The sequence below is a fragment of the Camellia sinensis genome, chromosome 12 (assembly GCF_055761805.1).
Source record: "Camellia sinensis isolate YWXY chromosome 12, ASM5576180v1, whole genome shotgun sequence".
Taxonomy (NCBI): domain Eukaryota; kingdom Viridiplantae; phylum Streptophyta; class Magnoliopsida; order Ericales; family Theaceae; genus Camellia; species Camellia sinensis.
In genome coordinates, this window is record NC_138972.1 from 78,960,321 (window position 1) to 79,032,409 (window position 72,089).

Genomic DNA, 72,089 nt, shown 5'->3' on the forward strand with positions numbered 1-72,089 from the left:
AGCTCCAACGATCAAGCTTAGAATTTCACTCTCTTACTCAAAGGCTTCACCTTCTTCTTCCTAGGGCCTCTCTCTCTAAAAGACAAGATTTGATACAAAATGATATGTTTTTCTCAACAGCCACTGACTTAACCCTCTGCTAGGACACGTGGCATCGGCTGATTGGCTCTACTAAAAAAGGTGACTGACTGATAAGACAAGACCAAGACAAAGTGTGTTCAACACGACAGACGGCAAGAGCACTCCGGCAAGTGATGATCTCGGCTAAGGGCAAAGCTTCGGCAAGTAGGGTGACAACGACATCGGCTTGGAAGGACAACACTTGACTAAGTTGTGCCACACCTTGGCCTACATGTGCCACACCTCGGTCTAGGTCATACCACTCCAGGACAAGATCACTAAGTGCAAGGGTCAAGGATCCAGAACGCCTAGATAATAACATCTCGGCCTAGATGATGCACATCTCGGCCTAGGTGACGCGCACCTCGGCCTAGATGGTGACATCTCGACCAATATGCCAGGGTGAAGATGGAGGTCAACCGAAGTGGTTCCAAGATACTTCTAGGTGTGGAAAGGTTCCAAGGTGTCTAGGCTTAAGATGATCTCGGCAACACACCAAGCAAGAACAAGCATGCAAGCAACACTTAATCAAAACAAGACAGGATTTGCAAATGCACACAACAAAACAAGATCATACATAAATGTATGCAAGTGTGACTAATGTTGAAGTGAGGGTTGTTACATCCTACCCCCCTTAAAAAAGTTTGGTCCCCAAACTTGAGTTACCTTGATCCAAAAACAATTCTGGATGTCGGACTTTCATTTCCTCTTCCATTTCCCATGTAGCATCCTCATCGTAATGCTCCTTTCATTCAACTTTCACCATTGGTATCGACTTACTTCTTAACTGTTTCACCTGCCTATCGACAATCCGTATCGGCTTCTCTTCGTAGCCTAAATCTTCATTAATTACAATTCCGAAATAGTCGATCACATGTAGTGGATCTAGAATATACTTCCTCAACATCGAAATATGAAACACATTATGGACTTGGCTCAATCCTGGCGGCAAAGCAAGTCTGTAGGCAGTGAGGTTAACCTTCTTAAGAATTTCAAAAGGCCCAATGTAACGGGGTGCTAACTTACCCTTCTTCCCAAATCTTGTAACTCCTTTCATCGGCGAAATCTTTAAGAGCACATGGTCCCCGACTTCAAATTCCAACTCTCTTCTTCTCTAGTCGGCATAACTCTTCTATCGACTCTGTGTGGTTTTGATTCTTTGCTGAACGAGCTTAATCTTCTCGGTTGTTACTTGAATTAACTCGGGACCAAGCAGAGCTTTGTCTCCTACCTCGGTCCAACATATTGGCGACCTGCACTTCCTTCCATACAACGCTTCATACGGCGCCATGCCAATGCTAGCTTGATAACTGTTGTTGTAGGTAAATTCCACCAATGGCAAATGTACTCCCCAACTTCCTTGGAGGTCCAATACACATAGTCTAAGCATATCTTCAAGTGTCTGAATCGTCCTTTCTGTTTGCCCATCAGTCTGGGGATGAAAAGCTGTACTAAATCTCAACTCGGCCCCGAAAGCTCTTTGTAGGCTCTGCCAAAATCTGGAAACCAACTTCGGATCTCGGTCCGACACAATTGACATCGGCACTCCATGAAGTCTAACAATCTCATTCACATACAACAAAGCAAGTTTATCGGCGTTGAAGGTGGTCTTAACAGGTAAGAAATGTGCTGACTTAGTTAGTCTATCCACGATAACCCAAATCGAATCCATACCCTTTTGTGTCTTCAGCAACCTAACCACAAAGTCCATGGAGATGTGCTCCCATTTCCACTCAGGAATCGGTAAAGGTTGAAGAAGTCCTGCTGGCCTTTGATGTTCTGCTTTCACTTGTTGACAATACAGACACTGGGACACGAACTCAGCTATTTCTCCTTTCATATTTGGCCACCAAAACGTCTGCTTCACATCCTGATACATCTTGGTGTTCCCTGGGTGGATAGCAAACTTGGAACCTTGAGCTTCCTGCAAAATTTTTCTTTTCAACTCTGGGATGTCGGCCACACACAATCTTCCTTCAAACTTGAGCACTTGATTTTCTATGGTGTACCCTGATCTCGGCTTTGTGATAATCTCATCGGCTACCTTCTTGAAGAATTCATCCTCCATCTGCCTTGTCTTTACTTCCTCAACAATAGTCGGCTCCACTAAGATCGTGGTCAGACATGCCAAATTTCCAACCATCTTCCTGCTCAAAGCGTCGGCTACGGTGTTAGCTTTACCTGGATGATATTGAATTTGCATGTCGTAGTCTTTCAACAACTCGAGCCATCTTCTCTGCCTCATATTCAATTCTTTCTGAGTGAACAAGTACTTTAAACTCTTATGATCTGTAAAAACCTAACAAGAAGCTACATACAAGCAGTGGCACCAAATCTTCAAAGCAAATACCACGGCTGCTAATTCTAAATCATGGGTGGGATAGTTCTTTTCATGTAGCTTCAATTGACGGGAGGCATATGCTATGACCTTACTCCCTTGCATTAATACACAACCCAAACCCTTATACGAAGCATCACTATAAACATGAAACTCCTCATTACCTAATGGTAGTACAAGAACTGGTGCTGCGACTAACCTCGTCTTCAACTCCTGGAAGGCTGCTTCTCTATCCTTAGTCCATTCGTAAGCCGCTCCCTTCTTAGTCAGTTATGTCAACAGAATTGCAATCCTTGAGAAATCCTTCACGAACTTTCTGTAATAACCTGCCAATCTCAAAAAACTACGAACCTCGGACACATTGGTCGGCCTCGGCCAATTCACAACGGCTTCAATTTTACTAGGATCGACCGAAATACCATCTTCATCAATTACATGACCCAAGAATGAAATAGTGGAAAGCCAAAACTCACACTTGTTAAATTTAGCATACAATTTCCGATCCCTCAAAGCCTGTAAGGTAAGTCTCAAATGATCCTCGTGTTCAGCTTTACTCTTAGAGTAGATCAATATATCATCGATGAAGACAACCACAAACTCATCTAGATATGGCTTAAAGACTCTGTTCATCAAATCCATAAATGCCGCAGGGGCATTGGTCACTCCAAAAGGCATTACTAAAAACTCGTAGTGGCCATACCTCGTTCGAAAAGCGGTCTTCTCAACATCCTCGGCTTTAACCTTAAGCTGATGATAACCCGACCTAAGGTCAATTTTGGAAAAGACTCATGCTCCTTGTAACTGATCAAACAAATCGTCTATCCTTGGTAACGGGTACTTATTCTTGACGGTTACTTTATTCAGTTCCCGGTAATCAATACAAAGTCGAAGTGTACCATCATTCTTCTTAACAAACAAGACTGGTGCTCCTCAAGGTGAAGTGCTCGGCCTAACAAAACCCTTGTCTAGCAACTCTTGTAGTTGGAGTTTCAATTCCTTAAGCTCGGCGGGGGCCATCCTATAGGGTGCTTTAGAGATAGGCTGGGTTCCCGACATGACGTCAACAATAAACTCTATCTCTCTATCAACTAAGTGACCCGGCAAATCATTTGGAAAGACGTCGGGGAATTCATTAACAACGGGGACGTCGGCTAACTCAACACTTTCATTCAGATTACTTAGTACACTACACAAATAACCCTGACACCCTTTTTGGATCAACCTGTAGGCTTTCATGGATGAGATTAAGTAAGGTGGAGATACTACTCCTTTACCTTGAAACGTGACCTCGGCTAGGTTTGAGGGTTTTAACGTAACACTTTATAAACACAATTTATGGATGCATGATTTGCCACTAACCAATCCATCCCCAATATAGCATCAAAATGAGTTATGTCCAATGGCATTAAATCAGCTAACAATTCAACATTCTCAATCACAACAACACATGCTCGATAAATGGATGCAACATTCATAGATCTCCCAGATGGAGTAGATACAGATAACACATAATCAAGGGGTTCTAGTTTTCTATTAATCTTCTTAGCAAACTTAGCAGAAATGAATGAATGCGTAGAACCCGAATCAATCAATACATATGCATTTTGAGAGCAAATTGGGAGTATACCTGACACCACTGTCTCCGCATTCTGAGTGTCTCCTGGTACCAATGCAAAAACTCTGTCTTGCCTCATCTGTCCTTTTCCAACGTTACCTTTCTATACGGAACCCGAGGTATTCTCATCTTTCTTACCATCATCAACCCTTGTTTTTGGACAGTCCCTCACAAAATGACCTATTTCACCGCATTCGTAACAAGCTCCAAACGCCTGACGACAGACCCCGAGATGTGGCTTCCCACAACTTGAACATGTCGGCTTTGTTCCACTTTCCTGCCTTGGGTTGCTTGAACTGCCAACATTCGCTTTCTTCTTGGTACCAAATTGTGCTCGGCGATTGTCATAATTCTGCCTCTTCCTCTGGCTCTCTCCCGAACTCTGGTATCTGTTCAAGTTAGCTTCGGCCAGAATGGCTTTGTCCAATATTCCCGCGTAAGTCGGCATGTTGAGCATGTTAACTCGGTCTTGTATCGGTCCACGCAGCCCACTTTCAAACTTTCTAGCCTTCATATATTCATCATTGACCATGTGGGGTGCATACCTCACGAACTCGGTAAAGGCACGGTCATATTTAGCTACTGTTCTATTGCCTTGCGTCAAAGTCTGAAATTCGGTAGCCTTGCGATCTCGAACACGTAAGGGAAAATGCTTGGTGTAAAACAACTCCAAAAATCGGGTCCAGGTCAAGTCTGGATTGCTTTCTCAAACCATCATCCATCATCTGCGAGCGTCATCATCTAGTGTAAAGGCTGTTAATGTCACCTTCTGGGTGTCAGTGCTGGGAAAGATCTCAAACAGCTTCTCCATTTCCAAAACCCACGCTTCGGCTTTCATCGGCTCTATACCCCCTTGGAATCTCGGTGGCTTCATTTTCTTGAACTCTCTGATCAAAGCTATCGTGTCGTCCCCATATAAAGCTGGCTGTGGGGGCACTTGTGGTATTGGAGGAGGTGGAGGTGGAACTGCATTTTGGCCGTTTGTCTGCTCGGCCTGAGTCGATGTAGCACTACTGTACTGCTGTCTGGTCTGCCTTAACTCGCGGGCCAAACCTTCAACTAACCTTTCCAGTCTGTCTAATCTGTCCTCGGACTGATCTCGGCCAATTGGAGGTCTACCTCTCCTCATGATGCTATGAGTATGCAAAATGTGACTTTAAAACAAAATGAACAAATAAATACGTAGGCAAGTAACAATTAAGCATGCCGAGACAATGCACACCTTGTTCACATAGCAAGCAATATGATGCAATCGTAACATCCTTCTAAGGGGAAATCCAATGCTCCTTACGACTCAAAGTGTGTGAATAACGTATACTAAGGAACTTGTGCTCTGATACCATTCTGTCACGACCCCAAACCGCCCCTAGTAGGATGGTGCCGTGATGGCCAGTAATTCGAGATTTCCAAAGGCCAATTTCCCAAATCCACACACAACAGAGTATAAATATATGGGGCTCACAAGTACGGAAGCAATACATACAAATCAGATTAGTCCATAAGAGCTGTGCGTAAGTCAAATAAAATAGCAAACATCTACACATGGGTTACAACTTAGTTACAAATGAAGCAAAGTACAAATTACATCTTGATCAAAAGGCTTCTCAAGCCGACGTGTGCAAAATACAAGTATTACAAATCGAGAAGCATAATTTTCAAGACTGCCGACGTGAATACAAGTCAAGCCGACATAACAAAAATCCAAAACAAGCTCGCGAATCACATCTAGGCGTCACCGCCATCTTGCTCATCACCTACATATATATAGAGAGAGTGAGCTTGTATATTCAGTGAATGATATAAATAATAAAGGGTTTGCATGAACAATAGCCGAAGTCTTTTCAAAACAATACATGTCAAAACTTTATATAACAAGGGATGGACCTCGTCCATCTAACAAATCTTCAAAGCTTCAAGAGATGCTTACTAGCATCAACATATTACAAATGATGACATCCCGGACAAACAAACCCATGCGGTAACACCGTCGGTGGCAAAACAAGACAAAGCAAGGGAGATATCTCAAACAAGGGTGCTACAAAAGTTTAGAGTCCTCTAGCACAAAGGACCTATGTTACAAAGGCCCGTAGAATTTTAACACGAGAGTACTGCGAAAGTTTAGAGTCCTCCAGCACAAGGGACTTTCAAAACAAGATGTGCAGTTGCATTATAGTCCCCTGGCACTAAGGACTTTCTGAAAAGGTCATCAAAACAAGATAATGCTTGATATACAAAATAGGGACAATCATTCATGCTTAATAAATACTTTTCAAAACAAAGTAAAGCAAAGCTCATCAAAAACATTGATAACATAGCTTTATTAGAAATACCACTCACATAGTTCTTCAAATGTCGGGGTCATGGCAAGTCCCAGTCCTACAAACACATGGCAAAGTCTATTGAATGCACTTCTCAAAACAAGTCTTGCATGCCTGCAAATGACCTCAGCATTCTTCAAAAACTAAGTCAAATCAAATCAAAACACAGTTTCTTATCTCTGGAAAACATGCTGGGCAACTACCAGGTCTAGGCCAAGGTCCCACACCTCCTTGCCGAGGTGTGGCCTCGATGGCCACATTCAAGGAAATGAAGTCGGGAAAATCTGGGTTTCCCTCTCTTGAAGAACATGACGAACATAAACAACATGAACATGAGGAAGATGAATGCAAAGATTAAAACTTGCTATTACAAAATCTGAGATTTCATGCTAAGAACCCGAAATCAACGACCTGGGCACCCATATTCAAAGATCTTGAGAGAACAAACACAAAAACATGGTTCTAGACGCAAACTTTCAGATCAAAACAAGACTTTTCTTCAAGAACACATGAAAACCATTTTCTCTTTCTAAAACCAACTTTAAATCAATGCATGACGTGCAGAACAAGTTTGATCGTGCAATGCAGCTAGATGATCAATAAGAACAACAAGAGTAGGTTAAGATTCTAACCTCAAAACTCGAATCTAACGGTTCAAGCTCCAACGATCAAGCTTGGAAGTTCACTCTCTTACTCAAAGGCTTCACCTTCTTCTTCCTAGGGCCTCTCTCTCTAAAAGACAAGATTTGATACAAAATGATATGTTTTTCTCAACAGCCACTGACTTAACCCTCTGCTGGGACACGTGGCATCGGCTGATTGGCTCTACTAAAAAAGGTGACTGACTGATAAGACAAGACCAAGACAAAGTGTGTTCAACAAGCTAGACGGCAAGAGCACTCCGACAAATGATGATCTCGGCTAAGGGCAAAGCTTCGGCAAGTAGGGTGACAACGACATCGGCTTGGAAGGACAACACTTGACTAAGCTGTGCCACACCTTGGCCTAGATGTGCCACACCTCGGTCTAGGTCATACCACTCCAGGACAAGATCACTAAGTGCAAGGATCAAGGATCCAGAACGCCTAGATAATAACATCTCGGCCTAGATGATGCACATCTCGGCCTAGGTGACGCGCACCTCGGCCTAGATGGTGACATCTCGGCTAATATGCCATGGTGAAGATGGAGGTCAACCGAAGTGGTTCCAAGATACTTCTAAGTGTGGAAAGGTTCCAAGGTGTCTAGGCTTAAGATGACCTCGGCAACACACCAGGCAAGAACAAGCATGCAAGCAACACTTAATCAAAACAAGACAGGATTTGCAAATGCACACAACAAAACAAGATCATATATAAATGTATGCAAGTATGACTAATGTTGAAGTGAGGGTTGTTACATTAGCAATCCTACGTTGATAATCCTGAACATGGTACAATGCTTTCAGCCTTCTCTCATCAAAGCCTTCTCTCATCAAACAACATTAGTTCTTTGAACCTGCTATGTTGCCAGTCCACCTCTGCTACTTGACACTCAGCCATAACCCGTAGTGACAAGACTTCTATTTCGATTGGTAGAACAGCTTTCATCCCATAGGCAAGAGAATAAGGAGTTGTCCCTGTAGACGTCCGGATTGAAGTTCTATAACCCCAAAGTGCAAATGGCAATTTATCTGGCCAGTCCTTGTAGGTCTCAACCATCTTCTGCAAAATATGCTTGATGTTCTTGTTGGCAGCCTCAATAGTTTCGTTGTATTTCTCCAACCAGTCTATCACTTCTTTCTTAAAATAGGAGCCATTATCTGAAATGATCTCGTTTGGGACTCCATATTCGCAAATGATGTTGTTTCAAATGAACTTAGCCACATGCGCTGCTTTCAACACTGCGTAGGACTGAACTTCCACCCACTTTGTGCAGTAATCAATTGCCACCAGAATGTATTCATGCCCATTTGACCCCTTCGGTGTGACTGCACCGATGACGTCGATTCCCCAGACTGAGAAAGGCCATGGTGAAGTCATGTTGTACAGTTTCGACGGCGGGATGTTCATGCGGTTTGCATGAATTTGGCATTTGTGGCATCGCCAGACAAAACTAATACAATCCTTCTTCATAGTAGACCGGAAGTAACCTTGCTTGAGAATCTTTTGAGCTAACATTACTCCGTTCATGTGTGCTCCGCACTCTCCACCATGGATGGCCTCTGTAGACCACCCCGAGGACTCCCCGGCTCCGCGCGCAACGGCGCGAAATCGTTTTGTTCTAAGCTACTATAGTTCGAACTCGTGTCACGGTTCTGAATCTAATCTCACAAAGTGCAATGTGAGACCGATAAATCCAAAGAGTCGAAATCCAGCAAATCGTTTTGAAAAACTAATTTTTATAAAGAAGTGCCAAACATGGACTGCTTTGCCAGATACAGAGTCGCCACCTAAATGTTTTGTTTTGGGGAAATTTAGGAAACCCCAACTCGTGCCTAAGGCCACGTGTCCGTCATCACCAAAGTTGCCTCGGCTCGGGAACTTGGGTACGAGAAGGAAAGGCCATGCAATGAGCACCCCCGCTCACCCGATAAAAAGATCGGCCTTTACTAAGCATGATATGTTGTTTTTGAAAACACATGTGTTCTTATTCCGGTTATTAACCTAGAATTACTATGTGATGCGCACAGCATACAAGTATAGACTAGACCACCTAAGTTGGAACAAAACATTTCACGTTCGTTTGTTTGAAAACGGTTTAGAGGTGCTACTCACAAATAGGCTAAGTCGAGAATTTTGCCACCCTCAAGTGGGCTTAAAACTCACAGTTCGATGAATTGTTCCAATTCAAGCAATCCAACCTTCATCCACAGGCATTCAGGTAATTAATCACTTAAGCAGTTAGCCTCATGGCAAGCATGCTAACATGGCAACATACACATCTTATGCAGTATGCTAAAACGTAAACACTCACAGCGTACTCCGAGCCAAAACAGAGAACTAGTTAGAAATCATGCGTGATCCTTGTTCATGTTAAGATGGCTAATGCAACACATACAAGAATGCAATTAAAATCGGCTATTCTAATCATGTCATATGAAATGCAACTTGGTACATGTATTCAAATTAGAATTGAAATACAATGCAGTTTGTATGATACGCCGAGCCTGGTGCATGCAAAACAGATGAATGAATGCACGCATGCGAAGCATAAGTATGCTAATTGAAATATGTCATACACCTAACCATCGTAAGCGGTAAGTAAAAAGGAGAAAGAAATGGGGGTTGGAAGACATGCATTACACACACACACACTTATTACAAAGTTCGCCCTCTCGACGGAGGGTCCGAATAAGAAGTTAACTAGCTAATCTAAGCTAATTAAACTAATTATTACATCACAAAACTAATTAACTCACAAGCTAACTAATTAAGTTATTACAACACAAATAAGCAGCTAAACGCATTAACTACTTAAGTACAGAACCAAAGCATAAACTAGCTAAGCAAATTAGCTAAGTAAAGCAGTAAAGAAATGTCCTCAGAGCGAGAAGCACATGCATGCTCGATCGCCTCGCTCGGAAATCCAAAGCGATGCCCCGATTTGCCTCTGTTTGCAACTGTTCTCAGAACCTTGCACAAAGCTCCAGAAAGCTTCTAACTCACCTTGGGGACCTGTAGAAACATGGCTGACCACCTAGGGGTGTTGCCAGCCACTGGCCGACCACTTTCCATTGCTGCAGACCAGAAAAAGTGGTCAGCCAGCTAGTTTTTCTGGTTGGCCAACCAGTTGTTGCTGCACTTCTCCAGTTTACTGCAACAGAGAGCAAGAAAGGGCATGGCAATATATTTGCAAGGTATGTGTGCACAACCACCCTCCCCATCATTTCATAAGCTCAAGGAAGTGTGGTTCTCGACCCTCGGGCCACCAATCACGCATTTCAATGCATGATGGCCGAGAAGCCAAATTACACAATTCAATATAAAATGAATGCACAAATAAACACATAAAGCCTTGACCTCTATCATGTTTGATCAAGAGAGTCGGCGATCGAGAATTGAGGTACATTTCATCACTTCAAGTATAAAATGTCTCTCGTTCCTCGTGTTTGGACTAACACCTAATCCAAACAAATGCAATGCAACTCAAGCATGTAAACATGCAATGCAACTTAAGCATGCAACAACATGCAATGCAACATGATCAAACTACCAATGCTAATGGCATACATACACAATGCAAAGCAACAAAATGGCATACACAATGCACAGAACAACATGGCACACACAATGCAAACAACAACATGGCATACTCAATGCAATGTAACATGATCAACTTAACAAAGCTAATGACATGCAAATAATGCTAATGCATGCATAAACAACACAAGGCAACATAAGCATGCAACAACATGATGCAATGTAACAACATTCACATAACATGCTCGATGGACTTAAACTAAAATGGACAGACCTCAGTCATGCTCAAATCAGTGGCCATAATGATGAAACTAAGGCATGAAGATCAAGACAAACATGCTCAATGCAATTGCCCATCAACTAGACATAAGAGCACAACTCTCAAGGGTGCTCAAAGAGTGACAAATGTGGAAATGTAACAACACTATAAGCTCTGAAATAAAGTATGAAATGATGCCAAATCATTCAAACAACACAAGCAAAGCATGCTATGGTCCTTAAAGCATAAAGCCAGTAAAGTGGACTACAAAGGGGGCATGCAATACATGGCACAAATGCATAAACCAGCCACAAACAGAGCTCAAGTAGGTCAAAACAAAGACCAAAACATGCTAAGTTGGGAGCTCAAGGACTTAGGCAAGATGGCATGCATGCTAGGCCACAAACTAGTCAACAATGTACAATTCTTTAACCACAATTAAAGAGTGATACGCATGAGAATATGACAATGTTACATGCTCTGAAATCAAGTATTAAATGATGCCAAATCACCCAAATAGCTCAAAGATAGCATGTATAAGACATCAAAACACAAGGCTAGCAAGGTCAATTGCACTATAGCGATGCAATACATGAAGTATATGGTCGAGCCAACCCAAAAAAGTCCTAGAATATATCAAAATGATACTAAAACATGTATGGAAAGAAGCCAAAACAAGCTAGCATGAAGGGCATAAAACATGGAATATGCAAGGCCAAAAGGAAGAGTTACACTACACCTACCAAGACCAAGCATGGGATGGATTAACCAACAAAATCAAAGTTATATCATGATAAAATAACTCCAAAAACACATTGAAATGATAGCTCGCAAGCTTAGGCATGAAGGCATACACAATGGCTCATGTTTAAGGCATAAAGGACCAACCCTTCAAAGCATGGAATAAGTGAAAGATGAGAGTGTATGACCATGAAACATGCACTAAAATCTCATAACAAATGATGCCAAATCATTCAAATAGGCCAAGCAATGCATGCTAGTGGACTTAATACACAAAGCAAACAAGCAAAAATGAACTATAGCTATACGAAGCATGGCATGCATGACCAAGACAACACAAATCCGAGCTAGAGCACGGTAAAACATGGACAAAAGCTTCTTAGAGTTAAGCCAAAATCATGCTAGAATGATGGTCTAAAGCATGGCACACATTAGGCTAGTTCATGGAAATGCACTACAAGTGCATGGAGAATGCATGGGGCTATCAAACCAAACCTTAACAGAGGTATATCATGGCAAAATAACACCAAGAACATGCTGAAATGGACTCAAAACAAGCTAGAAAGACATGCTACTTCATGAAGCACACAAAACTAGTTTATGAGGATTACACTACAAGTGTATTATGCATGCAAGGGATGACAAAACCAAGTCAAAATAGTGGTATGCCATGCTGAAATAAGGCCTAAAATAGGCTAAGATGTGGCCAACACAAGCTTAACAAACATGCTTAAGCGTGAGGCAAATGAAGCAAGCATTCAAGAACACAAGGAGAGGGGATGACCCTCTCCTATTTGGGACCTCAAAACACCATTTCCACCACTGAAATTCCTCTGAGTTTCAGTGGTGAGAAGGCCAAAACAAGGTGGTCCCAATAGCTTAAAAGGAAGGTTCAAAACAAGGCCTAACAAGGCACAGGAGGGGGTAGACTACCCCCAACACAAAAGAGACCTTAAACAAACATGTTAAGCATGCAAAATCAGAACTTTTTGTAGTTTAAAGTCAAGCCAAAATAAGCATGCAAATAGGTCCAAAAGCTTAAACCAAAACAAGGTTTAAAGGGCTAGTTGACTCACCCTTGAAGAACCACTTTGAGCCTACAACTCCAGCAACTTTTTCTGACCAAAACCAGTCCAAAAACTTCAAAAACAACTTCAAGAAGCCTCAACAACAAGAGTAAGGTGTTTGAGTGTGTGTTTGTATGAAAAAGTGTGATGAAAATGCACTTTTGAACACAAATATGAAGAGAATGTGCAAGATAGATAGAAAGGTGTACGTATAACTCTCAAGCACAAAAAACTGAACCTGGAGGAGGATGGGGGAGGTTCTCTTATATAGAGAACCAAGCCTCAAGCTTGTTGAGGAAGCTAAGGGCTCAAAGCCATGGAGGATGGTTTTTGTGCCCTCCAGCTATGACAACTGGAGAGAAAATATCTCCAGGAAGTTGGTGAAAAGTTACTTGTAGTGGTCGGCCAACCACCACAAGTGGTCTCCCAAAAAGAAAACTGGTCGGCCAGGGGGAGGAGAGGTCTGCACACTGAAAGCAAGTCAATGGTGTGGTGGCCAACTAGAAAAGGTGGTCCAAAGACCAAGAAAACCAATTGGCCGACCAGAAAAATGGCTGGCAGGAAAGAAAGTGGTCTCCAAGGGGAAGAACTGGTCTCCCATCCTTGTACCACCTTCAAAACAAGGAAAACAAGGTTTATACCAAAAACAAACTAAAAAAGATGCAAGATGAGAGTCCGAGAGGTAAGGCGCGCAGTCAGAAGCCTCGAAAACTAGTCTACGGGCACCAAAAGTGGTTTACGATCACAAAAGTGGTCTCCCAGACCACAGTGGCCCTCTAAGCCAAGGCAACAAGGCATGGTTCGAAAACCAAGCCAAACGGAGAACGTTAAGCGGTCCCTAGACAAGGCGCGCGGGCGAAGGCTCTGAAAATCGGAAACTAGTCTCCAAGCAGGAAAAGTGGTCTACGACCAAAGGATGGTCTACAAGACCTCTCCCTCCCTCCAGGGAAGGGAAACAAGGCTTGGTCCACAAACTGAGCCAAAGCACAAAGAGTTCAAAGGCTCGGAGGTAAGGCTCTCAGCCAAAACTTCGAAAACTCGAAATGAGCACAACATGCACTATCACCAAGCGCTCAATCGATGACGTCTGAGTCTTAAGGTCGGTCAAAAATGGGGTGACTACAGCCTCCATCAGGCGCTTTGATTCCTCTACTTCGACATACAACTTGTGCATTCCCAGATGACCCCTCTTGTACAATTTACCTCCGCAAATGATAAATTGAACAGCCATCCGCCGTATTGCCCTCTTATCTTTGGCATTTACCCCTGGTGGATAAATTTCTTTTTCCAAGAAGTTCCAGATATCATAGAAGCAAGGGTTTTGATCTTGCACTTTATCTATTGCGGCGATAGTCTCGTAGGCCGACGTATACCTCTGCTCAATGATGATCGGACGCATCTGGACTCCAAGCGGGATGTCTATTATAGATGATAGAGTTGATAAGCCGTAAGTGAACCTGTTGTTCTCTCTCAGTAGATACGTGAAAGTCAGGCTTTCAAACCTAGGAATCAGAACATCTAAGGTCTGGTGATAGATCTTCATCTTTTCTTCTTTAACCTTCCAGTCTCCTTTTGCTTGAGACACAACCAGGTTCGAGTCCCTGATAACGTCCAACCTTTTTCCCCCTAGTTCCAAGGCGGCTTCCAAACCAGCGATACACGCCTCATATTCTACTTCATTGTTGGATACCTTGAACCAGAGTTTGAAGGCTAAGGGTATATGGAAATTGTCGGGTGCTATCAGCAACACCCCTATCTCATAGCCGTATTGATTAGACGCTCCATCAAAGTACATTGTCCAAATCTCTTCCTCGACTTGTAGAATGGCTTCATTTGGGAATAGGTATTCTGCCGTTTCATCCCCTTCTATTGGGTGATATGCCAGGAACTTCGCCACAGCTCTCCCCTTGATAGACTTGCGAGTAACATACTTCAGATCAAATTTGGAGAGGAGAAGCAACCAACGGGCTAGCCTACCCATAAGTGCTGGTTTCTCAAAGAGATATTTGATGTGATCTAATCTCGAAACCAGAATTACGGAGTGAGCTAACAGTAGTGCCTCGACTTCGTGGTAGCCCTTACCAAGGCTAAGCAAGCATTTTCCAACGAAGTGTAGCAAGTTTCGTAATCTAGCATTTTCTTGCTCAAATAGTAGATGGCTTTTCCCACCCTATCCTCAGATTCCTGAGCAAGCATGCATCCCATTGTTGTGTCCATTACTGACAAATACAGAGTCAAGGGCTTCCCCAGTTCTTGCGGCGACAACACAGGCAGATTCTGAACGTACTGCTTAACCTGCTCAAAAGCAAATTGATATCGATCATCCCATTATAACTTATTTCCTTTGTTCAGGAGACCAAACAGTGGTTCACAAGTCAAGGTTAATTTAGAAATAAACCGTCTTATGAATTGCACTTTACCTAGAAAGCCTCACACATCCTTTTCAGTCCTTGGTGGTGGCATTTCTAGGATGGCCTTGATTTTGGAAGGATCTACATCGATGCCCCTCTGTGTGATCAAGAAACCCAACATTTTCCCTACTGTTATGCCAAAAGTACACTTCTGTGGATTCAACCTCAGTCTGTATTCTCTAATCCTTAGGAAGAATTTCTTCAAGGCGGTGTAGTGGCCCTCTCTTTCTTTGAAATTGACAATCATGTCTTCCACATACACCTCGACCTCTTCATGAATCACATCATGCAGAATTGTGGCTGCAGCCCTTTGATAGGTAGCTTTGACATTCCTCAACCCAAATGGCATCACCCTGTAGTAGTAGATTCCCCGCGGCACAGTGAAGACAATTTTCTCTCTGTCCTCAGGTAACATCAGAATCTGGTTATACCCGAAAAATTCGTCCATGAATGAGAGCAATGCATGACCCGCGGTGAAGTCCACTAATTCATCTATATGCGGCAAAGGAAAGTCGTCCTTCGGACTGGCTATGTTCAGATCCCTGAAGTCTACACACACCCGAATTATACCGTCTTTCCCCAGCAGAGTCGCCAGAAATTGTAGCTCGCCTTTTCCGTGCCCCTTTCGGAGGTTTGAAAAGAAGCCCTACAGTTCAGACTCCCGCGGTTCTGAATCTAATCTCACAAGTGCAATGTGAAATTGATAAATACCAATGAGTCCAAATCCAACAAATCTTTTGGCAAATCGATTTTTGAATCAAAAATGCCAAAATTAGAATACTTTGCCAGATACAGAATCGCCACCTAAAAATTTTATTATGGAAAAATTTAGGAAACCCATGACTCGTGCCAAACGCCACGTGTCTGTTATCACCAAAGTTGCCTTAGCTCGGGAACTTAGGTACGAGAGGGGGAGGTCATGAATTAAGCACCCCTGCTCGCTTGATCAAAGATCAACCTCTACTAATCATGATATGATGTTTATCAACACTATGTGCTCTTGTTTCGGTTATTAGGCTAGCATTACTACATGATGCACACAAACAAGTATAGACTAGTTTGCCCGAATTGTAACAACTTAATTTCATGTTTGTTTTGCGAAAAGGGTTTGATTTTGCCATCTCAAATGGGTTTAAAGTTTGCGAATTTGCCACTCAACAAAGTGGGCTTAAACGTACATTTATTGAATCATTCCAATTCAAATAACAAGCCTTCATCCACAGGTATTCAAACAGTTCAACAAGTAAGAATTAGCCTCATGGAAAGCATGCTAGACATGGTAATCACTCACACTCATGCAAGTATGCTAAAGCGTTAGAAACTCACCTAGTACTCCAAGCTAAGAAAAACAAAAGAGTTAGAAAAATATGCATGATTCCTAACTATACAAAATGTCTAATGCAACACATGGGATATGGAATTTAATAGGCTCAGCTACTAATACGGCATATGAATCAATTTAAGACATGCGATCTAAGCACGTATTCATTGAAGTATTGAAATGACAATGCAGTTTGAATGATGCGTCGAGCCTCAGTGTATGCAAGATGAAATAAATGTATGCAAGCATAAGATATGCTAATTGAAACATGTCCCTAATCTAACCATCAAAAGCAGATAAATAAAAGGGAGAAAGACATGGGGTTGGAAGACATGCACATTATTACAACGTTTTGCTCTCACGTAGGAGAGTTTGAATAAATTACTAAGCTAAGCTAATTATTACAAACCAAATGAATAACTAGAATGAACAACTAATTAAACTAATTAACTAATTATTACAACACTTGAACTAATCAACTAACTAACTAATTAAATAATTACAAAACAATTGCAACTAATAATTAAAATAAGTAACTAAACTAAGCCGATTAGCTACTCTGCCTCAGGAAACGAAGGATGTGCATGCGCATGCTCGGTTTCCACTCGAAAAAACCTCTATTTTGCTCTCGAAAGCCTCTGTTTGCACCAATGAACACTTCCAAAACAAACTTGCTCCACCTTGGCCACTGGTGAATATTGCCAGCCACCTACCGGGCATGGATGATGGTCTGTCGACCACTGATGCACTGGTTCATCTTGCAGCAACAGAGGACAAATTGAGCATATATAGGGTATTTTCAAGGATTGTTTGCACAACTCACGCCTCATTTTCATGAACAAATCCAAGGAGTGATGAACTTAAGCCACAAACCACCAACTTAAGCAATTTCATTGCATGATGGCTTGTGACTGAAGAGGTACAAGTTCAATAAATTCAAGATGAGACACAAACCTCCTCCCTTTCATGAAAGATCAAAGGAAGAAGTTGACCTTGGAGACTTGGATTATTTCATTACTAGCATGTATGAAACGGTCCAAGTTCCATCTGTTCAATTAACATCTAATTGAACACACCAAGTTATTATCTTGCTCATCTTTTAGTCCCAAGTTTTAATTACTCATTTTACTTTACCAACCATTCTTTAATCAAATTAAGTCCAATAGGTGAATTAAAGTCCTCTAATGGAAAGAGGGTTCAAAACACAAGTTGTTTTAGGTATGAAAGAAGTATCATACTATTAGTAATGAACCCCCTAAGGGATTAAACCATTAAGTATGAAATCTCAATTTCACACTTAGGCAAGCAAGTGACTTGAAACTACTTTCAAAGCGAAATTAAAAGCCAAGAAATAAGAGAGGTTAAAAAGATGATTAGTGCTGAAAGTGTGAAAAACACCAAAAACATGCCATCAACTCAAACAAATAGTGCCTAAAGGCCTAAAATACCAAGCTTGTGAGGACTATTACACTATAACTATGCAAAACAAAGTTCAAATGCAATAACCAACCCAAATCAGAGTTAAAACAATCCAAAATAGAGGCTAAAACATGTTGGAATAATAAAAGGCTAGAAAAATAAGCAAAAGCATGGCACTAACTAGACTAACAAAAAAGACACAAGGAGAGGAGGCTAACTCCTCCAAATTTGGACTTCAAAACCTAATTTTTACCACTGAAAATACTCTGAAAATCAATGTTTAAAGGCCCAAAAAAAGATGGATTGAAAATGAAAAACAAAAGTGAAATGGCCTTAGAATGAAGATGGGTGAACCACCCCCTAACCTTTAATGGCCAAAAACACCAATTTCAGCCCACAAAAATAGAGTTTTTTACAGATCAAAAATAGCCCAAAACAGTGGAAAAAAGATAGGAAAACAAGTATGTAAAGCAAGCTAATAAAGCAAGTATTATACCTCTTGAAGAGAAGAGTGCCTCTAGGCCACAATTCAAGCCAAAACTAGCTTCAGGAGATCCGAGAAGGCCTCAAGGAACCTCAACTCAAAGATGAGAGAATTTGGTTAAAGAAGTATAGGCAAAAGTGTAGTGTAAGTAGGCAAAAGTGTAGAGAATTTGTAGAGAGAGGAAAAATTTTTACTCTAAAATTTTCTAACCTCAAAACATGAGAGAGGGGCATCCTATATATAGAAAACATGAAATTTCTACGAGGAGATTCAACCCTCCGCGTGTGGATAGATGCAAGCATCTGTGAAGACAACTAGCACAGCTGGCATTAAATATCTGCAGAAAACACTAGTGGTCGGCCGGCCATCACTGGTGGCCGGCAAGCCACATTAGTGGCTGGCATACCAAAAGTGATAGCTGGCAGGCGACCAGAGGTTGCAGACTGAAAGACTAAGGCATGGTTCAAAAATGGGACAAAAAGAATGTAGGGTTTGAAAGGCTCAAAGTTGTGACATTCTGCTGAAAACTTCAAGCACTTGGTGAGCAAACAAACTCATCATCGGGTGTACCTGCAAGGACGTCCAAGTCGTAAGGGCCGTCAAAAATGGAATATCTATACTTGCAAAAGTATTGAAAGTTCATAAAGACCACCCGAGCGCAAGAAGTGTTGCTCGAGCGAAGAAGCAAAATTCTAGACAACAATTTGAAAAACAAGCTACCAACTTATTCCAAACGCAACCAACACATCCCAATAGCAAACTCAAGGAGAAATAAGGGAAACAAGACATAAAAAACTATGTAAGACAATGAAATCCAGATCCAAAACATCAAATGGTTTGGGTTTAAATCAGAATCGCTATAAGTTAGATATAATAAAATAATTTTATGCCAGGTTGCTATCAATATATCATTATTTATCTAATTTTAAAAAAATCTTGAAATATGAAGGGCTAAAATATGAAGGGAAAAAAATTGTGAAAAAAAACACTTTAAAGACATAAGTTAAAAAAGACCAAACATAAAGGGGCGAAGCGTAATTTACCCATAAATAAAAAGATTACTCATATTAATACACACTCAACATTAATCCATTGTCACACTTTATCTTTCTATTTTTAAATTAAAAATAAAATGTAAACATCATTTACTAATCAATGTGAATATGATATATCTATCAATCTCTGTGACATATTAGAGATGCATGGTACGTAAATACATATATTTGAAAGTTATTATAGATGCATGGTACGTAAATATATATATTTGAAAGTTAATTGATTTGAAATTAATTAGAGAGATGCATTGAATGGTTCAACTTATTGTAAACTGTAAAAAAAATGAAAGAATTTTAACATGGTACAGACATTACCGACATTAACCAAAATATTGTATAAAATACTTCTTACTCGTAAAGATTGTGAATCCCACACCGGCACACAAGTATGGGTTAAAAAAATAAATACGCTCGAAATCTTAATTCAACTTGGCCTTATGGGTCATGTCAAAAGTTTTATCTCAATCCTTAAGTTCATGTTCGATACACAAACTAATTTTTTTGGTATTGGGACTATTTTAAAATTAAGATTAGGATTAGTAACACCTACGATGAAGGATGAGATTATATCAAAAAAAAAAAAAAAAAAAAAAAAATCAACAAATTCATCAATTTATTATATATATATATATATATATATATATATTAATAAAATTTGAAATTCAAATCAAACTATAAATTATATAATAATAATAATACTAATTGAGAGCCAACAAATTGTAGTAAATAATTTTTGGTATATAAATGTGATTATCATATTATTATTGTTTCTTCTTTAATAATGCTAAATAACCATTTTTTCTTACAAGATATGTCACTATTGCATTAGCAATAGTAATGAATTAATGAAAACAAGTTCTTCCACATGTGTTATTAGCATACAATAAGTTTAAACTGAATTAAACCCCAACACTAATCATATTAAATAATTCTAACGACATAATTCAAACCAAATAGTTGTAACATCTTATCATTGCCTCCCTACCCAAATTAACTAGGTTATTATTGTACCGACCATCCAAAACTAGGTCATTGTGCTATCCATTTTGACCTAGGACATAGTACCAACAGCCTCTAACCAAGCTAGTGAGCACAGACAGTTGCAGACATATTATTTTATTTATATTTTATATGATTGATATTGTAATAGATTTTGAGTAAAAATTATTCCATGCCCCTCTTTCTAAATTGCAAACATTGATTTGTGTGGGTACATATCAATGACTTGGATGGGTTTGCAACACACAACCACTAACGATTGTGAATCACACGACTGTCTGATTATTGTATTACAAAACAAAATGAGCACGGTTTCCAAATATCAATTGAGTTCAAAATGGTGTCCACTCTACATGTACGATTATGATTGTCTAAAATTGGGTTGGTTGATTCACCAAAATTCACACAAAGACCACCTACCTAAATCTAAGGGTTTAGGTAGTTCAAGCCATCACCCACTTGGATGATTAAAATATTATATTTTTATTAACTTATTTTGGGTTAAGAGGATTCAGTGTCATCCCTCGATTATTTGTATAGTAAGAATACGTATACTATGTTTGATTAGGGTTAGAGGAGGATTATTTTGATTATAAGATGGAACGATGGAATAATATGATTAATTTTATAATCATGGGATTAGCACTATTATAAAGTGATATTACTAGTCTCACACGATTAGCAATACGATGGTTACTAGTACAGTTACATCATTTGTTAATTTTTTTGTTAAGTGATATTTTGTTAACGTATTCAATTTTTATAATCAAAATAAATTTTCTCTCCATTGCATAGCTTTCAATGATCATGCATGGAAAGCCCTCTATGGCTTTTGTAAAAGAAACGTTTTGCTACTCAATAAAGAATTCAAACATGGATTTGCATGTAAGATGACAACCATATTTCATAATCTTATGTGACGAATTTTTTTTCTATTTTTATAATGAGGTCCAAGTCATGAATCCTCTAATTCAAACACAACTAACAACAAAGAAGTAATCAAATGGAGAGGGAGGGGGGGGGGGGGGGGGGGGGGGGGTGGGGGGCGGATGTTAGCTATACAAAGGATAATACAATTAATTGGTGGCAACTATAATGAGCCAAAGTTGGATTAAGTTAATAAGATAAAGTAGAACAAAGGCACTTGAAACATACTTTAGCATTTTTAAGAAGGAATGATGGAGAACTTCATTCCAATACACAAAATTGTGACACATTATTAAAATCTAGAAGAATGACATATCATAAGTGAGATGCAGACTGCTTTTATAGGTGGAAGGTGTATTCTTGATGGTGTCGTGATAGCAAATGAAGTTATTGAATGGTGGAAATCTACAAAAACATAGAGGAGTGATTTTGAAGCTTGATTTTGAGAAGGCTTATGACTCAATAAACTGGAATTTTTTGTTCTTAATGTTGTCCAATTTCGGATTTGGGAAGAAATGGCTTGGCTGGATTAAGGAGTGTTTATCTTCATCTAGGATTTCAGTTCTGGTAAATGGATCACCCACTGATGAGATTTCACCTCAAAAAGGGTTAAGGCAAGGGGACCCACTATCACCGTTCTTGTTTAATCTAGTGGCTGAGGGTCTAAACTTGTTATTGAGAAGTTCAGCAGTTGGGGCTATTCAAGGGAGCTGCTGTGGGGTCTAATGGTATGAGTGTCTCACATTTGCAGTTCGCCGATGACATAATCATTTTCTATGAAGCTGATTCGAAGGAGATATTTTCGATTAAAAGGGTGCTTAGATGCTTAGAAGTGATGTCGGGCCTAAAGATAAACTTCCATAAAAGTGTTGTGTGTGGGGTAGGTGTTTCAGATAGGGAAGTGTCAGATTTTGTGGCAGTACTGAATTGTAGTATTCACAAGCTGTCTATGTGTACTTTGGCATACCCTTGGGGCCTAATCCAAGAAGACAGTCAACTTGGCAACCAGTAATTGATAAAGTAAGGAAAAAGTTGTCTTTGTGGAAAAGGAAGTTGTTGTCTTTCGCAGGTAGGCTACACTGATAAAATCGGTGGTGTCTTGTTTACCTTCTTACTACATCTCTGTTTTTTAAGATTCCTAAGGGAGTGGTGAAAACATTTAAGAAACTGTAGGCTCTGTTTTTGTTAAGGGGAGTGAGATTAAGAGGAAAGTACATTTAGTAGGGTGGATGGAGGTTTCTAACAGTCAAGGTCAGTGATATGAATTCTAGTTTACTCTTGAAGTGGTGGTGGAGATATGGTGTTGAGGATGATGCACTGTGGAGGGCAGTAGTGTGCAACATGTATGGAAAAGAGGGTAGAGGGTGGTGGCCTGCGATAAGGGTAAGAGGTAGAGTGTCCCCAATTTGGCAGGGTGTATTGAGTATTGCTAAAGATAACCCACTGTTGGTAGAATTTTATTTGGAAAATGCAAGAGTAAGGACTAGGAATGGGGAAAGAACCAAATTTTTGTTTGATAAGTGGTGCAACAGTAGAGTGTTAAGTGAGGAATTCCCAAGATTGTTCCAGTTATCAGAGGACAAGGAGGATTATGTCATGCAGTATAGGCAGAGAAGAGCAGGGTCAGGATAGTGGATTTTGAGGTTCCAAAGACAATTAAGGGCCTGGGAAGAAGAAGAGGTAAGCAGATTAAGTAATTGGTTGAATGATGGCCCTTCAGAGAGAGGGAATTTGGTTGATTGTTTGCATTGGAAGGTGAATTCTTCAGGACAGTTCACAGTGGCATCTGTATAGAAGTGGCTTCAAGCTGATAAGGGCATGATCTATGCATGGCTAAAAGGTTATGGAAGTCTGTGGCACCACAAAAAGTGCAGTTCTTTAGGTGGCTAGCCTAGAGGGGAAGAGTAAAGACAGCTAAGTTTTTACATAGGATTGGTGTGTTAGATGATCATGTTAGAATGTTGTGTGCCTAATGCAGTAATGCAGTTGAATCTGTTAATCATGTTTTACTTCATTGCCCACTGGTATGGAGGGTATGGTCTGCATTAGTAAGCTGGTGGGATATGTGTTGGTTGGTACCATGTTCAATTGAAGCCTTGTTACAAAGGTGGGTTGCGGTGAAACTCAAGAAGAAGGAGAGGAAAATCTGGAATTTGGTGCCACTAGTAATGTTGTGGTCAGTGTGGAAGTTGAGGAATGATAAGTGTTCAATGGGGGACATCCTAATTTTGCTGATCTAGTGGATATAGTGAAGTCAAGGATAGCTTTTCGGGCAAAGAGCAATATTGCAGGGGTGCAGTACTCAGTTCAAGACCCAGTGATTAACTTGAATAAGGTTAGACAGTGTTTGGGGTGAGGGTGCTGCTGGGTCCTGTTGTTAGTGTGTTACTGATGGGGTTTGTGTTCAGGGTTGTAATTGTATTTGCTGGGATTTGAAGGTGTTTGCATTATGTTGGGCTACTTCTGGTTGAGTAGCAGGTGTAGCAGTGAGATTAGAAGCTCTGCTTTTGCTGTTGTTGAGACTGTGATGCTGCTGAGATGCTGAGATGATAAGTTGCTGATGTTTATGTTGCTGATATTATTGTGGAGTAGTTGTTGCTGCTGTTTGTTGATGATTAGCAGTTGTTAGCATGAGGTTGCTTGTTTGTTGGACTTTGTTGTTGTTGTTCAGTACCTGTTGTTTGCTTGTTTGTTTTTGCTCTATATGTTGGCTACTCACCAAGGAGCTTGGAGTTTGTGCTACTAGATGATTGGGTGTGCATCTTGGTGCCAACCTGGTTGAGATCTTGATGTTTCATTGTGATACTTTTTGCACCCTCCTTTTTATTGATGTATTTTATCATACTTTGTATTTTTTTTCATCAATAAAGCTTTCCTTTTGCTGATCAAAAAAAAAAAAGGTTATAATTTTTTGTGATAAAATTTACAAATTTTTGTGATGTATGTGTATATCACTATCTATGATGTGTACCTCAAAGTGAAAGTTACAAATCATTGTGGTTATATGATGAATAGTGTGGTGTTGATGTTTTGAACAATTTGTGGTACCAAATGTTACGAACTACACGTGACACTATAACAATTAAGGTTTTAAAAATAAAAATTTAGAGACGAAATCACTTTTTCATAAATGAAATATCTTAATTTCCAAAATTGTTATTGTTGTATTTTGAACAACGAAATTAGACATTTAGTAATGAATTTCCATTATTTTGGGATCAATTTTCTTCTAAGAAATAAATTTGTTGGCATGAAATTATTGTCCCTAAAAGTACATTTATTAGTGACATTTTTTAAAATAATCCTTAAATATCTTTTATTAGACTTTTTCGGGTCTTTTTATCACGATTGAAATTGGTCTCCAAATATTTTTTGTAACAAAACTTTTATTTTTGATGAAGAAAGAATTTGCCCGTATGGTGTGTCAGAATTACTTAACACTAACATAATCTGTTTATTTTTTCATGTATGACGTGTCATTTTTTATTTGTGACCCATTCGTATGTGTTAAAGTGTCATGTTAAAAAACTTCACCCTTAGTTAAAAATATCAAATGTATGGAAAAATTAAAAAAATTCTCGCAATTTAAATTTTATAAAACTAATCTCTACTGGATCGAATTATACATAAAAATGTTTGATTTCAAACTCAATCTCATTTACCCAATTTTCTTTAAATAAATAAATTTTAAAAAAAAAAACATTATACCTTAATTATCATATATTTATGTTTGATCATTTTCCTATTTTGGCAAATAAGGGGAAGAGATGAGTGGTGAAAGTGAGTGGGGAAAGGGATTAGTTGGCAAAGGAGGGTGGGAACAAGATGGAGTAATGAGGAAGGAGTTTGATGATGCGCCCAATCAAGAATGAGAGAGAATTAAGGGAGAGAAATATCTCAATCAAACAATGTTCAATATTTAAAAATTAGTTACAATGTAGTTATGACTCTTCTAGATATAGGCTACATATTCCCACCACTAACTATCACATGCCAAGCACATAATATCCTACATTATACTCTCTCACTCGAAAGAACTTGTCCTCAAGTGAAGACAAACAAAATACAACCAATGCACTAGAAATGAAATACAAAACTAGAAAGTACAATACAAACAAATTTCACAAAGGAAACTAATCTACAATAAAAGGAAATGGGACCAGTGCAAGAAGAACTCAGCAACAAAGGAAGTGACTAGGTAGTGGCAATTGCTATTCAAGATCACCCTAGCAAATATCCTTCCATAAAAATGAGTTCTCGTTTATGCACATCAGCCGAAGCCATGTTGAGGTGTGAATAGGCCACCCATGTACATGTTGTTTTCGAAGAAAGATGTTATCAAAACAACGCTTCTCGCATGGCCCAAGAATAAACTCATCTACACCAACACTAAATGGAACAAATGGCTTTGAAGATAGCATAAGAGGCATTTCTTGGAAGCAACGTTCATTCAACAACCATGTAACTTCAATGTTATGACTCTCCACCATAATTTTCATAGAATATAGAAAAAGGATAGAAGGTTGGATTGAAACCACTTCCTTCATGGGAAGCAATATTTCATTATCGTGTTCTTCATCCTCATGTACACTTTCATGCTCTACAAGAGGGTCGTCTTCATCATCATAGTTATCAAAAATTGGAACTCCTTCGTACTCACAAGCATCAACTTCTTCTTCATATTCATAAACGTCAACTTTCTCATAAGCCAACACCTCACTATCGTCATCAAAGATGGAAACATCTAGATCATGGTGGTCTGGTTCCTTGTCTTGATCAAAGATAGGAAAATTTTCATCACAAATAGAAAGAGCTTGACCACAATCTTGTTCTTGGCCACAATTTTCCTGCATGTCTTCTTCACCAAAGATAGAAGCTTCTTCCTCATCATATCTTGGTTCAACCACCTCGCCACTAAAGAGCCTCTTATGATGATATCCCTCATCCAAAGTCTCTTGCACTCCAACACTAGTTGAGCAACCAACTTGGACATAGTCATAGGATGGTTGTCTGGTTGCAAAGCCACTTTGGAATTGATGTCCGGAACTTAAAATACCCTTCTTATGTACTCAACAAACAAAGATGGCACGTGAATAGAAGGTAAAAAGTGCTCCTTGAACTTCTTCCTCATCTTTCTCTATTCTCTAATCTTTCCTTGGCTATTTCGTTGCGTACCAACTTGTAATTGTTTCCACCAATTAGAGGCACGACCTCCGAGCTTTGAGGGACAACTTCACCTTTTTTGCTTCCAGCACATCATAATACTCAAAATGGCTCTCAATTGTCTTCAACCATTCCTCGAACACATCTAGATTGTAGCTTCCACGGAATTTAGGAAACACTAAATCCTTGATGATACCATTCCACTCTGAATTCAACCCGTGTGAATATGCTCTAAGCCTATGTGGAGAACTAAAGAAATCATTAAGTTGATGATCCTTAGAACCATTACTATCTTTGGAATGAAGTTGCAAGTGGCGCACCTTTCCAACCAAGGTAGCTATTTGTGAACTCAAATATTTAATCTCATTCCGTTGATTTTGGTATCCAATGTTCCTTTCAATTGAAGGACTTATCTCGATTTCATCTTCCAAATTTGCAACAAACACCTGACCACGGCCACGCTGTTTACAAACATTGTTCACAACACTGTTAATGCAAGATTTACCATTCAAACCATACCTGATATACACTCATAGGTTCCAATCAAACCAAACTCAATTTCACAATCAAAGTGCAACCCAATATCAATCCAATTCAAGACTAACTCCCAGCAGTATCAAGAAGCAAGAAGCAAGAATCAAGATTCAAGAACCAAGAACCAAGAATCGAGATTGCAATACAATGTCAAGAATAAGAATCAAGATCAAGAATTGTGTCCAACAATATCAATTCATGCAAATGGGATCAATTCATAAAAACTGATTTAGAATAGTCCTAATGAAAAAAGAAAGTCTAATCAATTTACCATGATCAAGCTGAAAGCGAACAGTAGAGATTGCGACCTTGTAACAGCAGGAATCATGACTGGAAATGAAGGTTCAAACACAATTGATGAGTTTGAAGTGATCAACTCAGTGCGCGAATTAGATTCAACGCTTTGTAGGAGATTTCAAAAACCAGCTAGGTTCGTAAGGCTGATTCGACGATTGTGACGCAGGATTCTATCTAGAGTCGAAGGTCAAACTGCGACTAAACTTGGATTCAAAGTTATGGACAACAATTGTACCCCATTTAAAATCTAGATTCATAACATTGAACCTTAATTTGATCCATAAATGCAAGAATGAAGATCTTTAGCAAGGAGTTAGTTCACAAATTGAGGGTTTCAATTTGTCAAGAAATCAGATCACAAGCACAAATCGATTGAAGGTTCTCCGACATAATTTTTTTCAACTCAGCAAAGTTGACAACTAGGCCAGAACAGAAGTTGGTTTACCAGAATACAAATCAATCTAGGGTTGAGATGTGAACCCAGTTACTATTAACCAAAAACCAATAGGAATCCTTCTTCATCCAGTTGAAATCGATGATCAATGGGCAAGAATCGGGTCAGATTCTCAAGCTTTGATACCAAATGATGATAAGCCTAATCAAGAATGAGAGAGAATTTAGAGAGAGAATTTAGAGAGAGAAATAAGAGAGAGAAATATCTCAATCAAACAATGTTCAATATCTAAAAATTAGTTACAAAGTAGTTATGACTCCTCTAGATATTGGCTACATTTTCCCACCACTAACTATCACATGCCAAGCATAGGATATCCTACATCAGAGTTGCAGTGGCAAAGGAGACTGTATGGTACAAGTTTCAAATGCCAGAGTGAGATGACATTTATGTTACTTTATTTGAGATTCCATTCATTTGTAATTTGTTTTTTATTTGTCCACTTGTTTTGCAATTTTTAAAGATCTACAACTAAATTGTAAATGGTTATTCTATGAGTATAGGTTCTCTATTGTGTAGTGCAACATGTAGTGATTGTGTCATGTCAAAAGTGGAAAGAATTGAGAGCTGAGATTTTATTTAACAAAGCGATATCGTTTGTTGGTTTTTTTTTTTTTTTTTTTTTTTGGTCCTTACTCGCGTGTCTCTTTCTCTCACGAACAAGGGTGAACACTACAACAAAAAATACATTTTATAGCATTCGATGAATGCTATCAAAAGTAAACAATAGCATTCCAACGAATGCTATGTTTTCCCATGTCATTAAAAGTGTATCATTTTTAATAGCATTTATCAAATGTTATCGTTGAACACTATCGTAAATATATTGTTATTCTGTGATAGAAATTGAAAAATTTCTTGAATACTGTAAAATGGTGGGGTGTCATAGATTTGTCCAAAAATTTGTGAGAGTTGGCAACATGGTGGATTGTAATGGATATGATGATGTGATGAAAAGTATTTGGAAATCTCTATTTTATGTAGTTTTGTCATTTATTTGGTTCTCAAGGAATTACCCTGTTTTCAATTAGACATAGATGTGACTACTATGAACCTAAGGAGAACGTAAAAGTTTGAGCAATTTTTTGGTGAAGGTAAAAAAAGAGGCATTATTTTTCAGCATTGATGATTGCTAGTCTTGAAATGTGGGAGTAGGAGGAATGAAAACTAGAAAGCTATTCAAGTTAGATTGGCTCTTATAATGGCAATATTAGTGTTTTCATAATAGGTAGTATGTTGTTTCATTAGAAGTTTTTGTGGTGTTTTGTATTTGTTGTTATGTTGTTATCTTACTAACTAATTCACACTTGTTGATTTGACTTCTTCAGCCATTTGGGCTTTTGCTTACTCTTCTTTTTGTAATAGTCTATCTCTTAAAAAAGTGTTACTTCTTTTGTAATACTAAGCATTTCTTAATCTTCACTTTGTACTATCTTATCTCTCAATAAAGTGTACTTCTTTTGCATCTAAAAAATAGGAAAAAATAATTCATAAAAAAAAAAAAAAAAAAACATTTCTAGATTCTCTACAAATACATTTCTCAAGGTGGAAAAAATAGAAACAAAAATAATAAGATGTTAATTGTTCATGAAGAGTAATTTTTTTAATCTTTTAAAAAATTACCAACTTGTAGAAGCGATCACTGCCCCATAACAACTTTGTCAGCTGGCCATGCAACCGTAGTACCCACAATGTCTTCGATGTAAGTCATGTCAGCAGTAGACCTCCGTAAATATGCTCCAATTTCTCTTGCAAGATCTACCCATACTCTTATCGCATTAGGTCCAATAGGAATGTGATGGACAAGTTATTTTGGATCACTCGAAGACCAACGCTCTTCAGCAACTACTTCCTATGACCTCATCTAATCCATCAACTTTCATTTCTTGTTAGGGGTGTTAGTGTTCTGACTCTTTAGTAACAAGGCAATGACAAATAAGAGAAATTGTCACTTATATAGGGTTGTTAGCTCCCACCCACTCTCTCTATATGTATGTATACACTATGTTAATATGTAAACCCTTCAATTTGGTGATTACCATTGAAACTTTCTTATGTTTCTCTTCTTGAATTCTTCAAATTTCTTTCCTAGCAAATCAATCAGGAAAGCATTGTTCCAGCACATATATTTTACCTTGCTTTGTCTCAAAAGCGTCTCTTCTACTTTCAAAGTTACAATTCCCTGTATATGTCATTGCATTTGCGTTTTTCTTTAACCCATTACTATTAGTATTAGATGGATATTGAAGTGGTAATCTATAGTTGATCTCTAAATAGAAATATACTAATAGAATGGAAATGTATGTGTGAGTGCATGTGCACACACTACTTTCATGTAAAATGGAATGTAAATAATATTTTTACCAAGGGAGAAACTATAGGTTTTGTTGATCCTTCTTCACTTGCTTGATTCTGAAACCAAAAAATAAAAGACAATAATGTAATTTTGTTAAAAGTTAGAAACCTATATAACTAAATTTAATAAATGCATAAAACTACTTGCCTCATTTTTTATTAGATGACTAACTAAGCTCTCCAAATGTGCCACTCTTTCTTTCAATTGACTAGCTTCTTCTTTTACTTGAGTTTTATAACTATTCCTTTGTGAGAGTACACATAATTTAGTAAAAGTAACTCCTTTACTAAGCCCGCTTATTCTCCCACGATTCTCACAACCAAGTATTTTTTGACATAGCATCTTCTTTTACCTTAAGAACAGATAATGATACTGGATCATCAAGTTCAACTTGTTTCAATTTATCCTGAAAAAATAATAACATTATTTTTACATCTTAGAAAACAAGGATGACCAATAGCGGTGCCAAGATATATTATTAAAAAAAAAATTATTGAACAGAGAAATGTTCTTACAATAGTTTCAGCAACAGTTGTGTTTATGTGAATCATGTCCACTACCCCCATAAAGTGGTTTCGTGGGATGTTATTACTTCCCTAATGGCTGGAAGTTATGAAGAATTATACTTGGATCATGGATCCAAGCCTATCTATATATACTTGTGAACATGGCTAGAAATTAGGTTTTTAGTGGCGTTTAAAAACCGCCGCTATATCTATCAAAAACGTTGCTAATTGTTTTCGTGGCGTTTAGTACCAAACATCGAAAATGCGGCCGTCGTCATAGCTTTATGACGCTTTAAAAGCGTCGCTAAAAACGCCGCTAAATGTCCTACCCTAACACCATTATGACATCACTATGATTTAGCGATGTTTTCAAAACGCCGTCATATCTTTTTTAAAACACTAGCCGTTAGCTTTAGAGTTTAGGTGGCATTTCTCAAAACGCCGTGATATCCTCTTTTTTTTAATTTTTTTTTTTATAAAAATTGTGCTAATTTTATGTGATTGAACAAAACAATACCTTTAATAAAATTGAATAGCACAAATATGAAATAATAACTTTCATTCAAATAGTAAATGTAGCATTAATTCACTTTCCCATTCAATTTAATATCCAATCATCATTACCAACAAAATAACATATTCACAAATGATGTTTTAACATTACTCACAAAATAACATATCCAAAAATTGAATTTACAATTCTCAACCAAAAAATCAAATGATTCATAAGCAAAGGACCTGATCCTTGTATTTTACAATAATGTTTTTATGTGTAAAGCACATGCTTCTTGTTGTCACTGTTCTTGTCAGGATGCAGCTCACCAACAAAACGTATAGCATTGACAAGATGATAACATAAAGCATTGAATTAAACATCGGAAAAGACTCAAAAATTAAAAATAAGTTTAATAACACAAGAAGTATAAAAAAAAAAAATAAAAAAAAATAAAAAATAAAAAAATATTGTTAATACATACCCTAAAGCCGGATAACACATAAATAAAACCAAACTAGCATCAAATAACTTGTAAAGGACATAAAATGAGACCCAAATTGACCAAAAATTTGATCGGATGAGGCCCATAGGCACTAAAACCTTTACAAATTCCAAACTTTCACTTTCTAGTTTGCATTCTCTACATCATGTATCTCCCTATTCTTAGACAATGTTAGCAATCTCTAAACTTCAACAAGAGCTCTGCAATTTCAATATTTTCTAAATTTGGACATTTCAAAGAATGATAACATTAAATTAAAACTCAAGATGGTATATAGCATGGAAAAAATACCAAAATCTGCAATATTTATTGATATGAAATTCTCAAAAGCAACCATTCAAGAAAATAAAAGACATCAACAAATATCAAAAACGCAATAAAAGTCAGGAAACAAAATACATACCCGAATAAATAGCCGATGGAGGCATGTGAGCATCACTGAAACTTGGGGATTCAGGCCAAATTCCTACTTTGAGCAGTGCTTAAAATTAATTGCAATTTCATAGAGTGTGAGAGAGATATGTTGCAAATCAATATGTTTCACAACAATTTGAGAGTTGTGTGTGTGAAAAAAAACTCTACTACAATCTTAACAGTGGCAAGAGAGACCGGCACGCCTTTGTTAGCAAAAACAGTGACAAAGAGAGGATTAAAAAGAAAAGTGGACTAGAATGATGAGTGTTTTTTGATTAAACAAAATGAACCTATAATTTCTAAAATCATAATGAAAAGTCTCATTTTAGTTCGAAATCATAATGAAGAGTGAGGAAGGGCATTGTTAGCTCACATACTTGTGACTTCAAACAAACAGAGCATCGAAGAAAATGATAATGGGTACTCATTAAAGAATGAGCAAGTGTTGTATTCAATGAGCACAGATAGTCTGTTTGTTTTCTACTCCTAATCCTAGGAAGAGCCTAGAGGTCATGTCTCCATAATGAACTAATAAATGAACATTGTCTAATTTGTGCATATACATACAGTGATACTAATCAATGAAACCAATTGTTCTCGATAGAAAGGGAAAGACAACTAACCGATATCAATGAAGCCGATAACGACATTAACTTGGTTCTTGGTGGAATACCCAGGGATTTCCATGGTTTCTTCTCCCAAAAGACCCATGAAATCCCATGAATGAGTCGTGTGAAGCCTCCTACGGTTGTTTGGAAACACCGACACCACTCCAGGCATCTCTGTGTTTCAATTTTTAAAACCATGACATTGATTTTTCAGAGCCATGGATATAAATCAATCCATTATGCTAAGAAATGGTAAAGATAATAGTAAATACTACTATTGTATTGACATACTGGCAATTTCAAAAGCTTGGTCCTCTATCAACTTGGCTGTAAAGCCTCTGAAACCATGTCTGTAACTGTAGACATGAGATGCCCTGGCTTGTTCAACACTGTGTCACCAATTGAATGATTCAATCAGCACAACCAAACAATCCTCAATAAGAACAAGAAGAGGAACACAACAATAACATCAAACCATAAAAAAATAAAAATAAATAAAAAGAAAGTGTGAAAACATGACCATCTCCGCTTCCCATATAGACCACATAGACCTGCACACAAGACAAAGTTTGACCCAGTAACATAAATCCGAAAACAAAAAAAACAAAAACAAAGACGTTGAGTGAAAATATCATATCTATATCCACACCTTAGCAAAAAAAAGAGCTCATTTTGCTAAACAACTTAGTCAACCAAGCAATCCCCCTTTTACCCAAGCACTTCCAAGTTTCAATAGGAATATCATTGGGTCCTAAAGCATTATTTGATTTCATCTTCTGGGATTATCGATTAAAAAAAATTAAGTAATAGAAGGAAAGTAATCATGGTGAATGGGCCATCAAATGGAAGCCATTTCCCAAATTATTTGAAGTATAGCTAGTGTTTTTCAGTTCAGAATGATTTCCCTAGGCCATGTCGAATATAATCTATGAAGCACGGACACGGATACGGACACGCATACGGACACGGACACGGACACGGGACACGGCATTTTTAAAAAAATGGGGACACGGACACGGCTGGGGACACAGCAATTTTTTTTTTATATAAATATTTTTATTTTAATACAAGTTAATTATTTTATTTAATTATTATATTTTTAAATAAATATGATTCTATTAATTTATTTATATTTTTTTTCTACTATTTTTTTGTGATTGATATGTATAAGTATATATTATATCTTATATATATACATATTATATAAGATATAAGATATGCCTTTTTATTAATATTAAATAAATATATATATATATATATATTATATATTATACCTAATATATATTTTTAATAATATTAAATAAATACACATATATATATTATACCAAATAAATACATTAATATTAAACCTAATAAATATATATATATGTATATTATATATGAATTAAACCTAATAAATATATATATTATATATATATATATTATATATGAATCAGATCAGATCGAGCAGAGAGATCGAGCAGAGAGAGCGAGAGATGCGATGGCGATCGCGATCGCGAGAGACGCGATCGATGCGAGAACGAGAGAGAGAGAGCGAGAGACAGGGACGAGAGAGAGAGACTTACGGATGGAGGTCGACAGGCCAGGCGAGTCGAGTCGAGGTCGAGGTCGAGGTCATGGGTGGAGGTCGACAGGCGAGAGAGAGAGAGAGTGACTTACGGTGGTCGACTGAATGGAGGTTGACAGGCGACTCGACTGGATCGAAGACCAGGTTTGTGTCTTGACCTTTACTCTTCTCCTACTCTTCTCTTTTGCTCTTTATCTTCAGATTTGGACACGCGTGTCCAGATTTGGTGGACACGCGTGTCCCCGCCGTGTCTCCGCCGTGTCCCTGCAAAAAAAATAATTAAATTAAAGGGACACGCCATCCGGCGTGTCCCGTACGTGTCCCCGGCGTGTCCCCGTGTCCCCGGCGTGTCCCCGTGTCAGACACTGCCACGGCATGAAATCTGGCGTGTCCATGCTTCATAGAATATAATTTAATTTTCTTAGTTCATAATGATTTCTCAGTTCAGAATGATTTCCCTACATCAGGTGATTCAGCATTCTCAATCTTCTCAGCCACTGTAGCAGCTGCTGATGCGGCCTCGTCCAAACCCAACTTTTGCAGCTCATTTAAAAAACCATCAACATCGGTGGCATTAATTTTATACGAGCTGTGGGCAGGGCCTGGGAATGAACCATTTGTTACTTCTTCCTTGTACTCTAAAAGAGCCTTGTTAATGACATCTCCAACTTGCCCATACTGCTTGCAGAATTTGGGGGTTACCTGCAAAAGATAGAGCAATTTTTGTTTTAGTGGGACATATAGCATATGAAGAACATGAGATTGTTAAGCAAGAGTGGCAACAATGGAATTGACCTTGGCATGATGTGGTGTTGCATCATTCCTAGCAGATCATGGTAAACTAACACCTGCACTAGAAAGAGATTTTTAGTAGTGTCCTGAGCTGCCAATAACACAAATTCAATTTATGTGAAATAAGAAGAAAAAAAGCATGCATGACACATGGGCGTAAGTTTATTATTAATAAAATAAGAGACATAAAACGTAGTCTTTTAATTGCAATTTAATAATCGGATGAATACTACTACAGATGAGAATAAGCAGAAAGTAGTGAAATACATAGAGGTTCTCTGTCCTCGAAACAAAATAAAAAATAAATGAATTCTACCAATGGATCAATATCTGGAAAAATTATTAACAGATCACAATTGCCCTTCAAACACAGCTTATAAAGAATTTTCCATTTTTATTGTCCATCAACAATTTGTTCAAGGCTAGTTCAAAATCATTTCATACTAAAGAAAATATGCATAACTATCATTTACTTTTCCAGAATACACAGCTTTTCAAGATAAGCACATAAATTAAAAAAACAAAAAAGTGAGTTAAAAGTGAAGTGTGAATATCATTCCCAAAATTAAAATTGTGTAAAAAGCTAAAGCTCATATAAAGCTCAAAACCCAGCTTAACCTTCTAGCAAATGCAGGACTGACTTAGGAACAACATCTCATTCTGCATGCCAATTGAATCATTTCATAGAATAACATAAAACACATTAAGCATCTGAAGCTTGCTTGCGCTCTTTAATCAATGTGCCTACTGCTCTGAACCAATGCATTAGATTCCGGTTATCCTTCACATAAAGCCAAGCTTGAAGAAAAGGAAAGAGGTTCTCGTTTATACCTCGCTGTGCATCTCTCATCCCTTCGTCAAGATCTCTGTATGTGAATAAACAAATGTGTAACTTCATTTTGGACAATTACGCAGATTTTATCACAAGGAAAAAACAAAATACAAAAAAACTATAGAGTTTAAACATGAAAGTTATTAGATGTTTTGATTCTTAGAAAAATTTCCAGCTTTGATGCCATACAATGACACAATAGATACGTCAAAAAGGTCAAGAAATAAAATAAAAAGTACCATTCTGAATCAGACAACTAGATTAATTGCATTTTATCCTATCTAGTTTATAACCTCAATTCCAAATTCCTTAACCTTTAATTTTCCCTTAAAACCATATATCACTTACAAGAAGGCCAAACCCCACATATTGATGTCATTGAGTCAATCTTGATCGAACCATAATTTTGTATTGCACAACATTCTTTGTAGTTACTTCCATGAATGATGTTGTCTAAATTGGATTCCACTGATAGTTTCGTATCTACTCATGCTATGCACCTATGAACATGTTTAGAATATGTTGGATATAAACAACAAATAACTACAACATTGTTTCTATCGCAAAGCTACTAGCTCCTAGTTAATCAATCAACAAAGAAAAATAAAACCCTCATAAATGCAGTACTAGACTTACTGGAAAACAGGGCCATTGTATTTGGTCGGAACTACAAGAAACCCAGAAGTTTCAAGCTTGGGCCTCATTGAAACAGAGTGAATCCCCAATGCATCAGGGTACAACCCGCACAGAAAATGCAGAGACTCCTTCTGTCCAGGCTTCGAGATATCCTCATGAAGGAACAACTGGTTAATACCGTCTTCACCATCATCATCTCCACTAATAATGTTAGCCAACTGCATTACCCGGAGACTGATCTCCTCATCATCATCTCGATTTCGATTTCAAGATATGAATCACCGAGACCGATCTGAATCGCTGATATCTGAATCACGATCTGAATCGAACTTCGATTTCGATTTCGAGATATGAATCACTGAGACCGATCTGAATCGCTGAGATCTTAATCACGATCTGAATCGAAATCGAAGTGATATGAACTCAAATCTAAATCGAAATCGAAGTGATATGAACTCAGAATTTTAAAATTTCGAGGTATGAACTTCGAAATCGCTCTGATGAATCACTTCGATTTCGAGAGAGAACTTCGATTTCTGAGGATTCCATTGATAAGCAACTGAATCTGGCTTAGACAGTGGAGAGACAGAGAGATTATTTGCGAGTGCATCGGTTCAATTTGGGAGTTGAGATTCTCACATTGTAAAAGGAAGCGCGTGGGACAACACGCATTTGGAGGCGTAAATGAACGCCTCCTATTTATAAAACGGCGCCGTTTTCAATTAAAGAAAAACAGGCCGTTAAATAGTAGAAATGGTGACGTTTTAAAAAACGCTGTTAAAAAAATGCCACCTAAATTTATATTTGCTGTAATGAAACACAGACGTTTTTGTGAATAGAATAGACTTGAAACTCTGTTCCTTCCACTTTTCATATGGTTCTATAAAAGTATTTTATGAGTAATTTTGTTTATACATTCAAAATTTGATGGATCAAGAACAGGATTTATAGGGTTGAACATTATGGTAGGAGGTATTCCTCTTTCTTATTGAATTATTTTAGTTATTACAATTGGTATCAGAGCTATCCTTGTGTTTCGGTTGTTTAACGTTATTGTATTTTTTGGAAGGCCAAATTTCATTTGGCTCTTTTGCTGGACCTTTGTTCTGTCATGTTTGAGAACTTAAGACATTGACAATTTTCTACGTTAGTTCAGTATTATTGTATTTACGCTTCCTAATGCTTCCGCATGTTCGTCCACTCTGGCACACAAGCTCTTAGACGTTTGTTTTGTTATCCCTTGTGAAAGAAAATATACGAATTGCAGGTCATTATAATTTAAATTATATATATAGAGATTTGATATTCTAGTACATAATGATGAATTTTGGGTCCATATAGTGGTCATCATTATACGTGACTTTTGTGGTTGTACCTGTATATTCTTGTACTACTTAACATTTTAACTTTTAAATCAATATAAATATTCACTGTTCGGTTCATCTATTAAAAAAAAATCTGAAACTTTCTAGTTACTTTTCTTGCTGTTAAAGATGAACTGTTGCATAATGTATATTAATTAGAAATAATAACTATTGCATGATGTATATTGATTTGTAGCAATAGTAGAATTCATCTTGATTTGTGCTAGTGGCATTTACATTAATTTAGAATTTTTCCTACTCTAAATATTTTTTATTTAGGAGACTTGTTGTATGTCTTTAAGTATTGTTTTCATTAATTGAAACACACATTGAAAAGAAAAATGCTTAATCTGATTCTGTATAAATCTAGAAGTTCTCATGCTTTTATTTGGATTTATTTAGTTAATTTTAAAAGGCATAAAAGACTTAGATTTATTTCTAGATTTTTATAAGGACATGATATTGAGGATATTTTGTTTATTATAGCTACATGTTTAAATAGTAAGTAAATTCATTTGAATTTCATATAGTAAACTATTTTAACATATCTTTTAAAGCCTTATAAATTTTCATATTCATTGGCATGCTCTCTAATATAGTGTAATATCATATTACATGCATTAAGATTATTTATGTCATGAAAATTTATGTAAAATAAAAGCATGTATACACTGTGTGTTGGACTTATAGAATTTATTTTGTTCCAACTTTTAAGCAAAATCTATTATAAGGGTGAATTACATGTGTTTGGTCTTCGGATTTTTGAAGTGATATTACTTTGATTGCATGTATCATACATTATGTGCATTAAAATATTATGTACTTGTTGTGACCATAAGGATTTGCTCAAATTAATAAATTATGCCATAATTAAAAAAAAAAAATTATTCTATTTTAAGAGTATTCAGAGCATCTTAAGACATAAAGATGCAGTTATCCTCAGTATTTTGATCACATAAAGTTAAAAATTAATTTGGCATTTTTATATTGCAATTATGTTTTATAAATAATTTCTCGGTCCCATAAGAAAGTAGTTATTTATGAAATTTAATTGGAATAAGATAATGGATTGAGTGTTAAAGGGATTGGATGCTTTAAACCCACAGGTATGCATTTTTTTTTTTCTTGAATATTTCGGAATCCATTAGTCTTATTATAAAGTAATAGCAAATCTAATACAGTTTAGTGATCTCTACCCACAAGAAGGTTTAGATGTGTTACTGAATTTGACATTTGTTGATTCAAAACACAGTTATTGTTTCAAAGCATTAATGATGTTCTTGGTAATTGTAATGTTTTCTACCTCTGTACTGTCTAATGAGTCTTCTCATATTCCATTCTTAAACAGTGATAATTTTTCAGAATGGAAGGACAAAATCCTTCTAACATTAGGGTACATGGACCTCGATTTCGCACACTATGTGGATGAACCTCCTGAACCCACAGACGAGAGTTCTACTGCAAAAAAAGAATGCTTATGACAAGTGAGAGCAATCTAATCTCTTAAGCCTAATGCTCATAAAGTCACATATCAGTCAAAGCATTAGGGGCTCAATCTCACTATCTGGCAAGTGGTTGGCTCAATTTATTCTGTTGTGCTCTCCAGCTAAGTTCCCTGTTTGGTTGTGTGGTCAAAAATCAACACCCACACATGGCATTAGTAGCTCATTTTGATTTAGAGCTATATCAAATAGATGTGAAAATGGCATTTTTAAATGGGGATCTTGAGGAAGAAGTAGGGTTACAAATGAACTAAGATATTTGTGAACAAACTCTCGTTCGGTTTGTTTAGGCTTGTTCGAACTCGGTTCACTTACTAAATAAATGAGTTTGAGCTTAAATTTTAAGCTCGTATAACAAACGAACCGAGCTCGAGCTCAGTAATGGTTAACTCGATTAAGCTCACAAGCTTAAATATATATATATATATATATATTTGGGATTTTTACTAGCCGGTCCCAATAATTGAATCTATTACCCATTAAGTCCTAAGTTTCTATCCTATGCGCCAGGAAGTCCTGTTATATTTTTTTATCCCGATTTTGCCCCTACAACCACGGGGTAAAAATCCCTATTTAAATCATCCCAAACACTTTCTAAGTCTTTAATTGTTTATAATATTTATTACCTATTAATTTTTTCGATTTGTACTAACTTTTCTCTTGATCATTTTTACAAAACTCTTCTTCTTTCTCATCTCCCTCCGTCTCTCTCTCTCTAAAAAATATCACCATTGTAGCTATGGTTATGGCCATCCACCCGTAACCACCATCATCGTTCATCACTAACCATTACCACCTCCACCGGTCACCACAACCACCTTCGCCGGCCACTACCACCACCATTTTTCACCAACCATCTCCACCATCGCCGATCTATACTTCACCATCTCTCAACCATTTGACTCGCTCACCTAACATTGTCTTTTTTCTTCCTCTTTGCCATTACCGTCGCTCTTTCTCCATCATCTATCCTTCATCTGCCGTCATCGTTGTTTTTCTTCAATCATCAATCCACCATCTTCAACATCAAACTTCACCAATGGCTTTAAATCTAGTTGTTTTCAATGCCGATCTACCATCTTCGGCGCCAATCTGGTACTTTACATGGTTGCCGATGAGATCGAGACTCTTTCTACAGCGTGTTGGTGAATATCTACACTTGTAAAACATGTTGAACTAGTCTGATAAATTTATCACTAATTTTTGTTCATGTTAGATTTATCACCTGCCTCTCTCTCTCTCTCTCTCTCTCTCTCTCTCTCTCTCTTTATTTCTCTTAAACCAAATCTACTATATCAGTGATAAATGTATCACTGATATATTTCTTTGAATCTTGTGTTGATTTGTGACGATGATGACAAGATTTTTTTTTTTAGTAATCTTTTAACAAACAACTAGTGAGAAATTTATCAGTGAATGTGTTTATCACTGCTAAATTTATTACTGAATATGTCTTTGAATCTTGTGTTAATTTGTGACGATGATAATGCGATTTTTTTTTTTTGTAATTTTTTAACAAACAGTCAGTGATAAATTTATCACTGCGTGTGTTTTTGAATCTTATGTTGATTTGTGATTATGAAGACGATATTTTCTTTTTTTAATTTTTAACAAATAGATAGTGATAAATTTATTAATGAATGTGTCGGTATAAATTTTTTTTATTGGATTTGTCTTTGAATCTTTGCGTTGATCTGCAAATGTAAAGAATTATTTCTAGTAAGGACTCCTTATCCCTCTCCTTCATTTTCTTCATCCTTATTCTTCTCTTTTTCTCTTGTTGCCAGCATGGCGGTATTGATATGGTGCAAATGGAAAATGGCCGAAAAAAATATTGTCAAAGGTTGGAAGTGGTCTTCGGTGGCCGGTTGAAAAAGAGAGAGAAAGAGTGTGTGGAACGGTTGAGCGATTTCTACATGTAGGCTGAACGTCAAGGGTAAAATGGGAAGATGTGCTAAATTATTTTGGGTCAGGACCTCATGGGAATTAAATCAGGTTTAAAGGACCGGCCCATAACTCCCCCTATATATCTTATATTATATAATATATACATTATATATGTCAAAACATTTTGAATTTTTGTTTATATAATATAAATAATATATATATATATATATATATATTACATATTAGGGTAAATTACAAATACACCCCCTAAAGTATGATTAAAATACGAATCACCTCCTGTGGCTTTGGAAATTACATTCCACCTCCTGAGGTTTCTAATTTCATAACAAATCGCTTCTTTTATTAATATGAAGTCAATTACCAGTTTTTAATGATATTAGAAATATGTTTCAATTAATATTTTAGGTAGTTTTATTATTGTATAAGAGAGTAATTATGAATTTTATTTTTTTTAGTTAATTTTGTTAAATAAAAAATTCTAACAAGGTGGTATTTGTAATTTCTCAAATCATAAGGGGCAATCTGTATTTTAAACAAATCTTAGGGGGTGTATTTGTAATTTACGCTACATATTATATTACAAGTTTGGAAGCTTGTGCATGTGCTTGTCTTGAGAAATTGTGCTGCTAACATCTTCATTTTATAAGCAATGAGCCTTTAGCATGCTTCTTCCTTAAGCGATGGAGGACTTTTGGTGCAATTCCATTCAATAACGAAACGACGTTATCCAGTAAGTAATGTTTCAAACAATTTGGAGTCCCACATCGTTTACACAATGTATTTCAAAGATAGAGAGATCTCTATTTAAGTGTAGTAGGTTCTAGCCTTCCATGGGTGTCACTTGGCTAACAAGCCATAACAAACCGAACCCAAGTCAGACAAATTTTAGGTGGGCTGAGCTTGAGCTCACATATTTGGGCTCGCTTCGAGCTCAAGCTGAGCTTGAACACCTTCAAAATAAATCGAGCCGATCTCGAACATAGTGAAACTCAACTCGGCTCGGTTCGATTGCAGCCCTAGAAAGAAGTATACATGAAATAACCTAAAGGTTTTTGTTCTGATAAAGATAGTCACTTAGTTTGCAAACTCAAGAAATCTATATATGGACTAAAACAAGTTTCCTGACAGTGGTATTTAAAGTTCCATAATGTTATTACTTCATATGGTTTTACGGAGAACGTTGTGGATAACTATATATACCTTAAGATTAGTAAGAGCAAGTACATTTTCTTAGTTTTATATGTGGATGACATTTTACTTGCATCTAATGATTTGGGTTTGTTGCATGACACTAAACAATTTCTTTTTCAAAACTTTGAAATGAAGAATATAGGTGAAGCTTCTTATGTCATCGACATAGAGATTCACAGAGACAGGTCCAAAAGGACATTAGTATTGTCTCATAAAGCCTACATTGAAAGAGTTTTGGAGAAATTTAAGATGAGTGATTGCACTCCTAATGCAACACCCATTTTAAAAGGTAACAAATTCAGTTTAAGTCAATGTCCGAAGAATGGTTTGGAAAAAGAATAAATAGTTAGCATGCCCTATGTGTCTATCATAGCCAGTTTAATACATGCTTTGGTTTGTACATGATTTGACTTGCATTTGCGGTTGGGATGCTTGGAAGATACCAAAGCAATCTTATAGTGACTCTGGTTTAAACCCAACCCGTTTATTGTCTTAGATTCAGGTTTTCTTGTCTTGATGGTTGTTAATGTCTTCTTCCCCTTCATTCCTTATTGAGTTTGGCTATTGGAGTGTCTTGGTTGTGTCTAAAATAGGTTGGGAGTCTGTTTTCAAAGAGTTGTGCCCAGAATTTTACTTGTTCGCTCAAGCGATGCTTCTTGCGCTTGAGCGGTCTTTTACAATCTACAAACTACTGAGAGTTCGATATCTACACTCAAGCAATGCTTCTTACGCTCGAGAAAACTTTTACACGTTTGAACTATTGGGAGGGGTGCATTGTGCGCTCAAGCGACCATTCTTGCGCTTGAGCGGTGTCTTCGTTGTGTCTGGTTGCTTGAGCGACTATTCATGCACTCGAGCAATCTGTGCGTATATCAATCCGAGGAAATCACTTTTTCACATCTCTCTCTCTCTCTCTCTCTCTCTCTCTCTAAATCTCAGATCTTCTATCTCTCTCTCTAGTTCTTGAACATTTGGTGCAAATACATTATTCTATCTCCTCACTGTAGACCTTTTGTTAAAAAGGTAAAGCTTACTTAGAGTTTCGTTTTGATCAAAGCAAAGTTCATTTTTGGCTTCGTCAAGTTTCAACTCTTGTTCTTCTTAGTCCTTGTCTTTGAGGTAGGGATTAATTTGACTCATTTTATGATTTTTAACATAGTTATTTGCCTTTCTAAACAAGATAGTGATTTGGGGATTTTAGATAAAACCTATGGTTTTGGTTTTGAAATCGAAAGTGGGGCTTTCAAAATGGGTTTTTGTATATGATTGTGGCTTTGTAAAAATGGTTGGGTCATGATAGATGGTGGATTTTATCTATGGGTCATGATAGATAGGGGATTTTATCCATGGGAATTGAGTTTTAAAGAAAATGGATTTTGCCCTAAAATGTGAAATTGAATTTTGTAAAGAGAAAAATTGTCAGGCTCCAAAAATAATTATAATAATCCAACTCCAAACACTAGTACAAAGTGATATAGATAAGATAAGAAGCTTTCATTAATCAGAGTTAATATACAAAAGATGACACATGCGATATACATTCATAAATCGTTCATCTTGAATTTACAGCATATGTTACAGGACGAAATAAAGAATGAAAGCTAAACATATATTCATATGCCCTAAAGGCTTACATCTTTCTAAGACCATGCTTGGTTATAACAAAATGAGTCATAAGCTCAATATAAATAAAGCCCTAGGCTTGTACAAAAGGTGAATACAAAATAGACCAAAAATGAGCCTTCAGCTCCACAATCCTCCCAAGCTAAGTCATTGACGAAAGCATATCACCAGCACCTGAAAATGGTTTTTCCTAAGTAGAGTGAGCCAAAGCCCAGTAGAAATAATCTAGTACAATATATGAATCTTAACAAAGATATAAGTATGATATGCATATACAATGCCCATGGTAAAATCATTCGTATTTTTGCAAGATCATAATATGCCAAGTGTTATATCTCAATCTGTCTTATCTTAATTCATTTCATGAAAATTTACTTCACCTCAATTCATGAATCAAATCCATTGTTATCCAGACAACGCAATTGAGACTATAACTCAATGGCATTTTAATCAATATAACCATTACACAAACACTTCAGTTTGCTATTTCACGAAAATTTCGTTCGCGGGAATCGGCATCTATGTATACGCACAGTTTTCGGGACTTTCACCCTGAACACACAGACCAATTTAATTCAATGAAGTCTATCCCCTTTCTTCTCCCGAACATTGAGTACATCCATTTTCTCCTCCCAAATATCATACATATACAATGTATTAAAACACATTCATATTCAATGACAATAGTTAAGAGATTAGTTTCAATTCACCTAATCTTCATACAATTTCTACAACAATCATAGCTATCCTCCACCGATAGCCCAAAATAGATATTTTTAAATAGATATACAATCTCCATGACAGATAAATCATCCAAAATTTCATAGGTGAGAGGTAATACACATCCAACTTCACCATTTATGTAAACATTCATCTAATTTCATATTTTCAATACCAATTTCATTATTTATACAAAAAATAATTTATTTAAACATTTTAGGGAAAACTCCATTCTCTCCCAAATCCAACCTATGTGTCAAAATCAACAAGTTTAATAGAACAAATCCTCATATCTATACCCATAAACATTTTCAATACCTTCATTCCAAAACCCTTCTTTTGATTTTAAACCGAAATCTTAGGTTTGTCTAAAATTCTCCAAATCCCAACATTGTTTACATAACAACAAATAACTAAGTTAAAATTCATAAGAGAGTGTAGAAAGTCCTTACCTCCAAGCTAGAAGATGAGCAAAGCAAGGAGAAAACTTCAAAGACGCCGAAACTGACTTTCATTCGAATCAAAATGGAGCTCTTGGGATGCTCTACCTTTTTTCCAAAAACACTAGGGTAGAGAAACCAACGGATCTAGGTGAAAATGTAGAGGGAATGTGAGTTTTAGAGAGAGAGAGGCTCTAGATCTAGGGTTTTGGAAGGAAAAGAGATGAAAAAATGATATAGAAGAAGGCTGCTGTGAGCTGATATACGCACAGTCCGCTCGAGCGCAAGAAGTGACGCTCGAGAGTCAAACACAAAAAGGTGTTCCGCTCGTACACAAGAAATAACGCTCGAGCACAGAATACACACTCCCAGTCGTTTTGCAGACAATAGACCAATGTTCGAGCGTAATTAGGATCGCTCGAGCTGAGCCCGCTCGAATGCAGAAAGAACTGCACAAGCGTAGAATACACTCTCCTAGTAGTTTTGCAAACCTGCAAAAATACTGAGAGTTTGCAAAGCCCGCTTGAGTGCAAGAAGTGCCGCTAGAGCGAAAGAGCAAAAATCTAGACGACAAAAGTTTGGAAACTAAGCGACCAACATGTCCCAAATGCAACCACAACAACTCAATAGCCAAATTCAAAGAAATACAAGGGAAGCAATATAAGATCAACAATATGACACCATGAAACCCAAGTCCAGAATACAACAAGGGTCGGGTCAAAACCAGAATCGCTATAAAATTGGAATTGATGTTGGTTTTATGGAAATGGAACAATGATGATGGTGGAGTTGAATATGAATTATCACTCCTATCTTGAGATTTGGAAAGTATATCTTTATTGGAAATTAATTATCAGTTTAGAGATATTTATTTTGGGCTATTGGTGGAAGATAGCTATAATTGTTATAAAAATTACATGAGAATTAGGTGAATTGAAACTATTTTCTCATTCATTTGCGTTAAGCATTGTAACATATTTAACACATTGAAAATGTTGTTGTTTTGAGAAAAAAAATGGTGAATACTTTGGTAAATCTAGGTAAGAGTGTAGTTGTGGTATTATGTTGACCTGTGTGCCCTTGGTGAAAGTCCAAAAACCCGCGCAATTAGGTGTCGAGCCTTTCGGTTAATACCGGTAAAAATGACAGATTGGTAGTGCTTGTAACCTACTTGCAGACATGTCCTAGAGATTCCCAATGTTATATCCACTACTTTCTTTCCTATTGTAAAGGAAATGGTTTCATGAATTGTGATATAAACTTGACATTGCATAGTTTTGGAAAAAGAAATAAAATGTTTAGGTACGAGCATTGCATATGCGTTCACCTTATAACTCTGTTAAAATTCATACACTATGTGAAAGTATCTTTACTGAGTTTTGGCTCACCCTATGTGGAACATATTTTCAAGTGCTGATGATATGCCTCCACCAAGGCAATATCATGGGAGGACTTGGAGCCAAGAGCTTCTATTATTGTTAACTATTGCAATTATTTTGTACAAGTCTAGGGCTTTATTTGTATTGAGTTTAAACTCAATTTTGTTGTAACCAAGCACCATCTTGGAAAGTTGTAGCCATTACGACATTAATTTATCTATTCTTACTTCAATTTCATATCTCTTGTTATTGACACATGTTGTAGATTCAGGGTTAAGACTTGTGAATGTATAGTTGTATGTGTTATCTTTTGTAATGATTGACCCATATGAATGTAAAGAGAGATCTTATTCTGAATGTATCGTCAATGGGTAATTATCGTGAGATGGTTTTATTGTTATATTTTCAGGGTGTTACAAATCTAGGAATGGAACATTGAAAGGTTGCAAAGAAAGTCATGAGGTACTTAAAAGGAACCAAAGACTACATACTTACTTACAAGCATGTTGACTGCCTTAAAGTGGTTGGATATTTAGACTTGGATTTTGCGGGTTGTCAAGACTCTAGAAAATCCACTTTAGAATATGTCTATCTGATAGTAGGCAGTACTATTTCATGGAAGAGCGCCAAAGAGACGATAATAGCATCATCAACAATGGAAGCAGAGTTTATAGCATGCTTTGAAACAACATCAGAAGTTATTTAGTTAAGAAATTTTATTGTAGGGCTTCAAATTGTGGATTCCATTTCTAGGCCATTAAGAGTTTACTGTGATAATTTAGCTGTGATTTCTTTTCTAACAACAACAAAAGTGGTAGCCGAAAGAAGCACATTGACATAAAGTATCTTGGTATTCGAGACCGTGTTAAGAATCAAGAAGTCAACATTGAGCATATTAATACTGATATGATGGTTACTGATCCCACACCAAAGGTCTTTCTGTAAAGGTGTTTTCAAACCACGTAGAGGGCATGAGATTGATTGGTTAGCTCAATCTAGTTGTTGTTTTGTTTTATTTTATTTTGTCATGGCATTTTGATTATTACTAATGAAAAGTATCATTTTGTGCACCTAAAGTATTTGTGATGCTATGCAATCCATTGGAACTAAAGATCCATAAGGATCATTGGACTTAGAATAACTTATTAGAAATTATTCATAAAAAATGACACCACATAAAGTTGAAAGTATCATACAATGTAATACATGGAAGGAAATACTCATTTGATAGAGTACAACCACCATGATTTGTGTATTATGTCTCTTTATAAGGTTTGGGTATTTTATTTAACGGTCATAATCAGTCTGCTAGTTACCTAAAAGTCAACAAAATGTGTCATGTGTGCCAAGTGGGAGAATGTAAGCATATCTATAAAGTGGCCCATATGCCACATGTTTGTTTTATTTATTTATTTTATTATATAAATATTATATATATATATATATATATATATATTAATCAGTAAAATGGATAATTAACGTAAATCATGTCCACTACCTCATAAAGTGGTTTCGGGTGATGTTACAACTTCCCTGATAGTAGGAAGTTATGAAGAGTTATACTTGGATCATGGGTCCAAGCCTATCTATATATGCATGTGATAGCCATCAAACACAAACATTTTTGTGAATAGAATATGCTTGAAACTCTGTTCCTTCCACTTTTCCATATGATTTTGTGAAAGTGTTTTATGAGTGATTTTGTTTATACATTCAAGACTTGATCAATCAAGAACAAGATTCAAAGGCTTGAACATCATAGCAGGAGGTATTCTTCTTTCTTATTGAATTATTTTAGTTCACACAAAATATATATATATATATATATATGTCTTCTATGTATCTATTACTATATATCTATATATCTATATTTCTATGATTTTTGGAGAGGAAATGAGAGATGCTTTTGTTGATCAAGACGAAGCAAAGTGTCATGATCCAAACTCACCTCTATGGATTATAGTCATAATCGACCTGTAATCAGGAGATTACCTGTAGCTTCAGTCAGAAACCAAAGCATAATTAATACTAGGGGGCCAAAATACGGAAGCAAAATTTACAAAGATTGTCCAATGAGTTGTGTGTATATAGCTTAACCAAAACATTCTCATATATGTAATAACTTACACTATGCAAACATCCATATGTGTATTATATAAGTCCAAGACCATTCAAAAGTCAGCATTAACAAAAACCAAGGTTATACGCAAATTTGGTCGTACATGACCATAAGAGAACAAAAGGAAAAGCAAAACAAAAGTAAGGCCTCTTGTGTGAGACGACCTTGGTTGACTCCTCAAAAATCGATTTCTCAATACTCACTGGGGGTGGGGTTGGACATCCTGTTGCTCACCTACATACATATAAATAAGGAGTGAGCTAATGCCCAGTGAATAATACCCCAAAGCAAAGGAGTTCATGAATGAGATTCATTTAATCATAAGTCATAAACCAAACTCGTTGATCAATATCAACGCAAAACAACCATAGGTCCAGCATGTCATATATCATATCCATGTTCATATACCAAACGACCTCAAGTCCAACTCGTACTTGCAAAACAACCTTTGGTCCATTATATGCAAAACGACCTTGGGTCTAACCAATTCATATTTACAATTGTGCACACTCATGATCCATGATCATGTTCACATTTGCCTTTGCATTCAAAACAACCTTAGGTCCAATCATTTCCTTACTCGGAACGGCCTTTGGCCCATTCAACAGTTATGCAAAATGGCCTTAGGCCCATTTTATATCCTTTTCAAGTAACTGAATGGCCTTGGGACCATTTCATACTCATGTATCATTTACTTCTTTTATTTCAGTGTAAACCAAGCAGATAGAATACTCATTCACAGTATCAAAATAGAAGTTTAGAACCTTACCACACAAGTAACGTTTAGAACATAGTATATACACAAATTATCTTTACAAAGATATTACTCACAGTTTTCCGGTGCTTGATTCGTCCTTGCACTTGACCCTATATAATTCATAACACATTAGGTCATAATACAATTCAATCTATTCATTAGTTTACTTAATGTCCTTAGACTTCTTTTGTGTCCTTTAATTCATTTAGGATTCTCAATGCATGCCTAAGAATACTCAGAAAGGAAAGAGAATGATTTGGAACATAATACAGCTTTTCAAAAAATTTTGAAACAGGGCACCTTGCTCGAGCGTAGCTTTGGTCACTCGAGCGATGTGTCAAATAAAGCAGGGTTCGCTCGAGTGCAAGGTTTACCGCTTGAGTTATCGTGCAATTCTCTGCAAAACTTCTGGGAGCTTGATTTTTACGCTTGAGCGACACTATCTTTGCTCGAGCAAACAGGCCAAATTCTAGAATTTCCATAATTGAAGCTCAAACTTGATATTTAAAGGTTCACGGCTCGTGTTTTTGGTACAAAAACATGGAAAGACATTATATGGCATTAGAACATAGGTAATTTGAGACCAATTGTCCAAAACCATAATCCAATTCCCAAATTATTTCATATTCTTCTTGACAACTTCAAAACACATGCAACCAAGCTTCATAACTACATAGATTATGCATGCATGTATAATATAGACTCTAATAACATTTCAAATGGTAGAAATGATGGTCAAAATCATGTAGCTCAACAAAATCGTGCATGTATGTGTAATTTAGCACCAAATTCTTTATATTAAGCTTGTATTCTACAACAATGCACCAATTATTCTTGAATACACATATTCATGAACTTTAACTCATGAATTAGAGTTCAAATACTCACTTGGAGCCTTCAATCCTTCTAACTCTAGCAACTTCTTGAGCCTAGCTTTCCAAATCTTCAATTGTGAAGTCAATTTCCCAAGAATTTGATCTCTCTCTCTCTCTCTCTATCTCTATCTCTCTCTCTCTCTCTCTCTCTCTCTCTCTCTCTCTCTCTAAATCTAGTGTTTTCCCTCTCTAAGGTGTATAACTCAGCCAAATGGTGAGAAATGAGCTCAAAAATATGAACTAAGCCTCTAATTAGCACATATATAGGTCTCACTAATCATATTGACTAATCAGGGCTTAGGCCTAATCAAATGGACTTAATTAAATCAAACTAATCTAATTATTTTGATCCAAATCAATTTTTAATTAAATCTCACCATAGGCTCTAAAAATTACGCTAATCATAATGGCACAGTCAATTTCGCTTTTTGTCGCCTCTACGGCCTTCAATTTAAATTGTTTAACAGAAAATCAGACAGATTTTCCTATGACGAATAGATCAAAATTCAAAAACACATATATACGCATATAATTAGAACTCAAAATCATATTAAACATATAATTATAAGCATAATTAAGATTAATTAGTATAACACATAATAAAGTTGTCACACAAAGGTTGGGAAGCAACTTCTCTTAGTGATGTTAATATCATTCTCACGTCCTGTAGTTCATATTAGACTCCAAGATTTCAATGCAATTTTGGTTATAAAAGAACCCCTTTTATTGCTATATTTGGTTGTCAAGAAAAAATAAATAAAATAAAATAAAATAAATAAAAAATAAAAAAATTGGGAAAGACTATGGTACACCTTTTAAAGAGTACTCTTAAAAAAGCATAACTCTATACTTTCTGAGTCATAATTAAAATAATAAAAAAATCATAACCAAACACAAAAAAATCATAACCGAATATCTCAAAATAATATCATAATTAAAGAAGAAAATTGGTCATAATTAAAAAAAAAAAAATTGTGTAACTAAAGGTGTACACAATATGAGAGTAGTATAATAGAATTCTAAAAATATATATTTTGGTTGTTACGTAGTTTAGAATGTTTCAACGATGTGGCATAGTCTGAAGTAAAATTTATAACGATTCGAGTCCTGCCTCATGGATTCAGGCATCATAACCTTCGCCTCCGCTGCTATTGGCGTCCGTTGCCACCAAAACGATTTTGGGTCTCACTCTTCGTTAGTTCATCACTCCTCTTCCTTCTTTATATTTAGATCTGATATAGAGATAGAGAGAAACAAGCAAGGACGAGAAAAAAGGCAGGAGCAAATAAAACTCAAAATAACATCGTTTTGGTAAAGAATAATTTTAGCCCTCCAATCTTCTCACTTTTAATGTCACACACTCTCAGCGAAAGTACTATAGGTTGCACTATACAGATAGCACCACAGGGGATCTTCACTCATTATTCTACACCCAAAAAAACAAAAAACAAAAATGACTCCATATATCCAAAATCTAAACATAAATTCACAAATCAAATACAATATTAATGATGGGTTTTTATTTGAGTGTGTGTTGGGGGAATTAGAGAAAATAATACATCAATATAAAAAATCAAAACAATTTATTCATAAAAATTATAATATAATCTTTTTTTTCATTTTCTTTTTTTGTATAAATTATAAATACATTATCTGAGATTTGCTTAAAATACAAATTGCCCCTTTTGTGGGGATATATTTTGTGAATGACAACACGTGGCCAAGGTGACACCGAAGTTCCAGCCGAGATGCCATGTGTCCTGGTTATGGTGCCGAGGTGATCTCGGCTAGGTCGAGATTATCTGTGGAGTTACCAAAATTCGAGATGAACGGATAAGGGATAAGAGTCCTAGAATGGGAAAGGACCTTAGTCTGGATAAGGGTAAAGCTCTTAGGGAGATTATCTTTATCTATTTGAGAGTCCAGGATGAGCATTGAGCCAGAGTCCATTAAAGCTAGGCTAGTGAGATTATCTTTATCTATTTAAGGTACGATTTTTGTATTCTGGCTAGTGAGTTAAGCATTGTTTGCTATCTTTGAGAAATAATTGAGTACTGACTTGATCATCGAAGTACCCCCGGGTGGACAAACCACTGCCAGAGTCTTATTTTTCTGTGACAAGTCATTCGGGCGCAATCTATTCTGCCAGTGTTCTCCAACTGAGTAGCAGTGTGATCAGAAATCAGCACACACAATTTGGCACCGTCTATGGGAAACGTAAGGAGAATAGATGGCCAATGACGGATAGAAAGAGAAGATTGGGGACGGCATCCCTATTGGAAGTCGTAAACATATTGACCCTAACGTAGAGGAAGAGAACTGCAACGAAGAACCCCGAGAGCAGAATCCCAGAGAAAAAGACATCAGCAAAGAGGGAGACGTACCAAAGAAGGCAGACTGAGGTGAGTACTACAACGAAAGCAACCTTCAAGTATAGATAGATAGATGCTTGAAGAGGGACGGTGAGATGAAGGGAATGGCGAACAAATTGGCAGACCTACAATTGGTCGTCAATTTCATGATATAGAACAATGTCATGCAGTCACCGTTTCCATTATAAGACACGCCGATTCCAGCAACCAAGAACAATGCCCAGAAAGGGGGCCAGTAAAATAGTTCCTGCAGTCCATCAGCATGATAGGACAAAGAAACATTCTCACTGGCCTTCACATGAGGTCAGGCGAGGAGAATCGACGAGAGAAGAGTCTCAAAAGACACGTCGTACCAAAGAAACCTATGCCAAGGAACATCGGCATGTTCAAGGAAAGGAGCTTTGCTTTGACACGACAAACGGAGGGAGGTCCAAGAGGACTCACAATGACACCGGAAACAGCGCACCCAAAAGGCTGAAGTCCGTTGACAGCTGAGCTCCTAGATGAACTAAGGAGGATTTGAGAGACTACCTACAGAGGAAGCGACAAGATGCCGAGGTCACATCTCTGATTAAGCCGAGAACACCATTCTCAGTAGAGCTGGACAAGTTTGAGGCCCCGAAAAGATTCCACATGCCGAGATTCTAGATATACGACAGCAAGTCTGATCCTAACTTTTCACGTCGACTTGTACCTAAACTCGATGGCACTGTACACCGGAAACAAGCCGCTGTTGTGTAAGGTATTCCCCTCGTCTTTTGCAGAAATCGCATCAGATTGGTTTCACAAGTTGCCGAAAGGAACTGTGAAGAGTTGGGAAAGCTTGGCAGAGATGTTCGTGGCCAGGTTTGTGACAAACAAACTACAGCCATTAAGAGTAAACTCCCTGATGGCTCTAAGAATTGGTGAGGATGAAAGCCTCAGGGTTTATGCCAAAAGGTATTATGAGGTGTTCAACCGAATACTAGGGTGCAACCAAGAATTGGCGATCGTTTCTTTGAAGAACGGTCTGAACGATGACTTCCTGCTTTGAAAGTCACTGGCAAAGACGCTGCCCAAAAGTATGGAGGAACTCATAGCTAGGATCGAGAAGTATCTGAGAACCGAAGAAAACACGCTAGGGACAAAGGCGTCGAAACAAGGGAAGAGAAACGGCTCGCCGAAGCGAGGCCGAGGAAATACTGGATATAACAGGCAAGAGATAGGATTGAGGGCTGCACAGGCAACCACTACCATATTCCGAATCCCGGTTTACAAAGTACTGGAAAGGATCGGGAACCAGCCGTACTACAGAGCACCAGAAAGGGTTCCTAGCGAATTTATGGGAAGAAGCCTTGGCAAGCACTGTGCTTACCATAATGAAGACGGGTATCTAACTCAGGAGTGCAGAGCCTTAGAGGCACATTTGGAATATCTAGTAAGACAAGGCCACTTAAGGGACCTGGTGGATGAAGCCAGAACAAGGAAAGAACAAGCAAGGCTGCTCCAGGCACCAGCAGCACCGCCTGCACCATCACTGCAACCGCAAGCAGACGGACTTCGAGTGATCAATGTGATCCACTCGAAGGTTAATGAGAATGATATGCGATGAGAGACACAGAAGGTAAAACACCTACAACATGTATGTTAGGCCCAGCAAAAGAGGCCTAGGACAGACGTGTACCAGGGACCCATGGTGTCCTTTACTGAAGCTGACCTAGACATGGTACAGCATCCTCACAACGATGCTCTGGTGATATCCCTCAAAGTTGGAGAATGCCAGGTAAGGCGCATCCTAATTGACCAAGGCAACTCTTGTGACATCATGTATGTTAGATGTTACATGGCCTTCACCAAGATGACCTTGAGTAGTCCAATAGTCCAATGGTTGGGTTCAACAGAACACCGACATGGCCCTTGGGGACAATAAATTTGGAGCTACAGGAAGGCACTAGGAAAGTGAGTACAGAGTTTATAGTGATTGACACCTCCTCCCCTTACAATATTATCCTAGGAAGGCCATGGTTGCACACAATGAGGGTTGTCTCCTTTACACTGCACCAACTGATGCGGTTCCCAACAGAGCATGGAATTGAGGAGGTTAGAAGGGATCAGGCGCAAGCAAAGAATTACTCTATGGCAGCAATGAAATCCACCTGCAGTGTACGAGAAGCAGGATTAGCGGAAATTAAGGACGAGGACATAGAGGTCCTGGATGACGTCGGCAAGGAACCGGCAGACAAAAGCGAGGAAGCCCTAAAAAAAATCCTAGTCCAGCAAGGGGATGAAGAGCGCTTATTCCTTCTCGGCTCAGGTTTGGCCGAGGAAGAGGAAAATGAGTTAGAGGCATTCTTGCGAACAAACATTGAGGTGTTTTCCTGGACACCATACAAGATGCATGGCATTGACCCTGAGGTCACTTGCCATAGACTGAACGTGGACAAGTTGGCCAAACCTGTCATCTAGTGAGCAAGGAGGCCTACGTTGATACATGTTGAGGTAGTAGAAGAGGAAGTGGATAAACTACTGGAGGCCAGAGCCATTCGAGAGGTAAAATACCCAACATGGTTATCAAACACAGTTGTTGTAAAGAAGAAGAATGGGAAGTGGAGGGTCTGCGTAGACTTCACCAGCCTGAATAAGGCTTGTCCCAAAGACAGTTTCCCACTTCCCAAGATTGACCAATTGGTGGATGCCACTTCAGGGCATGGAAGGATGAGCTTCCTGGACGCTTACAGGGGATACCATCAAATAGCCATGTACCCCCCCGATGAGGAGAAGACTGCATTTGTCACCCCGAAAGGGCTGTATTGCTATAGAGTGATTCCTTTCGGGCTAAAAAATACAAGAGCAACTTGCCAGAGATTGGTGACTAGGATGTTCAGACATCTAATAGGCAAAACAGTGAAGGTATACATTGATGCCATGGTCGTGAAGACCAAAGAGCCTGAGGATCATCTGGCCGACCTGAAAGTAGTTTTTGATATCCTTAGGACGTTTCGGCTCCGACTCAATACGTCGAAGTGCGCATTTGGAGTTGGGTCAAAAAAGTTCCTGGGATACTTGGTTACCAGAAGGGGCATTGAGGCGAGCCCAGATCAAATCAAGGCCATCCTAGACTTGAAGAGCCCAACATCCGCAAAACAAGTATAGATGTTGACTGGAAGGACCACAAGCTTGAATAGGTTCATAAGCAGAAGTTCTGACAAGTGCAAACCATTTTTCAAATTGGTAAAAAAGGCCACAGATTTTTTGTGGAGAGAGGAGTGCGAAGTTGCCTTAGCTAACTTGAAAAAATATCTAACCACTGCTCCAGTGCTCTCAAATCTAGTACCTGGAGAGGAACTGTTCTTGTACTTGGCGGTTTTAGAGCATGCAGTAAGTGCAGTAATAATCAGAAAAGAGATGGGAGAATAGAGAACAGTTTACTATGTGAGTAAAACCCTAACAGGCGCAGAGACCAGGTATTTACCCCTGGCGAAATTGACACTAGCCTTGATAATGGCCTCCAAGAAGTTGAATCACTATTTCCATGCCCACAAGATTGTGGTATTGACTGAACACCCCTTGAAGTCCCTACTACAGCAAAAAGATCTAACAGGCAGGGTGGCCAGATGGGCAGTGATACTGGGCCAACACGATTTAGAGTTCAGACCCAGAACAGCAATCAAAGGCCAACTTCTGGCCGACTTCATGGCTAAGTTTGCACCCGGTGCCATACGACATCGGGCTCCGGAGAGCCGTAGTTTAGGGTGTCCAGGCAAACAAGAAGAAACCCAGCTAGGGATGAAAAACCCCACAACTGAATAGAAGAAAGAAAAGAAACTCAGGCCCTGCGATATTTATATCGGCGACTCCTTTCGCCTGTTTGTTGATGGGAGCTCAAAACGTCAGGGAGCAAGGGTAGGAGTAGTGCTAGTATCGCTAGATGGGCAGATGCTGGAACAATCTATTTGTTTGGGGTTTAAGACCTCAAACAACGAAGCAGAATATGAAGCACTGATCGTAGGATTGAAGTTGGCAGCAGCAATAGAAGCGAATGAGGTGGTGGTCTTTTATGACTGCCAGCTTATTGTTAACCAGGCAATAGGCGAATACGCAGCCCGAGATGAAAAAATGATGACCTATGTGAAAGAGGTTGTCAGACTGGTAGCCTTATTTCAGTATTGCCGTCTACAACAAGTTAGCCAAGATGACAACAGTCATACCGATGCCTTGGCTAACCTGGCTAGTGCAATGAAATCAGGAGAGGCAAGGGCAATAATGGTTGACTATTTGTGAGGCCCAAGTGTGGAACCACAGAACACAGAATATGAAGCAATGTGTGTGGAGATGAGACCAAGTTGGATGGATGCAATAATAGTATTCCTTAGATATGGGAAGCTGTCAGATGATCACAAAGAAGTACACAAGACCAGACTGAAATCAGTAAGGTTTAGTCTGACAACGGAAGGACATCTCTACAGGAGGTCTTTTACTGGTCCCCTTTTAAGATGTGTGCATCCTTCACAAGTTGAAGACTTCTTGTATGAAATACACGAACGAGTATGTGGAAGCCACGTTGGGGCAGGTCACTTGCTCATAGGGCCATTACCTAGGGGCACTGGTGGCCTTATATGCAGAAAGATACTAAAGCTTATGTCAGAAAGTGTGAGAAGTGTCAGAGGTTTGCATCTTTGATACATCAACCAACGACAGATTTAAACCCAGTATCCAGCGCTTGGCCATTTGCCCAGTGGGGCATAGATCTTGTTGGACAACTACCTCAAGCGACTGGACAAAGAAAATTCCTGCTGGTAGCAATAGATTACTTCACCAAATGGGTAGAAGTAGAACCCCTTGCAAAGATTTGAGATATTGATGAGAAGAACTTCATATGGAAGAACATCATCATCAGGTTTGGGGTCCCAAGGGAAATAATAGCAGACAATGGCACGCAGTTTGACAACAAGCTAATCAAGAGCTTCTGTGCAAAGTACAAAATCAAGAATTATTACTCTACTCAAAGCTTCCCTCAAAGTAATGGTCAAGCAGAAGCATCCAATAAAGTAGTCCTGGATGGGATCAAGAAGAGGCTGGAAGCAACAAAGGAAAAGTGGGTGGATGAGTTGCCCAATGTGCTTTGGGCATATTGGACTATGCCGAGAAGATCGATTGGGGAATCTCCATTTGCCATGGCTTATGGCACTGAAGCAGTTATCCCACTAGAAATCGGCATCCCAAGGATAAAAACCGAGGGAGTAGAGAATGTGACTAATGAGGCATTCTTGGCTCGAGATCTGGACCTGTTGAAAGAAAGAAGGGAAAGAGCAACAATTCGACTGGAGGCATACCAACAACAACTTGCTAGGGCTTACAACAGGAAGGTTAACCCAAAAGAATTCAAAATTGGGGACCTTGCGCTGAGGAAAGTGGTCGGCAACAAGAAGGATCCCAGAGAGGGCAAGCTTGGCCCAAATTGAGAGGGACCTTATAGAATTACCTCGGTTGCCGGTAATGGTGCATATCGGCTTGAGGACAGTGATGGCAAAGAGTTACCAAGACCCTAGAACACTTGTAACTTGAAGTTTTTCTATCATTAGATTTTTGTTTTTTAAAAACTTATGTTCTTAGCTGTAGTAATAATAAAATTTTAGCTTGACTTTTAAACTTGCGTAATACGACTAACCAGTCCTTTGGCGATGTTTCTAAGTGAAACATGATGAATAACTTAGACTTATTATATGGCAGAGTTGAATTATACTTGCATATAATAGAGTTGAACTAAGTTGGCGATGTTTCTAAGTGAAACATGACAAATAACTTAGACTTATTATATGGCAGAGTTGAATTATACTTGCTTATAATAGAGTAAAACTAAGTTGGCGATGTTTCTAAGTGAAACATGACGAATAACTTAGACTTATTATATGGCAGAGTTGAATTATACTTGCATATAATAGAGTTGAACTAAGTTAGCGATGTTTCTTAGTGAAACATGACGAATAACTTAGATTCATTATATGACAGAGTTAAAATTATATTTACATATCATGGAGTTGAACTAAGTTGGATTAACCTAGATTTTCCATATCGGCAGAATCAAAACTCTGATTGGAACTAGGTGCATCTCAGTAAGATTAATAGTGAAACCAAGTTTGAGAACCTCAGCTTATCTTTGTTTGAATCTAACTTCGGCAACAAGATCATAGGCACATGCTTAATGTGAACATAAGTGATACTTAGATTCACATTAGGGGGCAGGAAGCAGGAATAAGGAATAGGCTTGACACTTGTTGAAGTTTTTGAAAAAATTTACAAGTTAGAGTCAGCCGAGGTATCTAGATGAGGAGACACTCGAGTTGTTGGTTACCCGAGATCACCAACCAGGTCGTGAAACCTGGGAATGTTGGAAGGGTGAAGTCATGATAAAAGACAGCAAGTACAAGTAAGTGAAGCAATACTTCTTAAATGTTATTCAAAGAATTTTTGCAAGGTGCCCGTTGGCTGAGATCAAGGTAAAAGGTGAATTCCGAGGTAAGTTGGTCCGAGGTGACCAACTAAGGGTGTACCCGAGATGAAGTGTATCTGAGGTGGTACATGTTAGATGTGTTCTGACCCAAAGTGATTACACAGTTAAAGTATACTTGGGAGAAGTACAAAAATATTCTAAGTATGGAGTCATACAAAACAGTAAAAACAGAAGACAAGCATTCAATACTTAGCCAAAAAGAGGACTTGTATTCAAAAAGATTACTTGTTCAGAATACAAGAGTGGCACATCAGCCAAATATGAAACTAAAACATTGTTCAGTAAAAAAAAAAAAAAAAAAAAAAAGGAAAAGAAAAATTATAAGGAAAAAAAATATTCTAAGTGTTAGGACTAGCTTGACCAGCTGGTGGTGTTACACTCTTGTCGGCCGTTATCTCGGCATCAATCTCTAGCAGAGTCTGATCCAGACTTTTTCTGCGCACTGGATCTTGGCTTCAGAAGTAGTTGGATTGGGAGAGACGCCCTTGGATACCAAGTCATCCTCCTCATCCTGAGTCAAGTCTATTTGGTCGTTGAGGGTAGGAGACTTAGGATCAGTGGCAGCCTCCCCCTCCTATTCGTCGGCCTCACCATCATCGGCATCATCTTTGGCTTCATCGCCGAAGTCCTTGGGCTCTGGTGGGAAAGGCACTTGAAGCTGACTAATATCCCGAAGATCGGAATCCATAGAAACAACCAACTTGTTGAGGGCTGCCATCCAACCGAGGTAATAACCTCGGTTGTAAGCCAGGTTGAGTTGTTCCTTGTATTGGTCACGAACGGCGGCCTGCCCCTCTTCAAAGGCTTTTTCGTCGGCTGCCTTTACCTCAGCCTCTGCCTTTACCTCAGCCTCCTTATTGGCCTCCAAGCCAGCCACTTTGGCATTGGCAACTTCGAGGTCGACTCTTGCTACATCGGCTTTGTCTTTGGCCTTTTTTGCCTTTTCCTCGGCCAGACTTTGAACGCCTTTGGCTTCCTTGGCCTGGACCATCAGAGCACGATTGCTGGCCTCAGCCTTGTTAAGCAAAGAAAGAAATTTGGCTGCTTGTTTAGTCTTTTTTGCCAATTCTTTCCTAATCATCTCGGTCTTCGTGGCATAGGAGTGAGCATGCTGGATGGCTTGCGAGAAGTAACACAAATTAGTGGAATCAGGCTAAGTATGGAAAGACTACCAAAAGAGTAAGAAAAAGGTTTACCAAGACCAAGTGCTGCATCATGAGAGTGAAATCTTCATACTCGTGTAACTCAACCATACGGTTCATGTCTTCAGGCAGAAGAACTACGGTGGACAGAGCCACGCCGACCTCAAGGTTCGCAGCACTGTCACCGGCGGTAAGAGGTCGGTCGTCGAGCATGATTTCGAGAGCCCAGACCATGCTTCGAGAGTAGTAGATGCCTTCTTGATGGTCGAACCTCGACTTTTTAGCCGGTGGGGCCTCGGATGCTGGGTCCTCGGCTGGGCATTTTTCGGCGAAGGGAGCGCTCTTCTCGGCCTCGACCAACTTTGAGATAGGCACAGCGTCCTTAGAATCTATCTGAGTCACTGTGGCCTTTGCCTTGACCTTCTTCATTCGTTTTGGCTTTGGGGTTGGTTGAAAAGGAGAGGATGAGGATTGAACTGTCACCACCCCAGGGATGTTAGCAAGTAGGTCTTCAACAACTGCTAGTTTGCGCCCTATCTCATCAGCGGTGGCGGCGACCGTGACTTTGGTACCGAAGTGAATTGCTAGTAGTGCAGTAGGTGGGTTGGCTGGATCAATAGCCGACGCCTTAGTACTTTGGCATTTTTGGCTGCGAGTTCTACTAGCAGGAGTGTTAATAAGAGCAGCAAGTGGAGTTGTTGTAGAAGGCAGAGATTTGCTCTTTCAATGAACGTCGGGGAGAGGACTTTGGTATGTTAGGATGTAGTTAAGGAGGATTTGAGCCTTGCGAAGCTCGATTGGCAAGCCGAGAAGACAAACCAAGTCTTTGCTCGGCATATAGTATCGGCGGAAGTCCTTCTCTGGCTATGGGAGCGCTGCAAAAATAGATCATACATTAGTAACAAAGTAATAGAAAGATGTTTAAAGAAAATAGGAGGGACTTTAAGGAGGGAAGCTAAGTCCTTACCCTTGTCACCCCTAAAAACCTCGCGGCACAATGGGAAGAGATGGAGTTCGTCGTCTGACGCGAACTCCCAATTGCCCGATACAATCAGGTAGTCATCAGTTGCGCCTTTATTTGAGTCTGGAATGTCAGCTATCAGCTTGTATTAGGTGGATCTCGGGTTAAGGTAGTATGTATAGCCAACTTTGGTTTTAAGGCCATATATCGTGTAGCAGTACTGGATATCGGACAAGGAGATCCTAGCATTCTGCCGACACTCCAACTCAGCAATTACGTTTATGATCCTAAAAGAGTTTACAGCTAATTGCATAGGGTTCAGTTTGTAATAGTGGAGAACCTCCTTGAAAAGGGTGTTAAGAGGGAATCTGACTCTCCTTTTTTGATAATAGAGACTACGGGAAAAGGCATGTAGTCCTTCTGAGGCATAATAGAGTCATGCTCTCCAGCCAACCGGATTTGAACATTGGCGGGAATAGAAAACTCCTGCCTAAAGTACTCTAACTTAACAGGGGTGTCAACTCTCCAGCTGAACATACCCATTATCTCGGTCGAAGTGGGCCCAATTTCAGGTTTTTTAGAAAGAGGTTTGGAAGTGGAGAATGATCTCGGCTTAAACTTAGAAAGCACTAGATTGAAGATTTCTAAGAATCTAGGGGGGCTTTAAGTTCAGTTTTCCTAAGGAGAAGGGTTCTAGATCAAAACCTAAACCTAAAATCTATGCAGATACAGGCAAGAATCTGGAAATGAAGCAAAAAGACCAAAAAAGAAATGAAATTTAGAAATCAGGAGTGAAGCAGAAAGCAAGACGATAATAGACACATCCAAAAATAACATGACTTGACATTTTCACGAAAGACTACGTAGATTCAAGATTCAAGAACAGAAAACCGATTCATAAAAATGAAGAAACAGAGTGCAACCATGAAGATAGATTCAATAGCGACAAAATATATACAGAATAGTGAGGGGCTCAAACTAAAAATCAAAGGAAATGAAGAACTCACCGGTTGGGGCCGAGACCGAGGATGCCGGTTTGAGTTTTGCCGGAGTTAGACGGTGACGACGGGAGAAAGCTTTGCCGAAGGCGGTAAATGGAGTGGTTGTAAAGAGCTTCGATGGTACAAAAATGGAGGTTTCTTGTTTAGAGAGAGAAAAAGCTCAAACTCAGATGGAAAACAGAGGATGCAAAAGTGACGAGACGGAGAGAGAAAGTGTTTTTGTTGAAACATGAAAAGGCAGCAAAATCATAATGAATGTGCCTTGGACAACGTGCCTATCAGGCGGCACGCACAGAAACGATGTGACCTGATGGCGTGTGCCAGGTACGGGTCAATGAGAAAAAGACTCGTGGCGAAAACGGTTAAAAAAACAATACGTAACAGCTCATGCACAGATAGAACTCTTGGAATTCTTGATTTAATGGAGCAAGAACCTGGGCTACAAGGATGATCTTGGTATGGAACTTAAACAATTCGTTTCTTGGTTCTTGGTCATTAATAAAGCAGAACTGCAGAGTCATGGTCATGAGAGCCGACATATGATGATTTCGGTCATGAAGGATGGTGTGAGTCCTAGCCAAAGTTCTATATGGACAAACGATGTAGATTCCATCACCTCAGAATGCCGAGGTAATAGAACCTAGGGGGCAGTTGTGGGGACATATTTTGTGAATGACAACACATGGCCAAGGTGACACCGAAGTTCCAGCCGAGGTGCCACGTGTCCTAGTCATGGCACCGAGGTGATCTCGGCTAGGCTGAGGTTATCCGCAAAGATACCGGAATCTGAGATGAACAGATAGGGGATAAGAGTCCTAGAATGGGGGAGGACCTCAGTCTAGATAAGGGTAAAGCTCCTAGGGAGTTTATCTTTATCTATTTGAGAGTCCAGAATGAGCATTGAGCCAAAGTCCATTGAAGCTAGGCTTCTATAGGGATCATGTCTATAGCGATCCCGGGTTTACCCTTGTTGTACAGTGATCCGGACATGTGTCCGTGGATGTTGGTAGTTGGTTATTATCGTGTTTACATTCCTTTTTCTTCGTATTTGAGTTATAGGATGTGTTGGGCGGATTTGTTTCAGGTTGGTTGAGTTTAGAAACCAAAACTAGTTGCCCAGATTTTTGGCCTGTCCGCTCGAACGGAGGTGTTGGCGCTCGAGCGGGGAATACATCCATCCAGTATCTTGTTGTGCAGTGTTGTGAGCTCGAGCGTAGGGTTGGGAGCTCGAGCGGAGGCCTGGTTCTGCAAAAGCGCTGAGCGAGTGCATTCTGCGCTCGAGCGGGAGGTTGGCCGCTCGAGCGGAAGTCTGTGAGTGGCCGCTCGAGCGGGGTGTTTTACGCTCGAGCGGAGACCTGGGTTAAAGTCCCGAATTTGTGACTCTTTAAATCACTTTTTCACTTTCTCTTCTCTCTCTTACTTTTCCAAAATCACCATTGTTGAGCCTCTCACTCTAGACTCTACCTTCTCTCTAGGTTTTGATCTAGTAGGAGTGATTTACTCACCTTTGGCCTTTACAAAAAAGTTGTTGATCGTCGAGGGCTTCATTTTAATCTGAAAATCTCGGGTTTTGGAGCACGTTGGGTTTTGTCGTCTTCTCCTTTGGAACTCCGAATTTGAGGTAGGGATAACCTACTCCTCTCTATGGGTTTTGTCTTTAAATTTTGGTATTTTGAGATGTTGGGCTTGGTTTGGTAATCTTGTAAAGGTTTGGGGCTTTTGTGTAATTTTTACAAAGGTTGGGGTTTTATTCATAATAAACCTAGATGCATGTTTGGCATAGAAAAATGGAATGATTGTTGAATCATTGATGAAAATGGGACCTAAGGGTTGAAATAGTAATTATGGAAAATGGCCTAATTACATTGTTTAATTAATTGGGATAATTAATTGGTGAGAAATGAGGAAATGAAATGTTGATTGAATATCCATTTGTGCATTTATTTTCTGTTTTAGAAATAACTGCTTTGGGCTATCGGTGGAGGATAGTCGAGATTGTTGTAGACAATGCATAATGATTAGGTAAACGGAAACTAATCAATGGAATGTGTCATGGAACTTGACGGTGGATAGAATACATTAATTGTGTGTATTGTGTGATTGTATATAGAACCAATGTGTTTATATACGTTATGTGTAGAGGAGGAGATAGGGGATGTACTCCGCGGTTTAGGGGAAGATAGGGGATGTACCTCTAAACCGGATAGGTATTGGGAGGAGATAGGGGATGAACTCCGTAGACAGAGCTCATATGCTTGTCTAGAGAAGTGAAGATAGAGCTCATATGCTTATCTTTGTGAAGTGTGGATACAGCTTGTATGCTTATCTGTGGATATTGTTGATATACATATCTGTTGTAGAATGTGGATACAGCTTGTATGCTTATCTGTGGATATTGTTGATATACATATCTGTTGAGAATGTGGATATAGCTTTTATGCTTATCTGAATGTGAGATATAGTTTTTATACATATCTGTGGAAATGATGATAGAGCTAGCATGCTTATCTGTTGAAAAAGGGAAAATGAAAAGTAATTGGGACTTGTAAGTCGTTGACATAAATATGTAATTTATGTGATTGTATCAGTGTTGACCAACTATCAATTGCTAATGTTTTAGTCATTGTCCATGGTTGGTTTAGTGTATTTCTACTGGGCTGTGGCTCACCCTATATGGGAATATCATTTTCAGGTACAGGAAGCATGCCACCTCCAAGGACATAGCTTGGGAGGCTAGAGGCGGACATAGTGTAGTTGTTTTACTTTTGATGTATTACATGTAACTTCAAGCCAAGGGCTTAATGTGTAAACGAGTTAGTACTCTTTTGTTGAAACCAAGTGTTAACTTGGAAAGCTGTAAGCCCGTAGGGCATTTTGTTTTGATGTTAACATGTAATACTTATGTAATGAAACTCAATGAAATGAAGAAATGTGGTTAGTTTATATGTAAATGCATGTCTTATCTGATGGGTTTAATGTTATTTTTTTTAGGGCGTTACAATGTCAGTGCTGGCCATAAAAGTAAGGCACCCTTGTGGGTCTAAGATACGCTTTTTGTATTCTGGCTAGTGAGTTATGTACTGTTTACTATCTTTGAGAGATAATTGAGTACTGACTTGATTGTCGGAGCGCCCCCAGGTGGACGAACCACCGCCGGAGTCTTATTTTCTGTAACAGGTCATTCGGGCATAATCTATTCTACCGGTATTCTCCAACTGAGTACCTGTTTGGCAGTGTGGTTAGAAATCAGCACACACTGAAAAAATAATAAATAATAAAACAAGAAATCAGCAAACAATTTTGTACCTGTTTGCCCTTTATAATTTAAAAAACAATAAATACCCCTTTATTGAACAGAGTTAACTGAAAAAATAAAATTCATAACAGTTCTCTTATACAATAATAAAATTACCTGAATTATTAATTGAAATATATTTCTGACATATGGAAACCGTCCACCCGCCAAACCTACTCGAACCGACACGTTACGGACAATCTCGACAAGGTAGATGGTCAACTGCGGTTCATTTTATTTGATTTTTTTGGATTCATGATCAGTAGTGGTTTTTTGTATTTTTTTTACCCGCCGAAACCGACCCAACCGACAAATAATTTTTCTTTTCTCTTTTAACCCACCCACGCACCCTCCCACCTACCAAGCATTTCATATACACTTCACATTTTACAATGTCTGTCTCTCACACTTCATAATGTCTACTTCTGTCTCTCATACTTCACAAAGCTACTTGTATCAACTCTTTTTTCAAAGAGAAAAAATGAAAAGGCTCCATCATTTTTCAAGGAGAAAAATTAAAAAGGCAAAACAAATATATAAAGAGAGAGAAGACCGAATTAGGAAAAAAAAAAGCAAAGCAATCCAAACTCTCTGTTTCTCTTTTGCTCTCTCTCATGTAACAAATCAAAGCTTCTCCTTGTTTTTCTATCTTCGAAGTTCAATCTGTGAGTTTCTTTGAGATGTGTGAAGCTAGATCTTCAACCCTAAAAGAGGGTTATTCTCTAGAGATTGAGGTATCTCTCTTTATTCATTTGGAGTTTTTATTTTTGATATTTTGATTTATAATTTCTAGCTTTTTGTTGGTTAATACTTGATATTTTGATTCTCTAATCATGGTTGATTTTGGGGTTTCTAAGTATTTTTCAATTTCTTGTTTTGATTTTCTGATTCTCTATTTCTTATTGTTATGTTTTCGTTTAGTGTTCGTAAAATATTTTGATTTAGGGTTTGAAAAATATTATGACATATGTTCATGTTCTGATTTAGGGTTTAAAAAATATTAATATTTGTTCATGTGTTTGTTGATTGAGGGTTTTAAAATTATTTTGAGATGTTCATGTTTTGATTTAAGGATTGAAAAACATTATGATTTTGTTTATGTTTTGATTTAGGTTTTGCAAAATATTATGATTTGTTTATATTTTGATTTAGGGTTTTAAAAATATTAAGAGTTTATGTTTTGATTTAGGAATTGAAGAATATTAAGACTTTGGTTCATGTTTTTATTTAGGGTTTTAAAAATATTATGTTTTGTTTATATTTTTGTTTTAGAAAATTACAGTTTTGTTCATGTTTTGATTTAGAGATTGAAAGATTTTGGTTCATGTTTTTATTTGGGGTTTTAAAAATAGTATGTTCAATTTATGTTTTGGTTTTAAAAAATTATAGTTTTGTTCATGTTTTGATTTAAGGTTTGAAAAATATTATGAGATGTGTTCATGTTCTGATTTAGGGTTTAAAAAATATTAATATTTGTTCATGTGTTGATTGAGGGATTTTAAAATATTATGAGTTGTTTATGTTTTGGTTTAGGGATTGAAAAATATTATGATTTTGTTTATGTTTTGATTTAGCTTTTGAAAAATTTATGATTTGTTTATATTTTTATTAGGGTTCTAAAAATATTAGGAGTTTATGTTTTGATTCAGGGATTGAAGAATATTAATATTTTGGTTCATGTTTTTATTTAGGGTTTTAAAATTACTATGTTTCGTTTGTAGATAATGGATCTCCCTACCAATAATGCCCATGTTGATGGCCAACCTACTGCTACTGCTGTTGGAACTCAATCCTAACAAGCAGTTGATACCAAAGCTACTGTCCCAACTCCTGCTGACAACCCTCTGGTTCCATCCAAAGCTAAGAAGGCACCTATTGAGGCTAGTGGTAAAGTTAAATCTAAGATATGGGATCATTTCAATAACGTAAATGGTGAAGATGGAAAAATGAGAGTTGTATGTAGGTATTGTCAAAAAGAATACTTAGCTGATTCTAAGCCTCATGGGACAAGTAATTTATTGGTTCATTTTGCCTCATGTGTCAAGTATCCATATAGGGAGGTAGAGAACGGACAATCCACTCTGTCTTTTCAATTTAAAAAAGATGGAGTAAAGGGTGTTAAACATGTGGCCACAATTTTTACGGTAGAAGCTGCAAGAAAAAGCTCTTGCTGAAATGGTGATTATTGATGAAATATCCTTTAGGTTTGTAGAAGGAGTTGGGTTTCAAAAATTTTGTCAAATCTTGCAATCTAAATTCGATAAAATCCCATCTCGTATTACAATTTCTAGAGACGTTAATATTTTTAATAGAGAGAGGGATAGCCTAAGGAAAGCATTGCATGGTCGTAGAGTTTGTCAAACCACAGACACATGGAGCTTTATACAGAACTTGAACTATATGTGTCTTACAGTTCATTTTATTGACGACGATTGGAAACTTCAAAAGAGAATTATTAACTTTTGCCTAGTTGAAGCTCACAAGGGTGAAACCATTGGTAGGAAAATTGAGTCTTGCTTGCTTGAATGGAATATTAATTGCATTTTTACATTGACTGTAGATAACACTAGTTCAAACAACACCACTATTAAGTTCTTGAAAAAGAAAAACAAAGGATTGGAAAGGAACTATTTTAGGTCATGAATTTTTACACATGCGTTGTTGTGCACACATTCTAAATCTTATTGGTGTGATGGTTTGAAAGAGTTGAATTCATCTATTGCTTGTATGCCTGCTATTGTTAGATATGCAAGGTCTTCTCCAAACCGGTATGAGAATTTTAAAAAGTGTGTTGAAAAGGAAATAATTGAGTCAAAGAGTCTTTTGTGCCTGGATGGTCCAACTAGGTGGAATTCCATCTATTTGATGCTAGAGAGAGCAGAAAATTTGAGAAAGCCTTTGAGAGACTCCAAGAGGATGACTTTAGTTATCGGGCCTATTTTGGTGGTAATGAATTTGGTGGTAGTGCGCATGATGGGGATAGGGATGTGGCAAAGGGACCACCTAATGAGGCTGTTTGGAATAATTGTAAGGTCTTTTTAAAATTTTTGAGACTCTTTATAATGCCACAAAGAGGTTTTCAGGGTCGTATTTCACTTCAAATTGCTTCTATGATGAGATGTTTGTCATTCAAAACAAAATTGAATAGTTAATGAAGAAAGATTTTATCTACAATGGTAGTTAATATGAAAGAAAAATTTGATAAGTATTGGGATGATAGAGATAAGATTTTATCTACAATGGCAGTTAATATGAAAGCAAAATTTGATAAGTATTGAGGTGATGAGGATAAAATAAATCTTCTTTTGTATGTTACTGTGGTACTTGACCCTAGGAAAAAATTGAAGTACTTGAATTTTTGTTTCTCATAAATTCTTATTGAGAAAGTGGTGAATGACATGACAACAAGGTGAAGGATTGTTTGACTCGTCTATACGAGCATTATGCTGCAGATGATTCAAAGAGTGTGCAAGAGCCTCGTGTGAGTGCAACTTCTGAAATGGAGGTAGATGATGATTATGATGATCCACACATGCTCATTGCTGGTTAGTTTAATTCATACTTGGAGGAGGAGTATTATGTTGTGTGTAAATTAGAGCTAGATAAGTACTTTGCTGATTTTTGTGAGGGTTCTAAGGATGAAAATTTTGATATATTGGGATGGTGGAAGTCTAATTCTTTAAAGTATAAGGTCTTGTCACAGATGGCACATGATGTTTTGGCATTACCAATCTCTACAATTGCTTCAAAATCAGCTTTTAGTACAGGAGGACATATACTCAATCCTTTTCGTAGTTCGCTTTCTCCCATGATGGTCGAGGCCCTTATATGTACACAAAATTGGCTTCAATCCACTGTCTCAATTTCTCTTCGAAGGTCCATGGATGATGTTGAACAATATGAACAATATGAGTCAGATACTATTCATTTATTACACATATATTAAATTTAAATTGAAGTTTATTTCTATAATTGATTAATAATCTTCTTTCTTTTTTTTTTTTAGCAATTTCTGGTGCAAGCCCAAGCTCAAACACAATTCCAAGTATCTAAAATTTATTTGTGTGACAAACCAATAGTAAGACTGTTATACATTCATATTTAAATTTATTTTTTTAATCCTTGTAAGCTTTATAGTTTCTAATTTCTGTTGCTTCTTTGCAGGACATAAGGAAGTAAAAAGAACAATGAGCCAGCAACTTCCAGTTTTTGTGAATATGTTTCTTATTTTTAATTTTATTTTAATGGTGGAATAGCAATAGTGATGAAGTTTGACAGTGACTTACTTTTTGTGGCAACAACAAACATGTTTTTAAGATGTAATTATGTTTTTGAGATATATATGTGCACCATGCAAAATAGAAGTTTTTGAGGGTGTGCATTTGCACTGTGCAACATAGAAGTTTTTGGGGGATGTGCATGCTAAGTATTGTTAATTTGGTTTTTGTGGCAACTTGTGCAGATTACAGGAACAATGTGGTGTACTTAATTGCTTATGTTTATTTTATTATGAGATGTTTTGATGTGATCCCTAAACTGTTTTGGAAGGTTATTTTATTAATTTTAATTTTTAATAGCATGTTTTTATATGGTGTGTTTGGAAACTTTTAAAGTGCAAGATTATATATTGTGATAGGTTTTACTTGTGAAGTGTACAAAATTATAAAGTTTAATTTATCATTATGTTAATTTCAATGGGCTAACTTTTGTTGTGATTAATGGAGCACTTTTAATTTGAATTGGAATGTAAGCAATTTTATTCCCTTAATTTTGGATTTAAAAAAATGATAAAAAAAGGCCCAATATGTGATCAGCCCAATCCGCCTAAACCAACCACATTCGATCCGACAATCCAAATATCAATTCAGTCGATTTGGACAAGTGCTTGGTTCGAAAACAGTTGGACTGAATGTCAATCCGAATAAATTCAGTCGGCTGACGGGTAAGGGCCTAACCAGAACCCGACCGACTCTTGAACACCCTTATTAAAAATGACTTAATTTATTAATAAAAATGGTCATTTATTATAAAATTAAAAATTTTAAAGGGCGGAATGTAAATTTCAAAAACACACTGAGTAATTCGTATTTTTAATAAATCTCAAGAAATGTATTTGTAATTTACTCTTCTTTTTAAATTGGTATTCTATTTCCCACTTAGTAATTATTTTAAAAATAATATTTGAAACATCGGTATAAACTCCCCTTCATACTTCATTTTTACGTACTCATCCATACTTGTTTTGTCAGTGTTATGAAAGTAGACAGAGAAGAGAAAAGAAAAACTCTATATTGAATTTGAATAATGAAATACAAGAACCCTGTATATATAGGTTGAGAAGACACCTAGATAAGTATAGAAAATGAAATAGAGATACGTCAGAGATAATTATAGAAAAGGAGATGAGATACATCTATAATACAGATAGATAAGTATAAAATACTAATATACATCTAACACCCACCCACCCCCCTCTCGCTCAAGGTGGTAAGTCAGATATCAACTTAAGCTTGGAGAGGAGATCAGAGAAACGTCCTGGAAGATGAGCTTTGGTTGAGAGATCGGCGATCTGATCAGCAAAGGTAACAAAGAGAAGACAAACATGGCTACTAGTAACATGTTGTCGTATGAAGTGGCAATGAATCTCAATATGCTTGGTGCGATCATGGAAGACATCAATATGTGTAATCTGAATAGCATTCTGATTGTCACAATAAAGATTGGTGGCAGCAAAATGAGAAACGCCCATGTTAGAAAAAAGCCAACAAAACCACACAAGCTCTTAAGTAGTGTCAGCAAGAGCATGATACTCAGCCTCAGTACTAGAACGAGCAACAAAGGTTTGCTTCCTACTACGCCAAGAAATGAGAGAGTTGCCCAAGAAGAAACAGAACTCCATAGTGGAACGACAGTTAGTAGGATCCCCTACCCAACCAACATCAGAAAATGCATGCAGCTGTAGAGAAAAGTGAGGGTAGTAACGAAGACCACGAAACAGAGTTCCTTTGAGATAGCGCAAAATGCGAACCAGAGCATCATAATGTGAAGAGCAAAGAGTAGCCATAAACTGACTGACAATGTGAACATCATAAGCAATATCTGGACGAGTAACCATGAGATAGATAAGACTGCCAACTAGTTGGCGATAGAAAGTGGCATCAGACAATAGAGGACCGTCAAGGGATGTAAGACGAGTCTGAGGATCAATAGAAGTAGGGACAGTCTTGGAATCGATAAGGCTAGCACGAGCCAAGAGATCAGAAGTATACTTGTCTTAGGTAAGAAAATAACTAGAGGAATCTTAGGAATTTCTAAGCCAAGGAAGTAGCAAAGTGAACCCAATATTTCATCTCAAATTGGCGATTGAGAAAATATTTGAGACGAGAAATACCCACGGTGTCATCTCCAGTAATAATCATATCATCCACATAGAGGAGAAGGAGAATAGTACCACGCTCCGTCTTACGTATGAACAAGGCAGAATCATGGACATTGGAAGCAGAGGGCCAGAATCTGCATCAAATTCATCAAAAAATAG

General features: G+C 37.8%; 1 protein-coding gene across 7 annotated transcripts; it reads right to left on the reverse strand.

Moving 5' to 3' along the window:
* Positions 1–30,217: 30,217 nt before the first annotated feature.
* LOC114318788 (cucumisin) lies at positions 30,218–37,072 on the reverse strand. Of its 7 annotated transcripts, none has more exons than XM_082899025.1 (8): positions 36,413–37,072; positions 35,776–35,810; positions 34,948–35,000; positions 34,615–34,854; positions 32,877–33,136; positions 32,601–32,759; positions 31,967–32,029; positions 30,218–30,465 (listed from the first exon to the last, which is right to left on the reverse strand). In XM_082899025.1, exons 6-8 carry the CDS (start codon positions 32,755–32,757, stop codon positions 30,461–30,463), a joined length of 225 nt encoding a protein of 74 aa, XP_082755151.1. In that variant the 5' UTR covers positions 32,758–32,759; positions 32,877–33,136; positions 34,615–34,854; positions 34,948–35,000; positions 35,776–35,810; positions 36,413–37,072; the 3' UTR covers positions 30,218–30,460. The 7 variants fall into 7 exon arrangements, 4 of the variants coding, with proteins under 4 accessions (XP_082755151.1, XP_082755150.1, XP_082755149.1 ...); XM_082899024.1 differs by lacking the exon at positions 30,218–30,465 and adding an exon at positions 31,500–31,763 and having other exon boundaries at positions 36,413–37,071; XM_082899023.1 differs by lacking the exon at positions 30,218–30,465 and adding an exon at positions 31,500–31,763 and having other exon boundaries at positions 31,967–32,759; positions 36,413–37,071.
* Between the last annotated feature and the right edge of the window lie 35,017 nt (positions 37,073–72,089).

What these genes read in the sequence shown, in the direction of transcription:
- LOC114318788 (XM_082899024.1), bottom strand. Translation starts at nt 36,636, where the DNA reads ATGCAGTTGGCTAACATTATTAGTGGAGATGATGATGGTGAAGACGGT. An exon ending in TACAATGGCCCTGTTTTCCA is followed by an intron (nt 35,811 to 36,412) that starts GTAAGTCTAGTA and finishes ATTCACATACAG; the next exon opens with AGATCTTGACGAAGGGATGA.